The following is a 70,619-nucleotide window of genomic DNA, read 5'->3' as shown; positions in this document are numbered from 1 at the left end:
GTTTTGAAAGACTGTTGAAGCTATCATCCTCCACTTCAAAGATTTCAACTGATTAGATTAAATATCTGTCATTGTGGAAGCCACTCCTTAGCAAACTGCAGATATAATCAGCCAAAGATGCAATCAGTGATTTAAGTTCATGAACTGTCCTTCCAGCAACAGATAGGCCAGTGTTTGTCTGACTAGACAACTGGGTACCATCACCTGGCCAAACTGACACAGGAACCTAACCATCACATTCCACTCCTTGTTAACTTGGCAACTGTACACATTACCTTACACTATACCTAATGTTCTAGTTTGCTAGCTGCTGGAATGCAATATACCAGAACAGAATGGCTTTTAAAAAGGAGAATTTAATAAGTTGCTAGTTTATAGTTTTAAGGCCGAGAAAATATCCCAATTAAAACAAGTCTATAGAAATGTCCAACCAAAGGCATCCATCCAGGGAAAGATACCTTGGTTCAAGAAGGCCGATCAAGTTCAGGGTTTCTCTCTCAAGTGAGAAGGCACATGGTGAACACAGTCAGGGCTTATCTCTCAGCTGGAAGGGCACATGGCGAACATGGCGTCATCTGCTAGCTTTCTCTCCTGGCTTCCGGTTTCATGAAGCTCCCTGGGATGCGTTTTCCTTCTTCATCTCTAAAGGTCACTGGCTTGTGGACTCTCTGCTTCGTGGTGCTGCAGCATTCTCTGCTCTCTCCGAATCTCCCATTCTCCAAATGTTTCTCCTTTTATAGGACTCCAGAAACTTCTCAAGGCCCACCCAAATGGGTGGAGACATGTCATCACCTAATCCAGTTTAACAACCACTCTTGATTAAATCACATCTCCAGGAAGACGATCTGATTACAGTTTCAAACATACAATACTGAATAGGGATTAGAAGAAGCCGCTGCCTTTACAAAATGGGATTAGGATTAAAACATGGCTTTTCTAGGGTCCATATATGATTTCAAACCAGCACACTTTTTTTTATTAATCTCTAAATAAAAAAGAATAACAGACATATTTTTTGCCTAACAATACTCAACTGTCCTGTGCACAACCAGAAATGCACTAAATCTCTCCACAATAAGGTACAAGTCCTTGGATAATATTCACTCTTAAACTTGATATCCTATGACTTAAAAACTATAGCATGAACAATACAATTTATACAATTTATAAAGGGGATAAGATAGAGAAGAAAATAAAGATATTTGCTTATGTGCAAATACAAACATAACAAAACAAGGAAGAAATATTCATACTATTACAGTCCTCATTTCTGTAACTGGTCACATGGTCATAGTTCATTTTTATCACTACCTTCTTTTACTACCCATTCCATCACAATATTACAAAAGCCTTAAATAATATGGGTAACAGTATTAAGTACAAGGTTTCATGAAAATCTGCTACAAGCATTTTGGGCCTAAGGCAAAATTCTCCTCTGGCTTTGGACCTCTACAACTCAGAACAAATTATTTGCTTCCAATATAGAAAAGAGGGACAGTCATAGGATAAATATTTCCATTGCCGTAGGGAGAAATCAGAAGGAAACATGGGTCAAACATCACAAACAGTTCTGAAACCTGCAGGGCAAACTTGATTAGATTTCAAAGTCTGAGAGTCATCTACAGGAAGATGTTTTATCCTTGGACTTTGAGAAAGTGGCAGTTCATCATTTCCAAGGGCTTACGCAGTGGTCCTGCTCTCTCCAAGCTTTGGGGAGACCACCATGTTCTTGGCTCCACCCTCTGCAAGCACTGGGGAAGCACCTGGATTCCTTTTCATCTCCACAGCACACTCTCACGCCCTTACAACAGTGGGGTGGTGGCCAGGCTCTCCCCAAGCCCTAGGGAATGTGCTCTACCATCTCTGAGCTCTGAGGCAGCAATATTCTTCCTGAACAATGGGGCGTCCAAGATCCCCTAAATTCTCCAGGCATCTGAGAGCCCTGGGGTGGTAACACTCTTCCTGAACAATGGAGAGAAAAGCCCACCATATGCAAACTTCAGGGCAAAACACCCCTTCTATGAGTATGGATAGGTTTGCTCTCCTGGCCCAAGGTTTCTTGGCTCCAGACCTTAGCTTCCATGGTTCTGCCTCTGAAGTCATTTTTTCCTTAAATCTGTCCCTTTTCAGTTCCTTTTAGACCAAGCTGGCAGTGGTTCCTTTCATATAGATCTCACAAGAAACTTGCTGATTTAGCATGCAGCAAACAGGGGTTCTAGCCATCAGACCATAGAACTTTCCACAAATTCTTTCTGGATAGCTGCATTTCCAGTACTGACTCCCACTGACATGGCTGATTGGTTCTTCCATGTTCAGTTAAATTCTCACATGGGGCACTAGCCTCTGGGTTTCACTTTCTGGAATCCCAGAATTTTCCAGATGATTGATTTCTGGTTTCTTTGTACCCAAGAGTTCAGTTCTCACATTTTACTATAAGCTGCCAGAAGAAGCCAAGCTGTATTTTCCACATTTAGTTTGAAAATTTCCTGTGCTAGATATCTAAGCTCATTGCTCTCAAATTCTCCCATCCAGCACAAGAACTCAATTTTGCCAAATTTTTTGCCACTTTAAAACAAGGGTTGCCTTCCTCCCAGTTTGCAATGACACATTAATCATTTATGTCTAAGTCCTCGTCAGAGATATCTTTAGAATCCATAAATCTACCAACAGTCTCTTCAAAGCCATCTAGGCCTTTCCTATCAAGTTCCACACAATTCTTCCAGTTCTTCCCCTTATCCACTTATAATACCATTCCAGTATTTTTGGTACTTGCAAATCACAGCACCCCACTCTTCTGGTACCAAAATCTGTTTTGATTTGCTAAAGCTGCTGATATACAATATACCAGAAATGGACTGGCTTTTTAAATTTTTATATGCTATATGCCTGGGGTCACATTTCATTCTTTTTCCTTGTGATTATCCTGTTATTGCAGTACCATTTGCTGGGTTTTTGTTTTTTCTTTCTTTGCTTGTTTGTTTGTTTTTGGAAAGTGCATGGGCCATGAATCACACCTGGATCTCCTGCATGGCAGATGAGAATTCTACCACTGAACTATTCTTGCATCACCATGGATTGGCTGTTACAAAGGGATTTATTAGGTTACAAATTTACGGTTCTATGGCCATGAAAATGTCTGAATTAAGGCATAAAAAAGGAGATACTTTCTCTGAGGAAAGTCTGCTGGTATCTGGGGTTCCTCTCTCACATGAGAAGGCACATGACAACGTTTACTGGTTCTTCTCTCCTGGATTCTGGTTTTGAAATGGCTCTCACAGCCCCTGTAGGTCCTTCTCTTTCTCCTGGGGCATTTTTTTTCTCTCTCTTAGCTTCTCTGAGCTCTCTCCAAAGTGCCTGTGCCTTTTATCCTCTCATAACGACTATAACAAAGGGGATTAAGACCCACTTTGTTTGAATGGACTGGGTAACATCTCAATGGAATCAACCTAACCAGAAGGTCCCATCCACAATAGGTCTGCATCAACACGGATAGATTAAAAGAAGATAAGCTTTTATGGGGTCCATAACAGATTCAAACCAGCAAAGAAGGCATAGAAATACAAAAGAGCTAGGTGTGTTCTGGGAGCTATTAATTCAGAATTGCTGATGTAAAAAGGCCAGATTGAGAAGTAATGAGTACGGATGGGTGAATGGGGCCAGGTCACAAAGTGCTAAAGGACCATGACATTAGCTGTTTTAGTTTCTTGGCTGCCAAATAAAATACCATGTAATGGGTTGGTGCAAACAATGGGGATTTATTGGCTCATGATTTTGAGGCTAGTAGAAGTCCGCAATCAAGGGATCATCAAGGCAAAGCATTCTCCCAGAAGACTGTGTTGTTCTGGGGCTGACTTGCCCCAGAGATGCTTGGTCTTTGACTTTACTTGGCAATGCCTGTGGCGACCTCTCCTGGCTTCTCTCTACTCTTCTGGCTTCCTTTGACTTTCAGCTTCTGGCTGCTCCCTGTGGCTTCTCTGTCTGACTTACACCGTATTTATAAAGGGCTCTAGTAATCCAGATTAAACCCAACTTGATTCATTAGGGCCACACTTTAACTGAAGTCACATCTTGAAGAGATTTTATTTATAATGGGCCTTGCCCTCAGGTAGGAATACAAAACCTGGGTACAAATGATGATAGAGTAAAATGTGAGAAGTAGCCAAATAGAAGAGGAAGAAGGGGAACTGGGGAGCTACTGTTGCTTGGGCACAAAACCAGCACCCAGAATGATTTGCTCAAGACCACTTGCTGTTAAGCCAGGATTCAAACACAACTCTGTCTTGACTTCAAAGCCAACCCTCTCATGGGCATCAAAAGTGTTAAAAATGCTCACATTCTGATTTAACAATCCCAGTTCTAGGAGTCTATTCTAAGGAAATAAATGAGGACCTGTGCAAACATTTAGCTGTAAAGATGGTCTGTGAAATTTCTTTATAATAGTAACAAAAAAGGGGAAAATAACATAAATGCCCAACAATCAGAGATTGGCTAAGTATATTATGTTTTAAATGATGGACTACCGTATAGCTATTAAAATAATATTTTTAAACTGTATTTGTTCTCAGCCACGTTTGAGTCGCGTGCCCTGCCTCTGTTGATGCCGGCACCCTGCAGAGTCGACGGTGCTGGGCACTGAGGGCAGAGAGTTTGTGGTGAACACGCATGGCCTGCCCTGGTCCTGCTCAGCGGACGAGGTGTAGACGTTCTTCTCAGAGTGCAGAATTCACAAAGGGGCTCAAGGTATTCATTTCATATACACCGGAGAAGGCAGACCAAGTGGTGAGGCTTTTGTGGAACTCGAATCAGAAGATGAAGTCAAACTGGCCTTGGAAAAAGACAAAGAAACTATGGGACATAGATATGTTGACAAACTCAAGTCAAACAGTGCTGAAATGGATTGGGTGTTGAACATACTGGTCCAAATAGTCCTGACACAGCCAATGATGGCTTTTTGCATCTTAAAGATTCCCCTTTGGGTGTAGCAAGGAAGAAATTGTTCAGTTCTTCTCAGGGTTGGAAATCATGCCAGATGAGATAACATCATCAGTGGACTTCCAGGGAATGAGAACCGGGGAGACCTTCATGCAGTTTGCTTACAGGAAGTAACTGAAAAGACTCTAAAGAAACACAAGGAAAGAACAGGGCGTAGGTATATCAAAATCTTTAAGTGCAGTTGAGCTGAAGTTAGAACTTACTATGCTCCTCCAAGACAGCTCATGGCCATGCAGTGGCCAGGTCCCCATGATAGACCTGGGGCAGCAGAGGGTATAACAGTATTGGCAGGGGAGCTGGTTTTGTGAGGATGAGACGTGATGCTTATGGTGGAGGCTATGGAGGCTATGATGATAATGGCTATAATGACGGCTATGGATTTGGGTCATATCAATTTGGAAGAGACTTCAATTACTACTTTTCAGGAATGTCTGATCACAGATACAGGAATGGTGGTTCTACTTTCCAGAGCACAACAGGACACTGTACACACATGTGGGGATTACCTCACAGAGCTACTGAGAAGGACGTTTACAACTTTTTCACCACTCAATCCTGTGAGAGTACACATTGAAATTCTTCCTGATGGCAGAGTTATTGGTAAGGCAGGTGTTGAATTTGCTACTCATGAAGATGCCATGGCAGCTATGTTAAAAGTCAAAGCAAAGGTCAGGCCACGATGGCTCAGCAGGCAGAGTTTTCGCCTGTCATGCCGGAGACCCGGGTTTGATTCCTGGTGCCTGCCCATGCCAAAAAAAAAAGCAAATATGCAACACAGATAAGTAGAGCTCTTCTTGAGTTCTACAGCAGGAACAAGCAGTGGTGCTTATGCAAACCAGTTCAGTTGTGGTGGCCCAGATAGCCAGGAGCTGAGTGGGGATTATGGAAGTGGCTATGGCAGTCAGAGCAGCATGCATGGATATGACCAAGTTTTACAGAAAAACTCCAGTGACTTTCAATCAAACATTGCATAGGTAACCAAGGAGCAGTGAACAGCAGCTACTACAGTAGTGGAAGCTGGGAGTGAATGGAATAGAGGGATGTCTGGCATGTCCAGTATGAGTGGGGAATGGGGGATGTAATTGATCTTGATCCCTGACTCTTGGTCAACAATTTTTTTTTAAGAAAAAACAAAACTAAAGTTTAAACAGTTTGGTAATACAAGCTTTGAAGTAGAAATCAGGATTATTTTAAAGATTTCAGGTTCAGTATTTTTTAACACAAACATTCATCAAGGATGTAATGACAAAGATTGAGTAAGGTATAACTGTTGAACAATTTTCAGCTTTTCTCAAGTTAGTTATGTTGTAGGATGCATTTAAGCAGTAAGCGTATTTAGGTTAAAGCTGTTCAATTATGTTGAGTGTTATTCTTATATCTACCACATTGTATTGAACTCTGGATGCATGTTTGCTATTTTTGTAAAACTCAAAATTTAGGAGCTATGTCTATACAATTAAAAGTGAAACATTCGGCATGTTTGTTAATTCCAGTTTCATTCAATAACCTGTAAGGCATGTAAGTGTAAGCTTTTTTAAGTTAATGGGGGAAACATGAGAAGCAAAGCCAGTACTTTAGGTTTTGGTCTTGGTGTTTGTATGAAATTCTGAGACCTTGATATAAATCTTTCATTGTATCGTGATTACCTATAGGTGTATGGTACTAAGTGAAAATTGTCAAATAAATTTTCCTTTTAAAAACTGCAAAAAAAAAAAAACCCACCACTATTTGTTAATATGGAAAATGTTCACAACACATTATTGCATAAAATAAGCAGATTACACTACATATTACATAGAACTTTAAAAAAAAGTATCAAAGAATTTTGACTTTTATATATTTTGCTAACCTGAATCTTCTAAATTCTTTTACTAAAATGAATAAATTTTACCGAGCAACAACAACAAATAAAATTAAACAGAGTTTCTATTTCCTCCTCTGTATATAAATAAATTATTTAGAAATAAAATAAAGCATTTAAACATTTAGCACAGAGCCTGGCACATAGTTAAGCATCATTGAATATTAGCTGCTGATGCTACTGCCCTAATTCCTGGTTCTATCACAGCAATGATGCTCCTGTCACAACCACGATGGCCATGTAACCACCACCACTCGCTGGGGAAAAGTGTTGGAAACCCTGCAAGGGACAGTGTGGGTTTTCAAGACTCAGCCCATGGAAAGACATATTACCCCAGCAACAACAAGTAGATGGGAGGCAGACTCAGGGCCCAGAAAATAAGGGAGAGACTCAGGCCAGCCTCTGGTTTTGGTGATGCCAGATGCAGTGCCGGGGCGCTGGCTTGGAGTCCTAGAAGGGCAGCCGTGGTCTGCAAGCCTGTTACTGCCATGAAGGCCCAGCCACACCCTTCTGGGTATGTAGTGGTATCTCATTGTGGTTTTAAACGAAATTTCTCTGATGATTAATGATGTTGAGTGTCTTTTCTTGTGCAGTTTGGTCATTTGTGCATCTTCTTTGGAGAAACGTCTATTTAAGTCCTTTGCCCATTTTTAAAGTGGGTTATTTGTCTTTTTATTATTGCATTGTAAAAGTTCTTTATATATTCAAGATAAAGGTCCCTTATCAGTTCAGTGATTTACATGTGCTTTTCCTATTGCATGAATTGTCCTTTCACTTTCTTGATAGTTCCTTTAGCTCACAAATGTTTTTAATTTTGATGAAATCTAATTTATCTATTTTCTCTTTTGTTGCTTGCACTTTTGATGTCGTAGCTAAGAAACCATTGCCTAATCCAAGGTCATAAAGATTTATAGCTGTATTTTCTTCTAAGGGCATTATAGCGTTAGCTCTTAAATTTAGGTATTTGTTCCATTCTGGGCTAATTTTTGTTTATGATATGAGGTGGGAGGGTGTCCAACTTCATTCTGAATGTGGATATCCAGTTGTCTTGACACCATGTGTTTAAAAAACTTTTCTTTCCCAGTGGAATAGTTTTGGCACATTTGTTAATCCCAGATCAGTCTTAAGCCATGCCTGACGATCGGATGGACTTTCCTTGTGTGACTGGTAGTCCTATTCCAGGCATGAGTTGTTCAGAAATCAGCTAACTCATGAGGGGCGTTCATGAGCTGGTTTTGGAGCTCTCCTCCTGGATCCTTATTTTCTTGATTTCCAGGTAATCTGACAATCCCAGACTCTGATTTCTTAATAGGATTGCTGATTTCTGCTTGAACTCCATCCCACCCCCACCATGCACCTCATGAACACCCGTAAAAGCAATGTGCTTCCCTTCTTTTAAGGACCAACTTTCTTCTAGTTCCTGTACTTTTAGTAGCTCTTCACTGTCCTCAATGGTTGTTTTTTTTTTTTTTTTTTTTTTTTTAAAGGAAAGACAGAGAGAAGGAAGGAAGGATAGAAGGAAGGAAGGAAGGAAGAAAGGGAAACATCTTTAAACATTTTCTTGTTTTATTGTATTCTGTTTCTCCGTTTTTGTTACATGGGCTGGGGCCGGGAATCGAACCGAGGTCCTCCGGCATAGCAGGCAAGCACTTTGCCCGCTGAGCCACCGCGGCCCGCCCCTCAATGGTTGTTTTTAATATTTTGTTGGATTTATAGTTCCTATTAGTGGGAGAGTTAGTCCATTTCAAGTTACTCTGCCATTATCAGAATCCAGTTTGCTCTTTTAACTTTTTGTTAAAAATTCATCTGTGTAGAAGAGATTTAGCAATTACAAAGCAAAGTTGCCACATTTCCTTTTTTCACCCAGCTTCTTCTCAGAGTAACTTTAGTAAAGGCAAAAGTGGATTCATCTGTTTGATTTCAGAGGGCCATCTCCTCTTGTTGATAAATGGACATCCTTGGTCTAATTCTCTGAGAAGACTTGATGGGTCAGCCAAATGAAAATGTGCTATGACTGCCTCTTAGACATGTACTGCCCAATATATAGTCACTAACTTACATGTGGCTACTGAGTACTTGAAATGTGGCTAATCTAAACTAAGATGTGCTGTAAGTGTAAAATACAGACTAGATGTCAAAGATTTAGTAATAAAAATGTAAACCATCTCACTAAAATTATTTTGTGTTGAGTTCATGTTAAAATGACAATACTCAGTGGGTTAAATATATTATTAAAATTAATTTCATCTATTTGTTTAAAAAAATCACTAGTAGAAAATTTTAAATTGCCTATATGGCTCACAGTATAATTTGTTGGACAGTGTTGCTCTAGATTATGGACTTTCTCTGAAAGTCTTGTGATCAGTATAGCCTCAGAGTATTTATTAATTTATCAAATAATTCTGGGAAGAATGAGTGGTAATTTATAAATATTTATCCCAGGTTATCATATAAGGCACCCAAACTGAAAAGATTACCTTTGCTTGTGTTATCTCTAAGGGACAAATTCTTAAATCAGAGAGGTAATCAGTTGGTTCAAAAACCACTGAGAGTCTAGAGAAAACTGCATGTATATTTCCATACTAGCATCTTGAAATTTTCTTTGACTTCCTTGAGGGCTCTAAAGACTGTGCCGTAGCACTTGGCCTGGTGTTTGATGAACAAAAAAATGTTCAATAATATTTTTTAACTTATTTTTTTGAAGTGATTATGCTTATCCAGAAGTGACTATCTTTAAGATTGAGTTCAAAGTCATAGTTTCTCTTTAAATTTCTTTTTTTTTACTGCTGAATCCCAAATCTTAGAACAATGCCTTGAATATATTAAATGTCATCTGATACTTACTGGTTGAATGAACAAATTTTGAATCTTATTTTCCCTGAGCCTTTGGTCTCACTAATTGTAAAGTGGAGAAAAACAGGTTATGTGTGTAGAGGTCAGCTATAGTTTTATCTACCTCGTACCATTCCTTTCTAGGCAAAGAGCATCTCTTTGTTTGGGGATCTGCCCTTTGGTTCTGGCTGGAGGAAGGGGCAGTCAACTGTACTTTGCCCATTAGTATTTGATTAGTCCAAGAGTAGGTGTTTGATGCTGACCGAACCAATCAGAATCCTTCTGTAGGGTTTTTGGAAGTCTATTAAGAGAAGAGGGGCTGTCTCACTGTGGCAAAACTACAAGAAGTGAGGTGGCTATGCTCCTTACTTTGTCCCAGAAACCAGATCAAGAATCATGGCATTGGAATTGCCTCTCTCAGTTGTCCTGAAGGCCCAGCCCTGGTCATACCCCAGAATGAATTAGCCAACACCTCTCCATTAGTTTTCCTACTGTCTACATTTGTGAGTCAAATTTTTACAATTTGGAACCAAAAAAAGAGTCCTTACTGTCTGATACACAATGGAGTAAGGCTGAATCTAATCCCTTAACTCAGCGTGCCAGCCCTATTACCTTTTGGGGAAGTTTCTACTTTAACTATTGGCCAGTAAACAGAAGACTTATCCAGGAAAGAAAATGGCCAATATGCCACCTGATTTGACAGATTGGACATTTACTAGAGAGTCCGGAAAATTCTATCAGAGCCTAACCTTTTTTTTTTTTTTTTTTTTAATTTTTTTGGCTTTAAAAGGGGAAATTTATTAAGTTGCTAGTTTACAGTTCTAAGGCTGTGAAAATGTCCCAATTAAAGCAAGTCTATAAATATGTCCAAACTAAGGCACCAATAAGAGGTTACCTTCACTCAAGAAAGACCAGTGAAGTTCAGGGTTTCCTTTCAACTGAAAAGGCACATGGCAAACATGATGATGTCTGCTAGCTTTCTCTCCAGGTTTCTTGTTTCCTGAAGCTCTTGGAGGCATATTCCTTCTTCATCTCCAAAGGTCTGTGGCTGCCTGGGCTCTTGTGGTTCTTGTGGCTGTCTGGCTCTCCAAAAGTTTTCCTCTTTTAAAGGATTCCAGTAAAATAATCAAGACCCACCTGGAATGGGTGGAGTCACATCTCCCTCTAATCCAAGGTTAATACCCACAATTGTGTGAGTCACATCTCCACGGAGATAATTCAATCAAATTTCCATCTATAGTACTGAATAGAGATTAAAAGAAATGGCTGGCTCTACAAGATGGATCAGAATTAAAACATGGCTTTTTCAGGGCACATAATCCTTTCAAGCCTGCACATTCCACCAATCAGAGCTTAAATCTTAAAAGGACATTAGTTCATTCATTCAATCTTTCATTCATTTTTTGAACACTTATAGACTTATGAAGTACCCATTAGGCATCAGACATTATCCAGGGGACAAGAATGTCTGAGACATGATTTTTGCCTTCAAGAAGCTCACGGTTTAGTGAACAAGCCAACAAACATTGGTATAGTGTTTAACAGTTTATGAAGTGCATGTCTTGTCTTATTTAATCCTTATTACAATCTCCTATTTTTCCCACGATATAGTCATGAAAACTCTTTAATCAAAAACCTCTAATTCCTGTTCAGTCACTTCTGCTATGCCTGTTCTTCACTTGGGATTGCCTGTCCACTGACTCCTCTACTTGATTTTCATTCATCAGCTCTTTCCATTTTCACTTCCCTTTCTGACCATCTTAAATCCTACAGTCCATTATTTTTGTCATTCTCTTACTAATGCCATAAGCGTTCTTTCCTCTCTGATCTTTAATCTTATCTTCGTGGAAATACTCCAAACTAGGATGACCTGAACTATATCCTTCTCCATCTGTGATTCTGCATCCTTGGGCATTATGGACAGTCTCACATGTCAGCATAGATTGGTATGACTTCAAGTTCATGGTCTCCAATTGGGCCCACAATACTGCTTGGTGATCTTGCTGCATCCTTCTGGCCAGCATGCTCTTCCTCTCCATGCAATGACTATTCAAACTTCCTCTATTCTTCATAAATTTCCAAGTCTTATCTAATCCTCTTGCTAGCGACAGCTGACTTGGCATGTCTCTTCGCAAAAAAAGTAAAAAAGCAATCTAATTTATAAATACACAGCGTCTGTGCTTATCCTCAACCCCTTCTCTCTTTCTTTTTTACAAGGACAGAGTTCCCTCTTGTCTGAGGCCAATTCCTCCACCTGTGCTCTGAGCCCCATTCCTTGTGACCCACTCAGGAGTCATGCTATTGATCACTCCCTCCCTCTGGAGTCTTCAACTTCTCGTTCCCTACTGCCTCCTTCCCCCAAACTGTTAAATATGCTCAATTTCTTCCCATCTTACCTCCCACCAAGCCCTCATCCCATTCCATCCCCATCTCTTCATTTGATCTACTCTTGCTAAAGTCAATGACCATATTTTATTAAATCCAGTGGATACTTTTTAGTCCTCATCTTATTTGACCTTTCAGCAGCACTGACATAATTGACGCCCTTCTTAAAATATTCTTTCCTGACATATTTTCTTGGTTGTCTTTCTACCTCTTTGGTTATTCCTTTTCAGCTTCCCTTGCCAAGTCGTCCTCCTCTACCTGACCATTAAAGTTGGAAGTTCCACAGGGTCTTAAGCCCTTTCATTTTCACCCTCATTTATTCTATAGGTGATCTTCCTTACTTGAGGCTTTTGCATTTTTGCCAATCTGATGTATAGTCTTGGTTTTATTTGTATTTCTCTGATATCTAATGAGATTGAGCACCTTTTTCTGTGTTTTTTTTTTTTTTTTTTTAACCCATTCGGATATCCTTTTTTGTGAGGTGGAGGGTCAGGTCTTTACCTTCTGTGTAGCTGGTTTCTCACTGTTTCTTAGATTTTGCCTGGGTAATTTCTTACTATCCTGTCAACTTTTTGATGCCTTTTCCATGAAAAAAAAAATCCATTATTTTCAGTCTCTTTCAGACAGAGGTTTGGACTGAAAAATTTACTCTGTTATTACTGAAAACTGAAGTTCTCTACTGTTTTCTTTTTCCTTTTTTTGCCTGGGAACAGTGAATTTTATTTGCACATTTTTTGGATACACTTATTTTGCAGTTAGGAGAGAGGTCAGTCTGATTTGGGCAATTGCTCCTTGTGCAGGTCCACTTAAGGGCATAGGAAAAGAGTTTCAGTTGAAGAACTCTGGGTTTTGCTCAGAAACATTATGACAAGCTTCTGCCAGGGTCTAACATGGGCACCTTTAACTTAATTAGGCTAGGCCTGCACCATTTTTCATAAGAATTTCTCAGTTAATTTGTCCACGTCAAGAAGCCAGTGATTGCAGAGCTGTGTTGAAATGGAGGCCTGTCTAGTCTTCAGTTTCTTTAAAAAGTATTTTTGAATGAAATACTTCTGGCATATGAAAAGTATAGATGACACATGTAACCATGACTCAGCTTAAAAAATGAAACATTACATATAAAGTTGAGGCCCTTTGTGTATCTGTTTCCCCTCACTTTCTCTCCAGAAGTAGCTAGTATCCTGAATTTAGTTTAATTATTTTCTGCATATTTTAATTCTATTTCTACAAATATTGCAATAATATAGATATGACATTTTGCCTGTTTTAAAATTTCATGTAAATGATATTAAGCTGTATGTGTCTCTTTACCAGCTAGCTTTTTTTGTGCTGTGTGTGTTTGTATGTGTGTGTGTGTGTGTGTGTGTGTGTGTGTGTGTGAAGAAATAAATTTACCCTTGTGGGCAAAAGTAGTGTTAATTCTTTCATTTTTACTATTGTATTGTATTTATACTACATTACATGAATATATCACAATGTATATATCCATTCTTCTATTGTTGGGCATTTATATTGATTTTACTTTTTTGCTATTAAAAAACAATGCCCAAATGAACATCCTTGCATATGTTTCTTTCCACACATGAACAAGAGTTTCTCTAGATTATATACCTAGGAATGAAATGTTCATGACAGGTAGGAATGTGTATCTTTTACAAAATACAGCCAAATTGCTCTCCAAAATGATTTTATCCTTTTATATTCCCATTAAGAATGCATCAGCATTCCGGTGGCTCCAAGTCTTCCTAGGTATCACCAGATTTCTTAATTTTTGTTCAATCAGATGAGTGCGAAATGGTATCTTGTTGTTTTGATGTGCATAATTAAATGATTGGGCATCTTTTCAAAAATAATTTTGGTATTAGGTTTCTTCTTCAGTAAATTGCCTGTTCATACTTGTTGCCTGCTTTTCCGTTGGGTTGTTTGTCTTTTTCTTATAGATTTGTGGGGTTTTTGTTTGTTTGTTTTAATGTTCTGGATAGCAATCCTTTGTCAGTTATATGTACCGTGAATATCTTCTCCCGGCCAGTGACTTGTCTTTTTCCCTTTATTTGTGTTGCCTTTCAAGAGACAAAAGTTTTACATTTTAAGATAATCAAATTGTTGATCCTTCATAATCTTCTAGCTCAGTAAATATCAGCACCCACTCAGTTGCTCAAGATAGACATCTGGGAGTTATCCTGTCTCTCCCTCTCCTTCCCTTCCCACATCTTTTCCTCCACTACCACCAGCCACCTCCAGGCCACCACCCTCTCCTCCATGAATGATTGCAGTCCGCTTCTCCTACTGATATATCCACCCCCTTCCCCTCTTGTTAATACTAATGGATTCACCCCACAGCAGCCAGCTTAGCATTTTAAAGTCATACATTTGAGCATTTAATTTCTCTGCTTAAAACCCTTTAGTGGACATCTGCTTTCATCTGGAGATGTAGAGAGCTGGAAAGACGGTTGCTCCCACACATACTATAATAAAATAGCTGGGAAAACTGCAAATAAGTGACTTTTCTTGAACCCATAAGAGACCTGAAGTCACAAGGCAAATAATTAACCTGAAATCCAGAGAGGCAGGGGCCTGCAGGGAGAAATAGGACCTGAGCTTTGTTTACATGAGTAAGAAGATTATACTAGAAATTTTAAATACATTATCATAAAGGCCTCTTTATGATATCATAAAGGCCTCTTTATGGGCTATTGAGAGAGCGTGGAGCCCCTGGGGCTGCAAACAAATACAAAGCCCTGCATCTTCTTTCAGGCTTTTCCTCCAGAACCCCCACCATCAGCCATAGGGAAAGTAGGGGAGAATCCTGAGGAAGCCCCACCCCAGCTCTGTGGTGCTGGTGGGAGCGAAGTGGACAACAGCCACTGCCAAAATTGTAAATAAGAGAAAACTTAATATGGAAGGGAAGGTCATGAAAACATATAGGCTGAGGGACTTGGAGGAAATCTATCGAGGTTGGGAGAGGAGAAGCAAAAAGGAAAAAAGCTCTCCCCCTGGAGGAGGGTAACAATACTTGCTAGGCCCAGCATTGCATCTGGATGACAGGGAGGAACTCTTGCGAAGGCCACCCCCCCAAGACTTAGTCATAACATCAGCGAATATATCCGCTTCTCCACCTCTCACTACCACATTAACAGACATCTGGTAAAAATAACAGTGGGATACAGCTGGGAGAGCTGAACAAGACAGTCTCTCTCTGCGGAAGGTCCCTAAGGGAAGGCCTAAAGCCAAGTGGGAAGGGATTAAAAACAAGAATCACTAGAGGAATGTGAAGCTCCTGGTTCACTGAGGGTAACCACACAAAAACAGAATTCAGACTCAGTCTAACTCTTGATTAGATTAACACACTAAGGGGTTGGAAGAAGAAAATGTGTGCTCATTCTGAAGCATAAAAAATACTGACCTCAGTATCTACTGTCCTATACAGTATATCCAGCTTTCACCACAAAATCATGTGACATATAAAAAGGAAAAAAAAGACAAAGTCTGAATAGGCAAAGCAATCATCAGAATCAGATTAAAATATGACATCAGATATGGAAGTTAAGATAATTATGATTAAAATGTTAAAGGCTCTAATGGAAAAGGTACATAACATGCAAGATCATATGGGTAACTTCACCAGAGAGGTGGAAGCTATAAGAAAGTAACCAATGGAAATGCTTGAAATAAAAACATGATAATGGAAACGAAGAATGTCTTTCACAGGCTCATCAGTAGGGTCAACATAACAAAGGAAGGAATTAGTGAACTTGAGATAGGTCAGTAGAAATTACCTAGCTGAAATGCAAAAAGGGAGATAGTGGAAAAAGCAAAACAGAAGAAAGCATCCAAAAATATCAAATGTTTTAACATATATGTAATTGCAGTCTCAGAAGGAGAAGAAAGAGAGAAGAAGGAAGAGGAAATATTTGAGGAAATACTGGCTTAGAATTATTCAAAATTGGTGACAGATACCAAATTACAGATCCAAGTAACTCAGAGACCATCAAGCAGGACAAATACCCACCTTATCCATCCTGAAAAAAATGATCAAATCTAGTCATTTCATATTCAAATTGGTGAAAATCAAAGAGAAAAGATCTTGAAGGCAGTTAGAGAAAAAGACACCCTATCTACAGAGGTACAAGGATAAAAATTACAGCAGATTTCTGGTAAAAAACCATGCAAGCAAAAAGAAAATGGAGTAATATCTTTAAAGTGCTTAAAGGAAAAAAAAAAAACTGTTAACCACAATTCTATACCCAACAAAAGTATACTTCCAAAGTGAAAGAGACAGGAGGTGCAAGGGTAGTTCAGTGGTAGGATTCTCACCTACCATGCGAGAGACTGGGTTCAATTCCCAGTCCATGAATTACCCCCCTCCCCAGAAAACAAATCAGACAAACATAACAAGCAAAAAACAAATTAAGAAATGGTGCTGCAATAACAAGATACTCACGTGGAAAAATAATGAAATGTGACCCCTTCATACAGCATACAAAAAAAAAAGGAAAAAAACAACAGCAACTTAAAAAAATCAAATATTTAGAAATAAATTTAAGCAAGGATGTAAAAGCCTTGTACATGGAAAACTATAAAACATTGCTGAAAGAAATTAAAGAAGACCTGAGTAAATGAATTGAAAGGATAAATATTGTTAAGATGTTAGTTCTACCCAAAGTGATTTACAGATGCTGCATGATTCTAATAAAAATCCCAACAGCCTTCTTTGCAGAAATGGAAAATCCAGTCCTCAAATTCATATGAAAGGGTAAGGGGCCCAGATAGTCAAAACCATCTTAAATAAGAAGAACAAAATTGGAGGTCTTACGCTTTCTGATTTTAAACCTTCTTACAAAGCTTTGCTATCAAAACAGCATGATATTGGTGTGAGGACAGACATACTGACCAATGGAATAGAATTGAGAGTTCAGAAGTAAACCCTCACATCTATGACCAATTGATTTTTGGCAAGGTGACAAGTCCATTCAATGGTGAAAGAATAGTGTCTTCAACAAATGGTGTTGGGAAAACTGGATATACAAAAGAGTGAAACTGGATCCCTACCTAAGACCATATCTAAAAATTAACTCAAAATGAATCAAAGACTTAAATATAAGAACTGAATTTATAGACCTGCTAGAAGAAAACACAGACATCTTCAAGACCTTGTTTAGGCAATGGTTTCCTAGACTTTACACCCAAAACAGAAGAAATAAAAGAAGAAATAGGTAAACAGAACTTCATCCAGATTAGAAAGTTTTGTGTATTAAAGGACTTCATCATGAAAGTAGAAAGACAACCTACAGAATACGAGAAAATATTTGGAAAACATACATCCAATAAGGGTTTAATATCCAGAATTTATAAAGAAATCCTACAACTTAACAATATAAAGACAAATGACCCTGTTTGAAAAAATGGGCAAAAGACTTGAACAGACATTTCTCCAATGAAAATTACACATGGTCAAAAAGCACATGAAAAGATGCTCGATATCATTAGCCACTAGGGAAATACAAGTCAAAACCACAATGAGGTACCTACTAAAATAGGTACTGATATGAAATAATTAGAATAAGCAAATTCATAAAGTTAGAAACTGGAACACAGGTTACCAAGAGTCTGGGTGGGTAGGGAATGGGGATTTAATGCTTAAATTGTAGAGTTTTTATTTGGGTTGATGGGAACATTTTGGTAATGGATGGTGGTGATGGTGGTACAGCATTGTGAACATAATTAATAGCACTGAATTATATATTTGAATGAAGTTAAAAGGGGAAATTTGGGTTGTATACAGTTTACTAGAATAAAAATGAAAAAGAAACAACATAGAACTATATAACATAAACAGTAAAACTTACTGTAAACAATGGACTATAGTTGATAGTACAATTATAAAATGTCCTTTCATGAGTTGTAGCAAATGTATCACACAAATGCATGATGTTAAAAATAAGGTGGTATATGGGAACTCTGTATTTTATGCATGAGTTTTCTGTAAACATACAACTTCTCTAATAAAAAAATAATTAAAAAAGAAACCAAAACAATAACAGCAACAATAAAACCATAGGGCAATATAACATAAACAGTGAACCCTAATGTAAACTATGAACTATAGCTAATAGTATAATTATAATATGATTGTTTTTTCAGTAGTAAGAAATTACATGTTTGTATTACATATCAAGTGTAATAATAGGGAAAACTGAATTAGGAGGTGGGCAGTATATAGGAATTCTATTTCATGCATGATTTTTCTATAAACCTGTAATTTCTCCAAAGAAAAAAAGAGAATAGAGGAGAATGTCCTTAAATTAATAAAAAGTATCTATGAAAATCTTACAGATGACATCATACTTAATGGTGAGAGGCTGAATAAAGATTGGGAACAAGCGAGGATGTCCTTTCTCACCACACCTTTTCAATATCATCTGGAAATCCTTGTCAGTGCAGTAAAGCAAGAAAAAAAGATAAAGGTATACAGATCGGAAAAGAAGAAATAAAACTTTGTTTGAAGGTAGCATGGTTTTCCATGTAAAAATCCCAAAGAATCTACAAAGATGTTCTTGGAACTAATAAGTGAATTGAGCAAGGATGCAGGTTACAAGGTCAGTATAAAAAAGTCAATTGCATTCTCCTATATCAACAATGGACAACTGAGATTTGAAACTTTTAAAATACATTTATAATAATACTCCCTGCCCCAATGAAGTGCTTAGGTATAAAAGTAATAATATATGTGCATGATTTGCATGCTGAAAAATGCAAAATACTGATGAAAGAAATCAAATATCTAAATAAATGGAGAGATGTGCTATGTTTCTTAACTGCAAGATTCAATATTATTAAGATTTCAAATTCTCCCAATTTGATCTACAGATTTAATGTATTTTCAGTCAAAATCATAGCAGGCTTCATTTTAGTTTTTGTAAAAATCAACTAGCTGATTCTAAAATTCATATGGAAAGGGAGAGGAACGGGAATAACCAAAGCAATTCTGGAGAAGAACAATAGTTGGAGGAATCACAGTACCCAATTTCAAGACTTATAACGCTACAGTAATCACTATAGTGCAGTATTAGCAAAAGGATAAACATATAGTTCAATGGAATCAACAGGGGGCCCAGAAATAAACCCACACAAATATTGCCAAATGATTTTTTTAAAAATATTTTTATAGAACTTAACAATAAGAAAACAAACAACCCAATTAAAATATTGGCAAAAAATCTAAAAGAAAAACTTCACCAAGTAAGATATACAGATGGCAAATAAGCATTAAAAAGTTTGACATTATTTATTAGAGAAATGCAAATTAAAGTCACAACAAGGTATCAGTGTTCACCTACTAGAATTGCTAAAATTAAAAAAAAAAATCAGTAACACCAAATGCTGGCAAGCATGTGGAGCTACAGGAATTTTCATTCATTGCTGGTGGGAATGCAAAATGGCACAATCACTTTGGAAAACAGTTTGTCAGTTTCCAATCACAAGAAAACATCAGACAAACCCAAATTAAAGGGCATTCTACAGAACACCTGGCTGATAATCTTCAAAACTGCCAAGGCCATGAATATTAAGGAAAGACTGAGAAACTGTCAACAGATTAGAGAAGATCAGTGGATCATGATGACTAAATGCAATGCAGTATCCTGGATTGGCTCCTGGAACAGAAAAAGACATTACTGGAAAACTTCATTAAACTAAAAAAAGTCTGTACTGTAACTTAGTTCAATATTAGTATTGCAACAATGTTAATTTTGTAGTTTTGACTAAGTATTGTGATTAACTAAGATGTTGACATAAAAGGAAGCTGGGTGAAGGGTACCCAGAAATTCTCTGTGTTATCTTTACAATGTTTCTGCAATTCTAAAATTATTCCAAAATAAAAAGCCTGTTAAGAAAAGAAACCCCAAAATGAGAAACACTCATTTGTGTGACTCATATTTAAAAAGTTGACAATAACAAGTTTGGTACATTGTGGGTGGGTTTATAAATTACTTTCATCACTTTGGAAAACTTTTTTGGCAGTATTTACTAAAACCACACATATGCCTGCCTTGTGATTTAGCCATTGCACTTTTAGTGGATACTAAAAAAAATCCGTGCATATGTGAGAATATTTATCATAGCTTTATTCATAGTTGCCCAAAACTTGAAACAACCTGTAAACTGGAAACAACCAGGAGAATGGATAAATTTGGGTTTATTCATACAGTGAAACATCATATAGCAAAAACAAAAATAAAACACACATACACAAAACACACACACATACACAAAAAAACTGATATGACAACAGCAAGGATGTCTCTCAAAAATATGGCATTGATCAAGAGAAGCTAGACAGAAAAGAGTTAATGCTGTACGATTCCATTTATTTGTGGTTCAATATAGGCAAAACAAATTGATAGAGATGGAAGGCAATATAGTGGCCATCTCAGTAATAATGATGATTGAAAACGAAAGGGTTTGGTGTCATCTAAGGTACTGAAAATGTTCTGTATCTTCTGGGATGGTTACATGGAGATATGTTTAGGTAACAGTTCTTCAAGCTGTATGTTTAGTATACTTTATAAACTTTACTGTATGTATGTCAATAAAATGTGAAATAAAAAAGAACAAAAACTACAATGGAAAAAAATACAAAACCAAAACACTTTAGTGGTTTTGAGAGTAAAGTCCAAATCCCTCACTGTAATTGATCAGCTGGAATGATCTGCCTCCTGCCTGTGTCCAGCTGCACTCTCCTTCTAAGCTCTAGCCAAATCCTCCTTCTCATCCCAGGGCTTTTGCACTCGCTATTTGCTCCCCCAGGAGAGCTCTTCCCCCAACGTACCTTCACTTAGCTGACCTTTACTTATTCTTCAGGTCTCATCTTTAATTTCCTCAGGGAGGAATTCCCTGAGCAACAAGCCTAGTCTAGTCCCTGAGTATACGTTGCATTTCACCTTTGTAGCACTTATATCTCCGTCATTATTTTACAAGCTTCAGAAGATTAGGGATCAGATTGGTATTGTTTGCTGTTATATCCCTCATGCCTGGTATGCAGAAAATCCTCAGGTAAATTTTATTGAATTTTAGTTTATTGAATGCTAATGTTAATTTAATATATTTGTAGTCCAAGGCCACAGAATATGAGCTTGGATTCAAGTCAAGCTTCAATAGATCCTGTTGATTCTACTTCCAAGGTCCTGTTGATTCTACTTCCAAGGTACATCCCCAAACCATTCACCTTTCTCCTCCTTATTTCAATAGCCTTCTACTAGGTTTCTCTGCCTACACTCTTTATTCATTATCCATTGGATTATTATGGGTAATAATCCACCATTGTTGATTCTCCATAAAACAGTCACATTGATCTTTTTGACATGAAAGAGACTGTGCGTCTCTCTTGCTTAAAACCTTCTCATGGCCCAATGCACTTAGAAAAGACATAAACTCCTTAGTTCGGCTTATGAAGCCCCGTGTGATCTAACTTTCTGATTCCATCTGGGACTAATCTCCCCACCACCCGCTAGATTCTAGATGAGGCTCCTAGGCTTCAAGTTCCTTTAACGTTCCAAGCTCTAAGAACCTTTGCACTAGCTGCTCCTTCTGTCTGCAACAGTCTTTCTATGGCTAGTTCCTTGTAACTCAGCTCAGGTGTCACCTCCTCAAGATCTTCCAGGACCACTCAATCTCCTAGCTGTCTAATTACTCTCACTTACTCTATTTCAGTTTTCAGCATAGAACATATTGTTACTGATTTTCATTATCTACCTCATCTAATGAGAGCACGAACTTTGTTCAGCGCTGTATCCTCAATTCCTTCTATATAGCACATAGTCAGTGCTCAGTAAATATTTTAGATTTGGATCAATGAATGAATATGACACCAAAACCTGAGATCTTTCTACCACCACAGTTGCCTTCCCAGTTGTTGGCAGCCACAGGCTCACTGAGTCAGGTTCCTCCATAGACCACATCGAACTGTGCTCTTCAGTACAGCAGCCACTAGCTACATGGTTGGACTAACTGCATTTCAAGTGCTCATTAGGCACATGTGGCAGGTGACTACCATATTGGACAGCACAGACTATAGGACATTTCCATCATTCCAGAAAGTTCTACTAGACAATGCTGATAGAATACTCACAAATAAGGCTGATCCCAAAGGGAGGTTTAGGCCCAGCTCTTGGGCATGACAATAAAAACCATTTTGGGGTCTTGCTGGTCTATACAGGAATGTGCAGAATGGGATCTGCACAGATCATCTTAGATGACTTCTGAAAACAGGTGTTTTGGGGGTCACTCTGAAATTTGAGGCTCTCAGAGGTATACTACTTGGAACAAGTAACTTTTTCCATGATAATCATATAAAAGTGAGTAAATGCCTAGAAAAAAATCTCTTAGATCACAGAGCCTGCATTAGCTAGGGTTCTCTAGAGAAATAGAATCAGCAAGAGATATGCATAGATATAAAATTTATAAAAGTGTCTCACATAACCGTGGGAATGTAGAGTCCAAGGTCTGTAGGGCTGCAAGCTGGTAACTCTGATGGAGGTTTGCAATGAACTCTCAGTAGAGACTGACTGGACAGCTGTGGGGATGGAAGAGTCCAAATCCATAGGGCAGGCTGTGAAGCTGGCAACTCCAGTGAAGGGTCTGGATGAACTCCAAAGGAGAGGCTCACTTGCTGAATCAGGGAAAATGACTTTCTCTTCTGAATCCTCCTTAAAAGGTTTCTGCTGATTAGATTAAGCATCACTCATTGCAGAAGGCACGCCCCTACAAACGCAATCAGCTGTGGATGCAGCTGATGTTATCATGATTTACGTCAATGAAATGTCCTTATAGCAACAGACAGGCCAGCACTTGCCTGACCAGACATCCGGGAACCAACACTGGCCAAGTTGACACATGAACCTGACCATGACAGAGCCATACAACTCTGTTTAGCAGAAAGGTGTTGTTGTGGGGGTGCTAATAGTGGGGTGGCGTATGTGGGCACTCTGTACTTCCTGCATAATGTTCGTATAAATCTACAACTGCTCTTATTTTTTTTTAAAGAAAGGTATACTATATTCTTGAAAGACTCACCACGAAGATGTCAATTCTCCCTAACTAATCTAAAATTTAATATACTCTCCATATAAATACTAACAGGAATTTCTTTGGAGATTAGACAAACTGATTCTAAAGTTCATGTGGAGAAAGAAACAAGAAAATATAGCTAGAGTAAGGAGATGTTTCCATGTTCATCAAGTGCCTTTGTAGTTGAGAGAGAAAAATGCTGAACTTCATTGGCCTTCTTGAACCAAGGAGTAGAACTTGGTTATAGTAAAGATATGAGTATATTTCACATCTGTTCTCAAATATTCACTGTGGTATCATGATCAGGTTCCTGGATGTGATGCCCACAGTAGTGATGCATTTAGTTTACTTCTGCTTTTTGGCAATTCTGACTAAGGCCGCTGGAAAATGATTGGTGTTAATTCACCAGTGATGCCATCTGGTCCTGGGCTTCTTGGTGGAGATTTTCTCCATTGTGGTCAACTACAGAATAATCCATGCATACTAGGAGTCGAAGGGAAATTTCTCGAAATGATACAGGATTTTTATGAAAAACAGACAGCCAACATCATGCTCAATGGTGAAAGGCTAAAAGCATCCCCCTTACAATCCAAACAAGAGAATGATGTCCACCATCAACTCTGCTATTCAGTAATGTCCTAGAAGTTCTGGCAATAGAAACTAGGCAAGAAAACAAAGGAAAATGTGTACAAATTGGGAAGGAAGAAGTGAAGCTATCTCTGTCATGAATGACTTCGTGTTATATATAGAAAATCCAAAGGTGCACAAGGAAACCATTAGAGCTTATGAAAATACTAGAAAAGTGGCTGGGCACAAGATCAGCACTCAAGTCAACTGCATTGCCATAAACTAACATCGAGCAAACTGATGGCAGACATTATTAAGAAATCAATTTCTTTTACAATATCATTAAAAAGAAAAATATCACAGACCAATTTTAACTGAATATCAAAAATGTGCACTGAAAACACTTCCATAATTAATTAAAGACTTAAATAAAGTATTTAAAAACCTACACATCATGACATATATCATGGGATGGAAAACCTAATATTGTTAAGATGTCAATAATATCAATGTGATCTACAAATCCCATACAAACCCTATCAAATTACAGAAGATTATTTTTCAATAATGGAAACACACATGCCCAGAATTATATAGAATGCATAAGGACACAGGAGAGTAAAAACAATTATTTAAAAAATGGAGGATTCACACTTCCCAATTTCTAACTGTACTACATATCTAAAATAATCAAACCAGTATTTGACTAATAAGACAAAATTAAAAATCCAAAAGAAAAAAGAAAATACAACTAGAAAAAATTTAAGAAGTATTAAAAGGAGGCACTAGTCTTGATAGCTATTAAAATATATTACAAAGCAAAAACAATTAAAAAAAACTGTAATGTTGGCAAATTAAAAAGATCAACGGAAGAGAATAGAAAGTCCAGAAATAAATTCAAATTCATACACAAATTTGATTTATGGTAATGGTAGTATTTCAAATTAGTGAAGAAGAATAAATTATTGCTCAAGAAATGATTTGGTAGTGACCTCTACTTTCTGTATGATTTATCTGTAAAACTGCAACTGCTCTAAAAAATAAATTCTATCAAGACAAAAAATACAAAAAAAAAAAAATGATCTGAGGATAGGAAATAACATTTGGAAACTGTTCAATAGAAAAATAGAGATTTGAACAGACAATGGAAAATAAATGGCAAATGGCTCTTAATATAAAAAGAAATGCTCAACTTCATTCACAATAAGAAATACAAATAAAAATTACACTGAGATAACATTTTTCACCTTTCAGAATGGCAGGAATCGAAATGTCTGATAATACACCAAAGTTGGTGCTTATATAGAGAGAAACAGGCACTCTTAAAAACTCTTGCTGTTCAGTTTCTATGGAGAGCAATTAGGCAAAATTTGTCAAAACACAAAATGAATTTACCCTGTGTTTCATCAATTCTATTTCCAGGAGAATTTTTTATGCTATACTCCCACATGTGCAAAATGACTTAGGTTATTATTATAGAATTGTTTGAAATAGTGGAGATTGGAAATGAATTAAAAATATTCAAAAGGAGTTTAGCTAAATGTACAGCCATATAATAGTTAGAGGAAGTTTTTATGGCACTGATACGGAATTATGGCCAAACTATTTTGGTAAGTAAAAAAGGAAAGGGGAGTGGTGGCTCAGTGGCAGAATTCTCATCTGCCATTCCAAAGACTCGGGTTCGATTCCCAGAGCCTGCCCATGCCAAAAAAAAAAAAAAAAAAAAAAGGAAAGGGGAATAATATGGAGTGTGCAACTATTTGTGGGGAAAAAAAGGAGGAAAATAACATATCGCGTACATTTGCTTGAATATGCATAAATTGTCTCTAGAAAAATATCAGAAAAATCTACACTGGGTACTTTCTACCGAGGGGACTTCGGAGGTTGAGGGATAGCTGTGGAAGAGAGACATTGTACTGTTCTACTCTTTGATACTTTTTGAACCATGTGGATAAATTACCTACCGGAAAGGAGAAGATAAAATTAAACCTAAAAAAGGAAAAGAAAACTGCCTCACTGTGATTCGTGCAGACGGAGATTTGTTTTCCTCTCACAGAAAGCAGCCCAGAAGTAGGTGCGTGCTGACGTCAGCCAGAGCAGCTGTCGCTGATCCCGCGGGCACCAGGGTCCTATCTTCTACCCCTCCCTCCTCATCCTGCTAAGGTTTAGCCACCCGTGCTCGCACCAACATCTCTCAAATAAGAAAGAAAGGGTAACGAAGAGCAAAAACTTTCTCCTAATGGCACTCTTTTGATCCTGGAAAGGAAGACTTCCTTGTAAATTCATTTGACCAGAAACGGATCCCGTGCCCATCCTAAACCAATCACGGGCAAAGGGGAAGGGGCTTACTGACTCCTGGGGCTGGGGACGGAGTTTACCCTCCGGATAACATGGAATCTCTGCCCTGTACAGAAGCAGGGTTCTTTTCCTTGGAAAGGTGGGGAGTCTGTTCGTAGCAGCAGGAAGGGTCCATCCAGCTCTCCGTCTTTTGTAAAAGGAAATCCTTACCCAAGGACATCTCCCACTGCCATCACTCTATATACCCACCGGACTGCCGTCTGAGGCCCCTCCCTGGCCTCCCTGCACCCACCGACATTTGTTGGACTCACTCTCAGCCTTCTCCCATGGTACAGGACAGGAATTCTCAAAAATAACAAAAAGGGACTAGTGGAATTCCGATTAATGATCCCGTTACCCATTACTATTGTATTATTATATAATCTAGGAGCTGATTGCAATTGTCTTTTTTATCAGGTTTTCACTCTAGATAGGAACTCCTCCCAACTTGATGTGCTCGTTAATGAGTCCTAGAGCCTGTGTTAACTTAGCACTGGGAAACTAAGCATGAGCAGGTATAATTCCAAATTTAAATGGAGTCATCTGGAGCTTTCTTTAAAGAATTTTTCCTCCTTTTATTATGTTCAAAAATATATACAATTGGTGGCTTTTCTTTTTTATCTGAACACATTGAAACAATGATTAAGGATTCATGTCTGGCTGTAGCAGGAGCAGGAGGATTTAAGTCTCTTGAAAGGTACAGCTCGCCATTCTCTATTCTCAGAAAGGAGTTGGATTTAATACTTTCAGGGCCAACCTTAAATGACCCATCCACTTGGTTGGATCAGACAACTCCTGGGGTATGTGTTTGCAGCCACGCCACCCTGATGAGTCCTAGGAGCAGAGTCCTTAAAATTAGCCCCACGACGGTGGCCTTTTATGGAGGGAGTGGTCAGCTGGCAGCGGCTCCCCCAACTATCTTTCAAGCTAAGATCATTTCTATAAGGCTGGGTGGTAAATAAATTCTCAGGGCCCAAACATTTATCAGTGGGAGAACATGAAGAGATCTTAAATTCTTTGGGGCAAAAAATAAAAACAAAAGAAACAAACAAACCAATCAAAAAAAGTGGAAATTACAGCACTGAGAGCTGAAGGAAGCTGGTCCAGATTTTAAAGTCTGCCCATAGAAGGTGAGCTTTGACCTCTCACATTTTATGTCTAAAGTGCCTATCTTTCCCTTCAACCAACCTTGCAGAATTGTTTTTCCTTAGCATTGCAGCTGGAAGTTTGCGAGTGGACCGAGGACTTAACATCAGCATCACATGCAAAAGATCTAGTTAAAATGGGAGGAAGCCAGCCCATTTTACCCATTCACAGGGATTCTCTAAAGCATGGTGCATGACGTTTTTACACTAAAGAGACCTCTGGAGACTGAGAAAAACCCTAGAATGAGCTGAGAATTAACATCAAGAGACTGAGAGAACCTTCTCAACCAAAAGGGAGAAGAGTAAAATGAGACAAAGTGTCAATGGTTGAGAGATTCCAAACAGAGTCAAGAGGTTATCCTGGAGGTTATTCTTACGCATTAAGTAGATATCACCTAAGATGTAGTGGAGAGGCTGGAGGGAACTGCCTGAAAATGTAGAACTGTGTTCCAGTAGCCATGTTTCTTGAGGATGATTGAACAATGATATAGCTTTCACAATGAGACTCTGTGAATGTGAAAACCTTATGTCTGGTGCTCCTTTTAGCTACTATATCAACAGAAGAGTAGAACATATGGAATAAAAATAAATAATAGGGGGAACAAATGCTAAAATAAATTCAGTTTGAAATATTGGTAAATGAAAGTGAGGGGTAAGGGGTATGGTATGTATAGTTTTTTTTTTTCTCTATTATCATTTTATTTCTTTTTCTGTTGTCTTTTTATTTCTTTTTCTAAATTGATGCAAATATACTAAGAAATGATGAATATGCAACTATGTGATGATATCAAGAATTACTGATTATATATGTAGAATGGAATGATTTCTAAATGTTTTGTTTGTTAATTTTTTTTTAATTAATAAAAAAGTTAAAAAAAAAAAAAAAGAGAGACCTCTGGAGCCAGACACACTGGGTGCAAATCCCAGCTGAATTGGGCAAGTTACTTACGCTCTGTATGCCTCAGTTTCCTCCTCTGTAAAATGGAATAAAAATAGTATCTGCCTGGCAGGGTTGTTGCGAAGATTAAATAAATTAATATTGTAAAACATTTAGAACTCTGCCTGGCATGTTGTCAGCTATCGAGTCACACAGACCAGCCCCTCATAGAAATACCTTAGTTGAATTATATTTTAATGTTTTGACCTTTGTCTTTGACATCGCCCCAGTGGAAGAGTTTCTCTATAAATCCTAAGCAAATTAATTTTCTGGGTCACAATTTCCTCTTTTATTTGCATGTGGTTACAATTTTAAATACAGTTGTCATTTTCTTCCCCCCTACAAACTTTGTCCCCAAACTCCCAGTTCCTTAATGCCTCCCTCTCCTCTCCTCCAGGAGGTGGGGGGAGGTGGGTGGAGAGTCCTCCATACAACCTTACATCCGTGTGAGAGCTACCTCCGTCCATGTGAAGGGTGGGCCTCGCAGGGCCTCCGAAGCTTGGGGATGAGCACCGTGAAAGCCTTAGAGGTCCCAGTGATGGCGTCTGGGCCATGGCCAGGCGGACAGTGCCAAGGTGGGCAGCAGTTGGCACCATGTGTCCAGTCAAGCTGAGCTGGTGCAGCCCAGTGGGCAGGCGGGGCTGCAGTGAGGTCTTGGGTTTGCCAGGTCGCAGTGAGAGTCCTGCAGAGGGTACTGCACCCAGCCAGTGCCTGGTGCTGCTCTCAACAAAGGGTCTGAGGCCTGGGCCATTAGGACTCTGTTTCTTGGGGCCCTACCTAGGCCTCTCCATGAATCCTGTGTGCCTGGGGCAGTCCCAGGAGAGAAGGTGCCATGGTGCCTTCCTTATCCTTGCTTTTCCTCGACACCACCAGGCATGGGTAAAAAAAGTGTCACCTTGGCTCTCTGCTAGACGGCGTGACACCCCAGGGTCTCTGTCTCAGCCAGGTGCCAAGCTTTGCCATCTTCCTGGTAAGGTGTAGAGAGGCCGGGAGGACCGGGGGCACCCTCTTCAGGAATGGGGTATGGAGGCTCTGGGGGAGCAGGGGGGTCTCCAGGGCCCCGCGCTCCCCCTAGAACGGGCCCATTGTAGATGTAGATGTTGCCAGTGACAGTCACAGACCCGCCGGTGACATGAATGCCATTGGTACCTGTGGGAACGGAAACAGAGTGAGAGGGCTGAGGGGATGCTGTTGAGGAAGGCAGGCCTGTGTGCCCCTGACAATGAGCCCACTGCTTCCTGCACATCTTTCTTCTGCAGCCTTCTCCCCTCTCCTCCCCCATCCCCTCGCCCATTTGCAATTAGTTTCTTGTGCTCCATGTTTATTTCTCTGTTTCTAGGTTTTTCAATCTCTTTCCTTCTTTCTAGTTGTGTCATGGCTGGTCATCAGGGTCTCTGTCTTGCCTCTGTTTTAGTCTTTTCCTTTCTGCCTTGTCCATATTCCCTTTCCCTGTCATCCATTCCTCCCAACCCATCCTTTCTCATTCCCTTCCCTCTGCCAGCCTACCCAAGGCTCACCATGGGCCACCTGGCTCTGCTCCCCGAGCTCAGCCTCCAGCTCCCTGGCCTGGCCAACAGGACTTTGTTGTTGTAGCACCTCTTCCTCCAAAACTGGGCCTGCTGAGATGCTGGCAGAGGCTGGGGCCAAGTTTCCAGGTCTGGGCAGAAGTGGCTCTACCAAGTCAGGGAAAGGTGGGTTGGGCCTTGGAGCTTCCCAGCTTGCAGCAGGATTTGGATCCTCTCCCTGCAGGAAGGAAGCAGAGACCAATCCAACAACAAATGATCCTGGAACTCATCTTTCTTTAATTGCCACCCCCGCCACACACCCCCATGCTTAGGCAGCTCATCTCCCTCTGCCCCAGGGCCTTTGCACATGATATTCCCTCTTCCTGGCATACTTTCTTCCAGATATCCTATGGCTGGCTCCCTCACTTCTTCAGATCTCTGCTCAAATATCAGCTTATCAGAGGAGGCCTTTCATGGCCACTCTGTCTAAAATAACATACCTCTATTCTCTGCCACTATTACTTACCACCCCCTACCTTGCTTTATCTGACAACTGATTACCACCCAATAAATAGTTTTGCTCCCAGGGGAATGCAAACTCCAAGAAGGTACGGATTTTGTTTTACTCACTGCTGTATCCCCAGTGCCTGATACCCTCTGTGCTCAATAAATTATTAGTTGAGTGAGTAAATGAATGAATGAACAAATGAAGCTTGCACACTTCTTCCCTGGCTGATCCCACCTTGCTGCCCCACACCCTCCGGCCCTCCATACCACCTTCTCAGCCTTCCCCCTTACCTCGGGATGCCTCTTGAGCAGGAATCCTGCAATGGGAAATGAAATGGGTGTAGGGCCTCCATGGGCCTTGGATGTCCAGCCTGTGTTGCTCCCACCCTGGGGTCCCAGAAAGGACAGGCCACTACTGCCCTTATCTCCAGTTCCAGAATGAGGGGTTGGATGAAAAGCATGCTGATGTCTATACTGGGGACAGGCCTCTGGAGAACTTGAGGATGTGGGAGGCAGAAGCGTCGGCACTGGAGAAGTCAGACATTCCCTCTGTCCGCCCGACCCATCCATGTGGGAACAGAGGGCCCGGCCACTTCCCCGCTGCACTCGGATCCTTCCTACCCAGCTTTCTGCAGAGAGGGGGGTGGCTCTTCCAGGTGCAGGCAAGGATGGTGGTTAGGAGGAGGAGGGAGAGCAGCGGCAGCAGGACGGCCAGCACCAACATCATTCCTGTTGGGACAGTGGACGGAAGGGGGCCAATGAACCTGGGAAGGAAGTTAAGGAGGAGTTTTCCAGTTCTCTAGGCAACCCAGACAGAGAAAAGGGGGAGCAGCTTTATTCTAGTTAGTTCCATTGCAGTTGTGAAAGGCAGAATTTGAGAAACTCCCTTTAGATTACAGAGACGGGGAACTAAGTTGGGCTTGGGCAGCGCCTTCCGACAGCTGGGAGAGACCTTTCATGGAGATGTCTGGTGGCCGTGCAGGTGCCCTCCTACCTGGAGACAAGGGGTTGGGACAGTCTTCCTGGTGGGAGACGGGAGCTTGGACTAGGGGCTTTGAAGGGCTGGCAGTGGGGGTGGGGAGCAATGCTAGGAGTGAAGGCTCAGGGTCCAGTGGGGACAGCCACAGGCCACTGGACTTGAGCATTTTCCAGAGGGGCCACTGTAGAAGGCGCTGGGATTGCCCTTCTCTATCCATGGGGACAAGTACAGGGATGGAGAGTGGGGGACCCTGGCTTCTGAACTCTGCCCATGGCACCGTGGGAGAGGAGGGGTTGCAAGGTTTCTACCCCCTTACACAGGGAAGGCTCTGGAAGAGGAAGAGATGGAGAGGCTGGCAGGGGGCGTGGGGGGGGGCGCGGTAATGAATGGGAGGCAGGGGGAGAAATTGGACCAGGAATTTGGACACCTAAGTTCCTACCCTTCTGTATTATATTTTAGGTCCCTTCTCTCTGGGCATCTGCTTTTGTTCATAGGTAAAATGAAGGGTTAGCTTACATACTGTCTAAAATTTCAACTCTAAAACTCCAGTAGTATTTGATATCTAGTCAAGTATAAATAAGAGGACATGGAAGAATATTTATGACACATTACTGAATGAAAAATCAGGTCATAAAACATAAAAATGACTCCATTTCTAGAAATAAAGGTACACATAAAGACAGGCATAGAAAAATTTCTGGGAGGATACAGAGCAAAACATTAATAGTAGATGTGTTTATGGCAGGGGAATTTTAATTTCGCTTCTGTGAATTTTTGAATTTTCTACAGGGAGCAGGCATTGGAGCACAGGCTTTGGAGTCAGAAAGACCCTAGTTCAGGATTTTTAACACCGGTTACTATCTTGGTGACCTTGGCAAGTCACTGAGTCTCAGTTTCCTCATCTCATCATTGAGGATAATAAATGAACCTACTTTACAGGATCAAATGAGTAAGTGAATGTAAAATATTTTCCAGAGTGCCTGACACATTAACTCCCAATAAATGGAAGCTGTGATCATAAATATTTGGTGATTTTAAAAAGTTAATTAACTCATCCCCATTTAATAACAATTACAGTCTTTAGAAATATCCTATGATCACCCACTTGGCTAGGAAACCAACTAGTTCATAGAAATCACCAAGAAAGTCAAATGGGGGATTCTCTCTGTAACAATGAAAGTTAGTAATTTAATAGAGATATTCAGTTTAGTAAATGGATTATATGATGGCATCACATCCAAAATGATGACAGTCATATCAGTTATAACTGCATCTCAGGGTGGCAGTGCTCCCTGGCATAATATTATACATAGCGTATAAACTGTATACACAATCTGTAACTTCCAAAATGTGTGCATGTGTGCAAGTAAACCAGCCTAGACATTCTGCACCATTTCCCTTGAAGGAACCTTACTTCTTACCCCATTGGGAGGGAAGGATTCGTGTTTTCCCCACTTTTGCCACCTATTTCTTAAGAACTGCCTGAACCCAGTAGAGGTTCTTCCCCAGACTGCCCCTCTGCCCCTCACCTGGCACCTCGGGTGGCAGTGGATCTGGTGGATTTCTGCAGCTGGTGTCAGCCTGGGCAGTGCCAGGCGTCGCCTCCTCCAGGCCCTGGTCCTCACACCTGCAAAGGCACGAAAGGTCCATGGCTTCCTCAGGCTTGTGACCATCAGAGCCCCCGTTGGAGTGGGCCTCTGGAGGGAGGGGGTAAGGAGAGGGAGAAGCATCTTCCATCTCTGGGGAAGAGGGCGCTCACCTTGTGTGGGGCTGGCAGCGGGCGCTGGAGGAGGAGGTGTTCTGGAAGTGCCCTGCCTTGCAGGGAACACAGATGCTGTTAGTCTCCCCGACTTTACCTGGCAAGAGTAAGGCCAGGCCAGCAGGGGTGAGCGGGCCAAAGTGAGCATCCTGCATGCCCACTGGATGGCCCCCTCCTTGCCCACCCACCCACCCCTTCTGCAGCTCCTGCTTTTCCTGCGCTCAGCCTCGCTGCACATGCTGCCCGAGCTCCCCCAGTGCTGAGAGCAGCCCTTTCCGAGACCCTGCACCTGCCTCCTTTTTTCACTTTCCGGATTCCATATCTCTGCAGACCCCTCCTGGGAGCCTTTGGCAGGGAGGGAAGAAAGGCATTTCATGCCAGCACCAGGCTCCCCGTTCCCCCTCCAGATCACTGACACCCAGCCTCCTTCTTGCCCTCTGCCCTCTGTGACCTCTGACCTTCAAGCTCAGCTTCTGTGCCAGGTGGGCAGCTAGAGAGTAACTCGCAGAACACACACTCCTGGTCCCAGTGGGCGCAGAACATTCCCGGCTGGCAGTGGCACTGGGTTTTCTGTTTTTTAGTACAAGGTGCTGTCTCTCTGAAGCCCAGCACTGGTGGGGAGATGGCAGAGTTCAGTGGAGGGGCTGCATGCCAGGAGACCCCCACCCAACCCGGACGCACTCCCACTCACCCTCGTCACAGGGGCGGCAGAGCTGGCAGATGAGGAGGTGGTTCCAGTGCTCGTTGTAGGAATTTTCGGCACACTCTGAGCAAACTGTGTTCTGGCTGCGGCTGCATTCAGCTGAGACGTACTTGCCTTGGGTGTGAGGGGCCAGTAGGAATGTCAAGAGATGGGATTCTACTCTGGCCTCTGTCACTTGCTGTGTGACCTTGCCTGTCCCTGGGTCTCTGGATCCGGCTACCTCTCAGTGGGACAGAGAGCAAGGAAGCCCCGGGAAGAGGGTGAATGTGGGGGTCTACCTATGAGGGAGGGCAGTCTTTCTCTGTCATGGCTCTGCCAGCTCCTTCTCCTGGGAGCCAGCATCCTCCTTCCCACAAGGCAGTGGGAGCCCTCCTTACCCCTCTCCCTGGCTTCCTACGGCCATCACCTCTCACCTGGGGGGCAGCGGGAGCAGCAGACACGATGTTTGGGCTCGTAGTACTCCTTCTCCTGGTCCTGGCAGGTATGGTTCTCCGTGCGGTATGGGGGCACCTTCAAGGGGCCGTGGAGGTGAGGACAGAGCTTCATTCACCAGAGGCCAGTTTGGGAGGGCAGAGGGACCCGAGAGAAGGCCGCGCAGACACCTCTCCCCTACCCTGGCCCACCCCCGCCGCCGCCTGCACGCCCTCCTCACCAGTCGGGGCTGGGACACTGCCAGGAGCCCACAGAGGCCCAGCGCCAGTGGCCCCCAGGCCAGGCCACGGGGAGAGGCGGCCCAAGGCAGGCGCATGGCGGCCAAGCGGGTGGAGGCCCCGCAGGAGGGCGGGAAGCCGGGGCGGCCTGGGCAGCGTCGTGGGCACCGTCCCGAGTCCAGGGGCCGGGACGGGACTCCGGGCCGACGTGCCCCTGGGGGCCAGGAGCGGCCGGGCCTGGCCTCCAGGGCTCCAGCCGCAGGGCTCAGGAAGTGGGAGTGGAGCGAGCCGCCGCGGGGCGGGGACAGGGAGCGCTGGGAGCCGAGTCTGGGCTGTCGCAATCGGGAAGAGGAACAGGCTTGGCTGCCTCGACGCGGCGCGGGAGGGGGTGGCCGGGAAAGCACGTGAGGGCAGCTGCCGCCGGAACTGGGGCCTCCTCCCTTCTTCGGAAGCCAGAGCAGGAGCTGGTGGGAGAGAGGCCGCAGAGCCAGGGGACAGCCCTGGGTCAGGCCTCGCAGGGGGCAGCCGGGGCAGAGCTGACTGCGGGACATCTGAGTTCCAGGCAGAGTAGTGGACAGTCTGGTACAAAGTGCCAGATCTGGAAAACAAATGGGTGTGGCGGCAAAGGTAGCACAACATTACAAATGCAGTTTACACCACTGAATTATGTACATGAAAGTGGTTAACAGGGAAAATGTTATATATTGTTACCACAATTAAAATATTTAAAAAAAAAAATATATATATATAAATGAACTTAAATTTGCAAAAAACAGGGCAGTGCAATGGTGGCTCAGTAGCAGAATTCTCACCTGCCATGCTGGAGACCCAGGTTCAATTCCTGGAGCCTGCCCATGTCAAAGAAAAACAAAAAAGATAAAAGAAAAAACAACACAAAACCACAAACACATAGACCATGCTGGCAAACATAAAGAAGGCTGAGCAGAGACCCACAGACAATCAGATACAGCATCTGAGAACAGAAGTCAGAGTTGCCAGAATCAGGTGATGACAAGCGACAAAGGAATAGCAAGCCAGCCAGGCCAGGCCTTATTTCCCAGCTCTCCACCCAGCCTGACCCAACCTCAGCCACACATCATGGTTCCAGGTCACCTCTGAGAAGGTACAGGCGGCCGCTGCCCCCTGACCATGGGGTCCTTCCTTCCAGGAGAGAATGGGGTGGGTGTGTGGATGGAGTTCCTCAGGCATGGGGCAATGGGCTGGCGTTGGGCAACCGCAGCCCTTGGTTCCAGCTTCCTTGATCTGAATCCGTTTGAATTGGAAGGGACCTGAGGGCCTACCCAGTCCAACCCTCTCCTCTGAAGGATGAGAAGACCAGGGTGCACTGTAGAGGAGACCAGGATTCCAAAGTGGCTTAGTCTGGCCCCTGCCCCCCCTTTCTTCCCTCCATCTCACTTCCACCTGTTAACAGCCCCTGTCTGATCTCTGAGTCTGTGCCCCAACTCCCACCTGCCCTTGTGGATTTGCTCAGGCTCTAGGATGCACCTGCACCCCCCCACCCCCACCCCCATGCAGACCACTCTCAGGCTCCTCCTGCAGGGATTTGTAATCTGTCCTTTACTATCTGCCTCCTCCCCAGGCTGTGAGCGCTGCAGTGGCCTAGACTGAATGTTTAAATCTAGATTCCCTGTGCTTAGCACAGAGCCTTGCACATGCCAGGTGCTCAATGCATAGTTATGGAATAAATGAATGAATGAATGAACAACGCCTTGCCCATAGCAGAAGCAGCCTGGAGTCTGGATCTCCTGATTTCTGTTTCCCAGCTCATTCCAGCAACCGTGCTACCTCCTTGTGGCTTGTGAGGTATCTCCCTTGGGATGAGTTATGAACATATCCTCTGCAGATTGGTCACCTGGACACTGCCCCCTTCCGGGAGGACCCTGTTCCACACTCATCCTTACCAAAATTAGCCTGATTGGCCGGATGGGCTCTGGGTGGAGGAGTGGGGAGTCCCGTTGCAGGGGGTATTGTGGTGGAAGGGTTCACAGAGGAACCTGCCTGAGCTTTAAATACTTCTCTGTAATTCCATCACTCCTCACCTGGTGCAAGCCCAGGACCTACCCTCTGCCAGCAGCTGTTTATACAGGTGATCCAAGGCTGCCTGGTAAAGGAAGTGGTATCAGAATAGCATGTGCTGTTCAGGGATGCTCTTCTCTGAGTTCCTATACACACGAAGAGGCCTTAGGTCCTTTGTGGTGTTTATTATGGAAATTTCACACATAATATATGAATATACAAAAAGAGAGAAAATAGTATCAAGAATGCCCCTGTCCCCAGATCCCATCAACCAGTATGGCCAATCCCATATACTACCCATCATTAAACCTTATATTGGTGTGGAGCATTTGCTACAATTGATGAAAGCACATTTTTATGATTGTACTATTAACTATCATCCATGATTTAACTTTGGGTTCACCGTGTTGTATAGTTCCATGGAACCCTTTTTTTTTAACATCACTCTTTTTCATTTTTTGTGAAAAATAATATATACACAAAAAAGCAATAAATTTCAAAGCTACAAACCTAGTTGTAGAACAGATTTCAGAGTTTGGTATGGGTTACAATTCCACAACTTTAGGTTTTTACTTCTAGCTGCTCTAAAATACTGGAGACTAAAAGAAATATTAGTATAATAATTCAGCACTCATACTCATTTGTTAAACCCTACCTTCTCTACAACTCCACCAAAACCTTTGATCTTTCTCTCGTTCTCTAGGGGTATTTTGGCCATGCCCAGTCTAACTTTTTCATGTTGGAAGGGCTGTCAGTAATAAGGGGTAGGGAGATGGAGCTAGCTGATGTTCTAGAGAGGCTGGCCCCTCTTAAGTTTCAGGACTTATCTGGTCCAGGGACCCATCTGGAGGTTGTAGGTTTCTGGAAAGTTACCCTAATGCATGGAACCTTTGTACAGTCTTATATATTGTCCTAGGTGTTCTTTAGGATTGGCTGGAATGGTTTTGGTTGGGGTTTGGCAAGTTATGCTAGGTGGTAATGTTTAACTGAAGTTTGCATAAGAGTGACCTCTTGACTGTATTTGAACCCATTCAGCCAGTGTGACCTCCAGAGTAGCCTCTTGACTCTATTTGAACTCTCAGCCACTGATACCTTGTTTTTTACACTTCTTTTTCCCCTTTTGATCAGGATGGCATTGTTGATTCCATGGTGTCAGGGCCAGGCTCATCCCTGCAAGTAATCTCCCACACCGCCAGGGAGACTTTCACTCCTGGATGTCATGTCCCACATAGTGGGGAGGGCAATGATTTCACTTGCAGAGCTGGGCTTAGAGAGAGTGAGGCCACATCTGAACAACAAAAGAGGTCCTCCAGAAGTAACTCGTAGGCATACCTATAGGAAGGCTAAGCTTTTCTGCTACATGCATAAGCTTCACAAGAGTAAACTTTTATCACGGTTCACCGTATATTTAGCTCAGCCATATACCGTTTGGCTCCCTCCATCTATTGGACATTATGGATAATGTCCAAGATAAACAATCCATGTCTTACAGTATCCTTGCTTGAGTTCCATGGATTTTTATTAAAAATTTTGTTGTATATGGATAATCTTATTTCCTCCCTACCCCCACCCACTCTCCTAAACCCCCTTCCATTATTTTGAAGCAAGCTCAGACACCATATAATCTTTTTTTTTTTTTTGCTTGGGCAGGCACTGGGAAATGAACCTGGGTCTCCAGCGTGCCAGGTGAGAACTCTGCCTGTTGAGCCACTGTGGCCCACCCCATTTTGTTTGAAAATATTTCAGGATCATTCTTTAACAGCCCAGGATGCTTATTTTTCTTTTTAAAAATATTTTTATTGACAAATCTTCACACACATACAGTCCATATGTGATGTACAATCACTGGCTCACAATATCATCACATAGTGCATTCCTCATCATGATCATTTTTTTTTTAGAACATCTACATCACTCCAGAAGAAGAAATAAAAAGAAAAAAGAAAAAAACTCATACATCCCATACCCCTTACCCTTCCTCTCATTGACCACTAATATTTCCATCTACCCAATTTATTTTACCCCTTATCCCCTTATTTATTTATTTATATTCATATTTTTTATTCATTTGAGGGATTCTTTCTTTTAATTGAAGTGTAATATATACCCAGTGAAATGCATAAAGTGTGATAATTTTATGTGTAGAGATCAATGAATTTTCATTTTCGTATATTCCCAGGTGCCCCTCCCACCCCCAGAGTAGCGTTACCCGGACCCCAAAAGGTTCCTTCATGCCCTTCCCAGTCAAAGCCCATTCACCCCACCCCTCTCACAGTGATCACTATTTCAGATTCCTTTTATTCCCAGCTGGCTATACTTCTGTCTTTCTGCTGTCAGTCCCATGCTGTCACTTGAGTCCTCAAGGACTATCTAGATCTTGAGGAAAGAGCCCTGCGATCTGGGTTTTATTCTTGGCCCCATCACCCAGCTCTCTGCTCCTCTTCTCCTGTGCCAGTCAACCGCTGGCTTGCACGCAGATCCAGTCTCTGCCCTTCCTGCTCAGCTGGGAACTGCATTTCCCAGACTCCTTCCCTCCTTGGCTTCCAGTGGACTCAGCATTGGCTGAGGCGCTGGTAGGAGCACTGGTAGGAGGCGCTGGTAGGAGCCAGGCAGGCGGGAGGAGGGAAGAAGCCAGGCTATTCCTCCACTCTGCTCTCTGGCCAGTCCTGCAATACTTGTGTTTCCTCTTTCCCTTCCTCTGTGATCCTATCTCCTACCAGCCAGCCTCCACTATCAGTTCCTGCCAAGTAGCTCTGGAGGCTGCTTGGTCTATCATTCTAACATACCCTGTTGTTTCTCCCACCTAAAGATGGCAGCTGCTTCCTGTTTTGTTGTTTTCTGGGTTGATTCCAATTGCTTTTGGGTTCTCAGCAATTCTATTACCCATGTACCAGTTCTTGGTGCTAAAGTCCTTCTGTTTGAAAGATTTAGAGTGCTCCCTATTTCCTGACTGGACCGTGATTAATAAATCTTATTAATAAATGGTAATTGTAGTGCCTACCTGACCTTCCCCAGGAGGATGAATGGAGAGTCATATGGGAGAGAAGTCCATGAATTCGTTGTGGGCAGGGAATTGTCTTGTTTCCTTCCTTTTGTGCTCTTCAGCGTCTTGCTTGGTGTTTTACTGGTTTCCATCGGGCAATGCCAGCAGGACCAAGTGCTCCCATAGACTCCTACAGCCTCTGGGAGTGGGACTCTTCTCCGAAGCTCCTTCAGAGGGGATTGCTGAGAGATCATTTTTCTCACGGGCCTGTGACGGATCCAAGGGAATGGTGGGTATGGATGGATTCTTACAAATATGCTTTCTTTCTCTCCTCTTCCCCATACTCTCTCAGCCTGCTGGTGCCCTTGGAAGGGGTCTGGTAAACACCAAGAAATGTGTACCCGACAAGGGCTGCACTTCTTTGGTGTGTTTGTGTTTTTACTGGTGGCCATACTTAAACCCAGTTGTTCTCAACTGGAGGCGATTTTGCTCCCTAGGAAACATTGGGCAATGCCTGGAGACATGGTTGATATTGTCATGACTTGGGTTGTGTGTGTGTATGCCACTGGCATATAGTAGGTGGAGGCCGGGGATGCTGTAAATATACAATGCACAGGGCAGCCCCCACAACAAAGAATTATCTGGTCCTGAAACCTAGAGGGCCCAGCCTCCCCAGAACATCAGATAGTTCCATCTCCCTACCCTATATTACTGACAGACCCTTCCAACATGAAAAAGTTAGAATGGCCATAGACCAAATACCCCAAGGAGAATAATAGAAAGATCAAAGGTGATGGTAGAGTTATACAGGGAAGATAGGATTTAACAAATAAATATGATTGCCAGATCATTAAATTGATATCTCTTTTAGTCTCCAATACCTTAGAGCAGCTAGAAGTAAAAACCTAAAATTATGGAAGTAACCAATGCCAAATTCTGAAATCTGTTCTACAACTGATTGTAGCACTGTGCTTTGAAATTTATTGCTTTTTTGTATATATGTTATTTAAAAAGAAAAAAGAATTATCTGCCCCAAGATATCAGTAGAGCCAAGGCTGAGAACTGCCTTAACCCAAAGGTAATAAACTTCTAAAGGTGGGCTTCTAAGCATCTCACCAGGTACTTGGATTGAGGGTGAAAGTGAGGGAATTTCTGGTACATTGCTTTAGTTTAAAGGGAAATTCGTATTACATAGGTGCAGATAAAAGGACCACTGTTTTCCACAGTGGGAAGCCCAGTTAACTAGGCTCTCTGCCTAGTTAACTATAAATAATAAGTGCAAAGAGTTGCATTTAAATGACAAATTCATTTTCACCCTAGAGAAGATAGAGGTTGAAAAAGAAAAAGGTTGAATGAAATGTAGATAAATTAATGAGCCATAAATTATTGGTTTAGAAGAAGTTAGAATGTTTGATGTTTTGGGGATGCTTTTTCACGGTACATCCTTCTCTGTCAAAGATAAACCTTGGGTCTCGCCCAAGATGTTCATTCTGCTGTCTTCTGCAGACTGGTTCACCAAATAGTGAACATTAGATACTGGGATGCTGAATGCCAGAAAGGGCACACACATTTACATGCACACACACAGAGAAAGAGAGAGTCCATGGATTTATCTGCTCTCTGGGTCCTGGATTATCTCCCTGCCTGTAGGAAAAGATGGATAAAAGTGGTTCCTGTCCTCAGGGAACTCATAATACAGTCCATACTTAGGCATGCACACACAACAAGATAATAGGAAATAGCAATATGTGGGAGCACAGAGGAGAAAGTGATTATTGTATCATCTCCTGTTCCCAGGAGGGCAGAGGTTGAAAAGACACTCCCAACTCATAACCCTCATCCCATTGCAGAGCCTCTGCTTTCAGCTCTCTCCTGTAGCCCTCCCACCTTTTACACCATGCCACAGGGTTTAAGGATGGCTAGTCTTGGGAGGGGGATGGCAGCTCTGGGTTAGGAGGAAGGGTGGGGGCTTTAGGGAGTAATGAGGGGGTTCCTGGGGAGAGTTTCCCATCAAGCAAGATCTATAAGGTCTTGGACTCCCAGAGAACAAAATTCCTCTCCTCTGGAAGAGATGGAAGCAGCACTGAGCTTGGAAAGGGGTGGCTCAGTTCTCAATCTGGACCCACCTAACTCCTGGGTGACTGTGGGCAAACCAGTTTGCCTCTCTGGGCCTCATCTCCCTCAAGCATTAAACGAAGGGCTAGATGCAGAGTCTGAGCTTCTTAAAAGGAAAGGGCCTTTGTGACCATCTAGGGTGCTTTACCCCCCCCCCCCCCCGATACTGCTGCTTCATTTTCCAGATGAGAGCACCAGAATCCAGAGAGGTAAAGTGCCTTTCCCAAAGCCACATAGTAAAAGCAGAAATAGAGGTCAGAGATTACATCTATAAACATGGGCCCACTCATGAAAAAAAAAAATAGATTGAAGTACATAAAAAGGCACACAAAAAAGATATTGACAGGTATACAAATTACACTGGCTCCCCTTGGACAGAGGAGTGGGAGAAGGGATGGGATAAAGGGAGGCTTTTATGGTTCTAGAAGCATGGTTGAAAAACTGTATTGTAACAAAAGTGTACTTGGGTATCATCTCTGTACTTCAAAAGATAATATTTCAAATGGAGCGAGGACAGAAGTGCAGGTCTCTGACTCCTGTTTTTCTTACAACCGCGAGCTTTCTCTGGTTCATTCTAGATTCAGAAGGCTTTAGAATGGTGCCTAAGCCTGTGCTCCTACTCCCGTGGCCGGTGGGCAGGGCCAAGGTCACCACTCACTCCGCTATACCCAGACCAGGCCTTACAGTTCTTCTCACAGAGCTCTTGAGATGAAAACTATTTGCCATGCTACCTTAAGCCTGTGGCTGGATTTCGAGCACCAGTTAGCAAATAGAAAAGGCAGGGAGATGCTTCTTAGATTGTTGGGAATCATACAAGGAGGCACGTATAATTTGTAGGTAGGGTTGTTGCTAGTTTAAGGATCTGGTCCAAGGGAAACTGAAGCTTCTCGGGTGTTCAGGTGCCATGGGGAAGAGGGGTCAGTATAGAGAGCTTTTCCCAGAGCCAGGGAGATAATCCAGGGCCCAGAGAGCTGATAAATCCATGGGCTCTCTCTCTCTCTCTCTCTCTCTCTCTCTCTCTCCTTGTGTGTGTGTAAATGTGTGTGCCCTTCCTGGCATTCAAAATGAGGGGCAGGGAAGCCCCAGATTTACCATGAGAGCCGGTGGCCCATCCACCCTGGGAAATAAATGGCAAAAGCACTAAGTAGACAACCCCAGAGGGAGAAGAGGAATTCTGAATTCTGCTTTTGACTCTGCGCTATTTTCTTTTGTGACCTTGGAAATCCGACATCCTTGCTGAGGTTGTTTCTTCATCTGGAAAACGAAGAACAAGTCAACCTCCCTTCCTGGAGGATGCAACACAAGCAGGTGTCAAGGTAAGCCATGGGGCCAGGTTTGAGATCCCAGATGACATCAGTCACAAGAGATTGCCCAGGGAGGAAGTCGCTGGATTGGCTTCTTCCCTCTTTGCCTGGTAAACAAATTGTTCCTCAAGATCCAGCTGAGGTGCCACCTTCTTTGGGCAGTCCTTCCCCCACCCTCCCCAGGCTCCCACAGCCCTTTGTTCTTGTCTCTGCCATCTGAATCCTTATCTTAATGTACTGAAGCTGCCTACTCACAGGCCCATCTCCTTCTAAATCCGGGCTGGGGCTGGGCCTGTGGCTGCACGTCCAAGGAGGGATACCCTTGCGGCAGCGTGGAGGTGGGAGAAGCCAGTGGAGACAGACACTCAAGTCTGGGGTGCCTCCTGCATGGGTGACAGACTTCTTCCAGGTCTCCTAGGGCCCTCGCTTTGGGTTTGATTCCCTCTTTTCTCGCTCACTGCTGGGCTCTTCACTCTTCATCCTCTTGCTGGATTACATTTAGGGTGGAGACTTTGGAGGAAAAACAAAGTCCCTTCCAATGAGCTTTGTGTAGGCTTCGGCCAGGACCATCCTCTCCCTCTCCACCCCCTGCAGTGCCTGCTGTCCCTGCCTGTCCCTGGGCTCCAGTAGGTGCCCATAGTGCCCTGTGCGGCCCCATGCTGCCTCTCAGTGTCCACATTCCTGCAACCCCGTGACCACGATAGGGGACATTGCACATTCCTGGCCTGGCAGCCAATGGTGTAAAAAAGAACAGAATGTCCTGGGGCCCTGGCCAGCCCCCAGTTCTCCTGGGCCCCTCCCTGACCTGGGCAAGGTGGTGGTGAGGAGTCAGGAAGGAAGGGGATGAACCCGGAGGAAGGAGCAGGGGGGTGTCCCCAGCAGGGAAGAACCTGCAGATGCCCCTCCTCTTTCCTCTCCCGGACCTGGGGGTGTGGCTGGCCCGTGAGTGCCTTTGGAGGGGTTCCCACAGAGGGGAGGGACTGTGGCTCCTGAAAGCCTGCTTGGGGCTCCATCCCCTTGCCCTCCTGTACTTTGGGGTTGGCTCCCTCCTCTGTCTCTGCTACCTGTCCTTCCCTCCCTCCTCCGTCTTTTTCTGCCTTCTCTGTTCTCCGGCTCTCCCACCTTAGTCTCACTCCTCCTGGCTCTCCTTTTTCCTTGTTTTGCAGCCCCTGCACCCCTCACCCCCAACTTTATGTTCAGGATCCTTCTTCTTGTTCAGGATCCCTGACCCTCACCTGCCCTCTTGTCTTCCAGTCTCTTGACCTGACAGCTTCAACCTCCCAGTCCAGACTCTTCTTCAAAGTCCCCTCCCGCCTTCTCCGGTCCCAGAGCTCCGGGTTTCACTCTTCCCACCCGGACTCCTAGCTCAGACTCCTCCCCAGCCCTTCCCCTGCCCTGCTCACCTTTAATTGAGATGCTAATGAGGCTCCTGTCACTTCCAACCTGGCAGGAGGGTGGACCTCCTGGGCCAGCCCGCTGCACCTGTCAGGTGAGGGGGAGGAGAGGCTCGTCTGCCAGATCCAACTAGAAAGGAACCAGTCCCAGTCCAGCCACAACCCGGGAGTGGGGAGCTGTGGGCAGCCTGTGGACCTGGGGCAGGAGAGTCAGCACACAGCCCCAGAGTTAGGCCAGGAGGTGAGAGCTTAGCCCTAGAGGGGGGAAAGACCAAAAGAGGCAGGAGCAGAGAGCCTGGCACTCAGAGAGGACACAGGCAAGGAAGAAGAGAGTGTGAGAAAGAGAACCAAGAGAACCCAAAGGTAGAGAGACGGAGAGAGAAAGGAGCTTAGACACAGATCCTGGGGGGAAGAAGGCCAAAGAGACACCGGACTGAGCAGGGCAGAGCCTGGCTGCTGTAGAAACAGAAGGGGAGGTGCCAGGACAGAAACCAAAAAGTGTCCTTAGCAGGAAAGCAGAGGAGAGGCCACTCCAGAGAAGCTCGGCTCCAGCTCTCTGGCCCCAGGTTCCTGCAGGTCAGCAGGCTCCTGAAAAGCTGGAGGGAGGGAGGCAGGAGTTGTAAAAAGGGAGGGATGTGGGCATGGCCTGGAGTGCCTCACTTTGAGTTCAGGATGGTGGTGGTGGTGGGGGGCACCCAGAGCCTGGGGCTCAGGCCTGACCTTGCCATCGCTCTCCCCAACCTCTCCCACCCAAGGGCTCATGAAGGGGGACACGCGTGAGGAGCAGGGGCTGGGCTCCCCACCTGCGCCCCCGCGGCAGCGCACGGAGGAGGAGGAGGCCCTGATCGAGTTCCACCGCTCCTATCGAGAGCTCTTCCAGTTCTTCTGCAACAACACCACCATCCATGGAGCCATCCGGCTGGTGTGCTCCCAGCACAACCGCATGAAGACAGCCTTCTGGGCTGTGCTGTGGCTCTGCACCTTCGGCCTGATGTACTGGCAGTTCGGCCTGCTGTTTGGCGAGTACTTCAGCTACCCTGTCAGCCTCAGCATCAACATCAACTCGGACAAGCTCGTCTTCCCCGCCGTCACCGTCTGCACCCTCAATCCCTACAGGTCAGTGGGCCCCGCCATAACTCCCCAGCGCCCGGAAGGGTGACCTGGCTTCTCTGTGGAAGGTCTCTTGGTGCTCATGGGACAGACAGGCAGACTCTCTGACTTGGGGCAGCAGCTGGTTGCCCTCCTCTTGGGGAAAGGCCGCCGGCTTGAGGGCCTGGCATCTCTGCCCAGGGGAGCCTGGTGGTCGAGGTCATCCAGCGGGTGGCTGTCCTCTTCCCTTCCCATCCCTTCTGCAAGTGGGAGGAAGTAGTGATGAGATCAAAATCCTAATGGCTTCCTAAAAGGCCGGGTAGAGATCAGTCCGATCCCGTCCCTGGAGCAAGACAAGGGCAGAGCACATGCCCTCCTCAACCTCAACAGAAGAATTTGGAGAGATGAGCAGGTGCTGAGGTGGCGGGTGGTGGGAACGGGCAGGGATGCCCGCCTTTGTTTAGAAGGGAAGCTTATTTTGGAGAAAACAAAGTTTGGGGGGACGGTGCCAGGGAGCTGGAGCTGCAAAGCCAGCCATGAACCTTAGGGCTGGGGGTGGGGGAGTTACAGAGCCAGAGGAAATAGGGGACAGGATAGAAGGCAGTTCCTTGTGACACAGCTGCCCAAAAGATCCAGGCTAAAATGTCGTGGAGCCAACCTGCTGGGTAGCACTGTTCACCTGTTCAGGTGACTAACTTTTAAGTGCTTGGGAGTGTCCTGAAGTTTTAGGTTTCATCACTGCTCTTTGCCAATTTTTGGTCTGCAAGCTGGGGGGAGGGGTGGTAACCATGGAGAAGAGAGGAGGGCAGGGCTGGGTGTTTTTTTTGTTTGTTTGTTTTGTTTTGGGGCTGGGTGTTTATTTTATATGCCTTTTATTTGTATTCACTCAGTCATCAACACTGTGGGAACACCTGTGTCAAGCCAGACACAGGGCGAGGCACCTGGCCAATGGATTCATTAAGAATTCAACCATGTTCATGGAAGGCCAGGTATTCTGCTAGGTATTAAGGAACAGGAGAATAAAATAAGATGGGAAGAGATAGGCATATAGACAAATGATTGCAGCATGCTGTGAGCTGTATAATGAAAATTGTGAGTCTTCTGCCTTCAAGGAGCGTACGTGCATGTGAGTGTGTATGTGGATTGTATATGTGAACACACATATTGGGAATGTTTATGTGTGCAATTGTGGATGACTGGGATTCGTCAAATGTTGGGAATGGTGGCCCCATCACATATTCTTGTGTGGCTAAAGGGGTGTCATGATTAATAAGGGCTAGGATGTTCTGTCCTGGAGAGAAAGCATTGCTGGGCCATTTCATTGATTAGCCTGGTCCAGGGTAGGACCCATTTACAAAGAAGCTGCTTTATGCACCAGAAGCTATGTACTCTACAGGCATCTCATTTAATTCTCGCAACAATCCAATGAGGAAGGTACCATTATTATCCCTATTTTACAGTTGAGGAAACTGAGGCTAAAAGAGACAAGGCACAAGTCGCAGACAATGTAAGTGATGGAGCTGTAACTTACCCTCTCTTTACCTGATCCCCAAACCCTGCCTCTTTTGAGTTACCAAGATGTGGCCATGGACTAAGTGAAATTTCCAATCTGATAGGAAATTGTGTACACGTCATTTCAGAGCTTGCTCCAGTTCCTCCCCTCGGCCTCACTTCTCTCCCTCCGTACCCTCAAGCTTTGCTCCTCTTCTTCCCGGCCTTCTGTCATCCCCTGCCCTCCTCCACATCCCTCTCCCCTGATCCCCTCAAGCCGTGGTGGAATGGGGTGGGGGTGGGGGTGGGCACCGGACCTGCCAGCATGGAGGGCAGGGCAGGTGAGAGGGAAGACAGAAGCAGTAGGCACTCAACAAATACCGGTGGTTGAAAATATATCAGTGAGAGATTCTCCATCTCTCTCCAGGCAGGGGCCATGGGGGATCTGTTGATTTTTCTAAGGTTCTGCTGAGTGCTGAGCCCTGGAAAGCTCTCCAGGTAATGGATACCATAGCTTCTGCCTGCAGAGTCCACACAGAAATAGTTCACCTCCCCACACCCCCACCCCCCTGCCTGAATGATTGCTACAAGATTAGGAGGAAGAGAGAACACTCAAAAAAGAAGGGGAGTCAGGGACATCCCCCTAGCTTAAAGAAGAAGATTGAACACCTACTATATGCTTATTCTATGTGGGTGCTTTATAAACATTATCTCATTTAATTCTGACAAATCTATGTAGGTGGGTATGCTCATTAGTTCCATTTTGTGGATGAGGAAATCAAGGATCTGCAAGGTGAAATAACATGGGGGAGGTCACACAGCTAATGATAATGAAAATAACAACAATGATAATAGCTAACACATAGTACTAAATACGTGTTTTTTCAAATTCATATAAATGTAAGTTATATTATTATATTAATTAAATTATTTAGTCTCCACAACAGAATTCTTGAAGTAGGTACCACAGTGAGAACTCCCATTTTATAGATGAAGAAACTGAAGCTCAGAGAGGTTGAGCAATCTGCCCAAGGTCAGACAGCTAGCAAGAGATGAACTTGGGATCTCAAGTTAGTAGCAAACCAAGTGTGTTGAATTTCAAAGCTATTTCACCCACTGCACCTTCAGGAGGGGCCAGGGCAAAAGCATCCCCGGGCTGGAGGTGGCTTGTGGGTGCCCCAGGAGTGCAAAAGTGTGGGGACCCTGGACTTTGGCCTTCTCTTTGAGGAGAGAGGCAGGGATGGGGAGAAGAGGTGAATGCAGCCGGTTGCGTGACAACCTGAGTCTGAATCACAGCTGTTGGCGGCGGGTGCAGGAGGCAGAGGCCAAAGGAGATGAATGATTCCCCGAAGGGAAGCAGGGAGGATGTGTAAATCAGTGGGGGAGAAGGGGGAGCCAAGTTGGCCCTGGATGCAGGCTTGCTGGCAGCTGGGCGCAGGCAGCAGAGACTGCCAGCAGAAGGGGAGGAAGGAGACGGAGGTATGGGACTTTGTGCGGCTTTGACCTTCCAGAAAAGGGGAACAGGGATGAGCCACCTTCACACCGGGCAGGACGTACTAAGAATCCAATGTGAAGGGGTGGCCATTGCAGCTCGTTTCTTTCTGGTCACCCAAGAGAGAGGGTCAGTCATATATGCACACGTACTGAAAACAGAGCCCAAGGAAATATTTTTTATCCAGTCCTGGGAGGGATTTAGGCTAGATCTAAGGAAGGACTGGCGGGATCTTGAGCAACAAAGGAGGTCACGGAATCTTCTTTCCTGAGAGGAAGGGGCATGTTAGCAGGAAGGGGGTGAGGAGACGGGTGAGCCTTTAAAGAGAGAAATTGCAAGGAGGGAAGAGATGGCTCTGAGCTACGGAGTTTGTCCCTAACCGTGGGGGGTAGACTGCACCCCCTGAGCAGTCTGGAGACCTGGTTCAGGCCAGCTTGGCAGGGAAAGAAAGTCCAGAATCTTAGAGCTGACACTCGCAGCCTGGCACAGTGATTGACTCCTTCTCACGTTGGGACCCTCACACCCCCGTGCAGCAAATTTTGCTCAAATGTTCTCAGGTAGAGCTACAATTTGCCTCATGATAACTTCTACCCTCCAATCCTGGCTCTGTATTAGAAGCACTCTAAAGATGCCTCTTCCTTACCTGACAGCTATCAGCTCAGAAGCAGCTATGACGCACTAACTGCACTGCAGTTTGCAAAGTCCATGATCACATTTTGATTCTCCTAACAAGCTTTTCTGGTAAGCAGGGCAAGTATCATCATAGTCATATGGGAAAACTGAGGCTCCAAGAACACAAAAGCTTTGCGAAGTTTACCCAGCTGTTAAGTGAGCTTTGCCATCCGTGTCTTAGGCTTCACTTTTGTAAAGACCACAAGGTCACATGGTGAACAAGTAGCCTTTTCTTCTGCAAGCAGAACATGTTGATAATAGTAATAATAGCAGTTATGATAATAAAAATAACAGCAGCAGTTATATAGTGCCTTTTCAGCCAGTCTGTTCTTGGTGCTTTTCATATGTGAGTGCATTTAATCCTTATAACAACTTATGGAGTAGGTACTGTTATTACTTTTCTTTTACAGATGATAAAACAGAGGTACAGAGAAGTTAAGTGACTTGTCCAAGGCTAACCAGCTAATAACTATTAGGGTTTGGATTTGAGCTGGGGAAGTCGATTAGAACTTAGTTCTTCCAACTTTTTAAATTAGGTGTTTTATAGCTCTCTCACCATCCCAGCTGTCCACTCTCCTTTGAACCATCACTGGTTTGTGAAACATCTCTTGTTCTTAAAAAGCCACAGCCAAGAGTGAACTGCACATGTGCCTGAGAGCTCGGGAGGGACTCTAGAGGGACTAATTTCTGCTTTCAAGGAGGCTCGTAGATGAGGGGCTGCTCATGGGAGTGCCTGCCGTGGACGCGTTGTGGTGCAGGCTGATTTCACAGGGGCCAGGAGAGGGGGACAGTGCTCCACTGGGGTTGTGTTCACAGTCCCTAGAGAGAAAGCCTGAGGGTGCTAAGATGTGGAGGAGGATGGGGCTGGGGAAGGGACCAAAGAATGGGGAGTCGAGGTTTCTAGGCTGTCCCTGGAGAAAGGAGGGAAGGGGGCTTGGTCCCCAGATGCAGCGTGGCAGGAGAGGGAGACTGTGTGTTTCCTATGCTCAGCTCTGCCAGGGAAGTACTAGTTGAGGATGCTGTGGGCGATCTTCTTGGTGGCTAGGGTGGGCCTTGGAGGGGAACATGGACTTTTTTTTTTTTTTTTTTACGAGAGGAAGGTACCAAGAGGTAACAGGGAGGGCTGGGAGGGAGGAGGACACATAGATGGGAGAGAGCAGAGATGCCAGCCCCCATTTCCCCTCCCAGCATCCCCACACTATGTTAGTCTGTCTTGAACAGAGAAGAGGTGCTGGCGGGGAAATGACAGTTGTAGCCAAAGGAGATTATGCTGCTTGATCTCAAGTGCTTCTGACTCTCAAAAGCCACGAGATGCAAGTAGTGGGAAAAGCAGGGGCAGTCTAGCAGGCCTGGATTCAGATGTTGGCTCCAGCACTTCCTAGCTGAATGACCTGGTAGATGAGCCTTGGTTTCCTCAACTGTAGAATGGGGGTAGTGATGCCTGCCCAATAGAATTGTGGAAGGGTTCACTCACCCTCTGGAGTAGGGCTGCCTGCCAAGGCAGATAGGAGTGCAGGCAGTGATTGTGACCTGGGAGGAGGCAGAGGCTGGAAGGGCTGGGCTGTCTTGCTGAAGCTCCTTCTAGGGTTCTTCCACCCCTTCTCGCTAGCACCTGGTCTCCTCATGCCCGGCCCTCCCACTTGCCAGCCAGACAAGTTCTGACGTCACTGTTGTGTTTTGCTCAGCAGTCAATTCTCTTAGCTCTAGGCGCCAACTGAAAGACTTAGCCTCCTGTTACAGGAATTTCCAGTATCAGGGAGTTATCAGGTAAGGTAAGGATTTCTTTTTTGAGAGGGTGATATAGGAGCATCTATTCCTATCTTAAGCCCCCCAAAAAGAAGTAGCCCTTGGGGAGTATGGGAGTTCTTTACGGAGCTGGCCTCATCTGGAGGCCTTGTCACAGGTGTGCATGCATGCGGAGATGGGAAAAATCCAGGGCTGGGAGGCCAGGTTGGGGTGGGGGCGGGGGACTCATTAGAGGCCTCCTGGATGAGGCAGGAGGGGCTGGAGGTATGAGGGTCACTGAGGGGCAGGCCCGGCAACAGGACAGGATGGGGCTCTGTGGGGAAGGGTGATGTGGCCAAAGAAGGGAGGTGGAGGAGGCAGACAGAAGAGGGATGCAGGAGGACTTGAGCCACCTTGGGGGGGGGGGGGCAGGGAGGAGGTGGTGAAAAGGGAGGTGGAGCCAGAGATGTGGTGGCTCATGGCATGGAAATAACTCCTGCCATGCCCAGGGACCTGGATTCTTCCCATAAGACTTGAGGCCTTTGGCTGTTGTCTGTGTTTTCCTGCTATTCAGTGGCCTCTACTTTATGAAGGACTGTCACTTAATATTTTCTCATTTAACCTCCCAAGAACCTCATGTGGTAGGCAGATATGGCATTATTATACCCATTTACAGATGGAGAAACTTAGGTTGTGATTTGGAAAGGCTGGGTACTAACCTACCATTACACAGCTAGAAAGTAGTGTGGCTGATTCTGGCCCCGATATTCTTTCTGGGGGCACTGTATGGTCCTTCTAAACTAGCCAGAGATGGCAGGGACAGAACAAAGGGCAGGGTGATGGTTAGAGTGCTTTCTGACCCATTTCCTTGCCATCTAATCTTGTGCAAGTCATTGTGCCTCATGTTTTTCACCTATAAAAGGAAAAATGCCAATAGTAGCTAAAAGGTGAACAGTACCTGACAGAGTTACACTGAGCATTAAATTAAATAATGTACATTCTAATGCTTCAGTGCCTGGCCATAGAAAGTGCTTAATAAATACCAGCTATTGTTGCCATTCTTTTAATAACAGGCAGGCCTCTTGGAGTGCCAAGTGCACATTTTATAATGGAACGAGATTTCTTCCCATGTGCTGAGGGGCTGCTGGAGCTGCTGCTAGGGCCCAGCCAGTTAGACATTTATGATGAGGAGGGGGCTAGAGTCGAATGGAGGATGGTGAGGATCTGGACTAGATAGTGGGTAATGCCTGTAGTCACACACTAGGAAGACCTGGAGTACTTTAAAAAAAACAAGCTCATTTGGGCCTCACCCCAGAACCGTTATACCTGAATCTCTGGCGAGAAACCCCACATTGGTGTTTCACGGTTTCTTTAATTGCGGTATAATTTACATGCAAAAACATGACAAATCACAGCTCTTCACTGAGGTTTTTGACAATCAAGATATTGAACATTTCTATTGCTCTAGAACGTTTCCTTGCTTCCCTTTCCAGTAAATTCCTCTCCCCTCTTCATTATCATTTTCTGACTTCCACCGTCATTAATTAGTTTTTTCTGCTCCTAGACATCCTGTAAATGGAATCATACAATATGTATTTTTTGTGTATGTCTGGCTTATTTTGCTCAATTTGATGTGTCTGAAATTCTTTCATTGTTTTCATTTATCAGTTCCTCTTTTTTGCTGAGTAGTTTGGCTGGACATTTTGGCTATTTCAAACTCTTTGGCTGTTATGAATAAAACTGCTATGAACATTTGTGTACAAGTCTTTATGTTTTCATTGCTCTAGGGAAAATAATTAGAAGTGGAATTGGGTAAAATGCACAGAATTAAAATTGCTGAGTCATAAGGTAGATATGTGTTTAACTTTACAAGAAATTGCCAAACAGTTTTATAAAATGATTGCAATGTTTTATACTTTGACTAGCAGTTTAGGAGAAATCCATTAGCTCTACATTCTCAAAAACACTTTTTGGTTTTTAGCCATTCTAATGAGTGTGAAATGGTCCCTCGTTATTGTTTTAGTTTTGCATTTCCCCGAGGACTAGTTATACTGAGCATCGTGAAAAGTGCTTAATGAACATTTGTACATCTTTTAAAATTTTTTTTGCAGATTTTTGGTTTTTTTGTTATTGATTTGTAGGCGTTATATTTCAGGATCAGTCCTTTATTAGTTTTTTTTTTTTTTTTAACTCAGTGGCTTGCCGAATCATTTTCTAAATGCTGTCTTGAATAGAAATCTTTAATTTCGATGAAGTTTAACAATTAAAAAAAAATTTATGGTTTGTGCTTTTTCTCTCTGTCCAAGAAATCTTTGCCTGTTCCAAGTTCAGGAAGATAACTCTTATGCTTTCTTCTAGAATCTTTATGGTTCTGAGCTTTATATTTAGGTAGGTATATGATTCACTTTAAATTTTGTGCATGGAGTAAGGTAGAGATTAAGATTCATTTTTTCCCACATAGTATCCAATTGTTGCAGCACAAATTGTTAAAAAAAATTTTTCCTTTCTCCATTGAATTGAATTGGTGCTTTGGTCAAAAATCAGTTGACCTGTATGTGTGAGTTTTTTCTGGCCTCTTCTGTTCCATTCATCTACTGTCTGTTCTTATACCGCTTCGGTTACTGTGGCTTTATAGTATATCTTCCAACTTTGCTCTTCTTTAAAAGAAAAAAAATTGGTCACTCTAGATCCTTTGCATTTTATATAAACCTTTGAATCAGCTTGTCAATTTCTTAAAAATGTCTGCTGAAATTTTGGTAGGGATTGTGTTGAATCTAAAGACAAATTTATTCCTTTCAGCAGTGTTTTGTAGTTTTCAGTTTAAAGGTCTTGGGCATCTTTTGCTAGATTTATTCTTAGGTATTTGACATTTATGCTGTTCTAAATGGTATTATTTTTGTGATTTCCTATTTTTTTTGCTAGTATATAGAAATATAGTTAATTTTTGTATATATGTCCTGTACCCTGTGAACTGGCTTAATTCACTAACTAGTTCTGGGTGTTAGTTTTGTTTTGGTAGAGTCTGTTTGTACTGCTCTGCCATTCTTTTTTTTTTTTTTTTTTTTTTTTGAGAGGGAGGAAGGGAAGGAAAGACAGAGAAGGAAGGAAGGATGGAAGGAAGGGAAACATCTTTAAACATTTTCTTGTTTTATTATATTTTGTTTGTTTGTTTGTTTTTTACATGGGCTGGGGCCGGGAATCGAACCGGGGTCCTCCGGCATGGCAGGCAAGCACTCTTGCCCGCTGAGCCACCGCGGCCCGCCCTGCTCTGCCATTCTTGACTTAAATGATGGAGATGGTCATAAGGCCTGTATTGAGAAGATGGTATGTGAGGATTTGTGCTAAACAGTGTTTAACTTACAGCATTTGGGCCTCACCCCAAACTCATTAAACCTGAATGTCTAGAGGGCAGGGTGGGGTAGGTGCGGCACTCATCATTTTACAGAGTTTCTCAGGAGATTCTAAAAGTGCAGTTGAGAACCCCTGATTTAGAAGGTACCTGAGTGCAGACCCAGGCCCAAAGGTCACCTTCACCCGAGGGGATGGGGCGGAGGAGGGGTGGGCGGCGGACCAGAGCACCGCGCAGAGGCGGGAGTGTCTGGGCCAGGCCGAGAGCCCTCCCACCCCTTCCCCCTCCCTGCCTTGGGGTAGGGTAGGGGAGGTCTGGCTTGCCAGGCCGGGGCGAGTGGGAGGAGAGCGCCCCGCAGACAGGCGCCTCCGCCTCACTCTTTCAATAAACGTGCGGCAATAAATGCCGTCACCGCCGGGGCTCACTGTCGCCTCCACTTCCCCCCTGCAGACACACCTGTTCACAAAGCTCCCCCTCACTCCTCCGTGATAGCTCCGGAGACACCCGATAGAGCCGCCCCCCCCAACCCCCGCAGGCTTCAGCGCCTTCCCCCACTCTCGGGGGTGAGTCGATCTCACCTGTTACAGATGAGGAAACTGAGGCTCAGAGGGGCCAGGGATTTGCGCGAGACCGGCCCCTGGTCCGACCCTTGCCCCATCGGCCCCTCCAGGTATAAAGAAATTAAAGAGGAGCTGGAGGAGCTGGACCACATCACAGAGCAGACGCTCTCCGACCTGTACAAATACAACTCCTCCAAAACCCTCGGGGACCACCGCCGGGGCCGACGCGACCTCGGGGGGACCCTGCCACACCCGCTGCAGCTCCTGCGGGAGCCGCCCGCGCCCCATGGGGTGCGCAGAGGCCGCAGCGCGACCTCCAGCGTGCGAGACAATAACCCTCAGGTGAACTGGAAAGACTGGAAGATCGGCTTCCAGATGGTAAGTCCCCGCCCACTGGCCGCGCGACAAAGCCCCGCCCAGACGGTAAAACCACGCCCACCGCCGCGGCCCCTTCTGGCCACGCCCACTCCCGAGGCTCTGCTCCCTCTCCTCACCCCGCCTCCGTTCCCTAGTGATGTGAGGTGGGGCCTGTCGGCTTGCCGGCAACAAACAAACAAAACCACCCAAAACAATAGTAAATAAAATAACATCGCTCTGTATTACTTCTGTGGGGTCGCCTCACTGGGGCCCGTGTGGGAGCGTTTAAGGGGCGTGGGGTCAAATCTGCCGTGGAAAATGCAGCATTCTGAATTCCAGTCCTCGCTCGTGGGACTCATTTGGGACGCTCCATTACGGTGGGGAACTGGGGTTCTGATTGCCTAAGACAGCTTATAAGGAGACAGTCAAAAGGAAGAATTTTTAAAAATGTTTTTGATAAAAAATAAAAGGGAGCGTAAGAGAGGAAATGGGACAGTGGAGAGAGCCCCTCCTAGTGAGATGGACCATTCTACCCGAGTTCTAGTGCCAGCTCTGCTGCTGGGACAACCCCCTCAATCCCTCAGTTTTCCCATCAATGAAATGGGGAGAGAATCCTTGCCTCACGCCCTGCAGAGGCTGTAGGAATGACCAGCACCCCGGTCTCCTCCCTGCCTGCCACTCCCTTAATCCCATGCGCCCCCCCCCCCCCCCCCCCCCCCCCCCCGTCTTCCTCGCTTCTCGGGGCTTCTGCTTCTCGGCCCCTTCTCTTTCTTCTTCACCCCTGGCCCCCGATCCTTTCCCATCAGTTCTTGGGACCCCAAACCACCCACTTCTTGACCTGTCTGACCCTCTGGCCTCTGTGTCCAGTGCAACCAGAACAAATCCGACTGCTTCTACCAGACATACTCGTCGGGAGTGGATGCGGTGAGGGAGTGGTACCGCTTCCACTACATCAATATCCTGGCGCGGCTGCGGGACACCTCGCTATCCTTGGAAAAGGATGCGCTGGGCAACTTCATCTTTGCCTGCCGCTTCAACCAGGTCTCCTGCAACCAGGCGTGAGTTCTCCCTGCCTGGCTCCGGGCTCCTGATGGGGTCTCCTTCCCTGGGACAGCCTGAGGCCAGGCTGAGGGCGGGAACCAGGAAATGCTTGTTGTCCTCAGGTCCGCGCCTCTGCGCGGTGACATCACCCTGCAGACCTCTGCTCTCCCTTTACTTCTGGGTGTGGGTGAGGTTGCCCATGTAGATGGGCTGGGAAAGTTGGCATTTGGGTCTGGCTTTGAGAACTAAGGGCTGAAAGTGTGGTTGTCCCTTTCGAGGTTGTCTCCTCTCCTATTTTCTCTTCCATTTCCTGTCCTATTCCTTCTCCCTTTCCTTACCTTACCCTCCCTTCCCTTACCCTCCTCTCCTTTTCATCAGCATCAAAGCTTAAGGGTCCTGGGACGTCATTTGGACCCCAAACTCCTCTTACTCAGAGGAGGTAAGTAATTCCGGTGTGGCCGGAATTGAGGGACCAAACAAACCTCAATTCCGACTCTGGCTCTGTTACTTCCTATGTGACTCCGGCTCATCAGAGCCTCAGTTTCTTTATCTTTAAAATGCAGGAATGGAAGGAAGAAGGAGCATTCGCTATTGATTCCACATATATTTTGGAATGTCTGGGCTATATGCCCGCACCGTTCTAGGCGCTTGGGATATATCAGAAAAAAACAAAAGTTCTGACCCTTGCCCTCTTGGCACTTGTGCTTAAGCGATGAGGGAGATGATGGTAATACCAATCTCAAGATTTATACCAACTGTAGGTGTACCTAATATGTATAACAAATATGAGGGCATTTTGTAAGACATGAAGTGTTTTGCACATACTGGGTCTCATCACTTGTGGCTTGCCCTAGATCCCAAGGCCGGGCCTAGCTAAAAATGCTTCCCACTGTGTTGTGAATTCATTCTTTCTGTTAAGTCCCCTCTCATAATATCCATGTAAAGAGGTCACGGCAACTTCCAGCTCTCCGAGAGCTGGGAGAGGCTAGGGCTGAGGGAGATCCCCCTCTGTGGCCCCTGGTACCCTCCCACCCCACACTCCCCTTCTGACTTCTGCTGCTCACTTCACAGGGCCATCTCCCTGCCTGCCCTTCCCTCCCGTGTCCCTAAGTTGCACAATGGCCACAGGGCCAGGTGTCACCTGCTTCGGCCCCCACCCCTCACCCCTTGCACACACACCTTGCCCAGGACATAGATTTTGTTCCCGTTTCTAGTCTTTCTGTTTGTTTGAGGACAGAAGCTGCCATCTGGGAAGTGAGACAGTGGCAGTGCCTGAACCTGGCTCAGCCCACACCTGCCACTTGAGTCTAACTGTCACCTTCCCACCTGCAGATCTCATCTGTTTTCTTCTCGATCCTCCCATTCTGCCTTCCCCAGGCTCCCCTCCTCCCCATCAATGCAAAGTCCATAGTTCACCAGTGTCTCTTTTTGTCTTTGGAGTCAAGCTGACGCTCTTAAGCATGGCTTTCTCATCATCACCCTCCCTCCATCCCGCCCCCATCCCCCAGGCCCTATCTGCTTCTCCCTATAATCTTTTTTTAAATAGCTTTACTGAGATATAATTCACATCTCATAAAATTTACCCTTTTAATATGTACAACTTAGTGGTTTCTAGTATATTGTCAAAGAAAAACCTGTACCAGTCAATGTGAAAAAGGGGAGGATACTTTTATTCATAGCTACCATGGTAGGGGAAGAGAGTAGAACTTCACTCTGTTCAAAAAAAGGATAGCCAGCTTTTTAAGGGCTGGGAGGGGTTGGAGAATGGAAGTGTCTGATCAAGGGGATAGGTGAGTGAGTTACTGAGGTTGCGCTTAGACCCACTTGGTTCTGAATGTTTTTCTTTGCAAGGAATTAGGCCACTTGGAATCTGAAGGGCCCAGAGGGAGGAAGAAGGAGGCAAGGGAGCTACCTACTTAGGAGCCTTTCAGGTGCCTGGATAGTGTAAAGGCCCAGGTCAGAGGGCATCATTAACCTGGAGTTAGGGAGAAGCCTGTCTAAAGTGTCGTCAAGCTAAAGGGAAGTCAAGGCAGTTTTGGTAAATATTCACTGAGTTGTGCAACCATCACTGCTATCTAATTTTAGAACATTTTTATCACCTGTAAAAGATACCTCTACCTATTAGCGGTCACTCCCCGTTCCCCACCCCCACCCCATCCTAGGAACCCCTAATCTACTTCCTTTCTCTGTGGATTTGCCTATTCTGGACAATTCATGTGAATGGAATCATATACTATGAGGCCTTTTGTGACTGGTTTCTTTCACTTAGCATGTTTTCAAGGCTCCTCCAAGCTATAGTATGTATCAGTACTTCATTCCTTTTTAAGGCTGAATAATATTCTGTTCTTTGGATACATCGTATTTTAAAATCCATTCCTTAATTAATGGAAATTTGGGTTGTTTCCACTTTTTGGCCCTCATGAATAATTCTGCTATGAACGTTTGTGTATAAGTTGTTGTGTAGACATACATTTTAATTCTCTTGGGCATATACCTAGGAGTGGAATGTCTGAGTCATACGGTAATTTTACGTTTAACATTTTGAGGAACTGCCAAACTGTTTTCCGAAGTGGTTGCATCATTTTACATTCCCATCAGCATTTTATGGGTGCTCAATTTCTCCATATCTTTGTCAACACTTGCTATTGCCTGTCTTTTTTATTTTAGCCATTCTGGTGTCTCCCTATAAACTGAATAGTCAAGTTCTGTAGCTCTCTCTCTGTTCTGGGTACTGGTCTAAGTGTAATTTAGCCCTTACAGTAGCCCTGTAAGGTAGGTACTATTATTATCCCCATTTTACAGATGAAGAAACTAAGCATTTTAGTTTCTTAGGCTGCTTAAAACAAATACCGTAGTTGGCCTTGAACAACAGGAATTTATCAGCTTACAATTTTGAGGCCGAGCAAATGTCCATATCAAGGCATCATCAAGGCAATGCTTTCTTCCTGAAAACTGGCTGCCTGCAATCCTTGGCTCCTCTGCCATATGGCAAGGCATACAGTGGCATCTGCTGATCTCCCTTCTTTTTTGGGTTTCCTTGCTTTCAACTTTCCCTGACTTTCTCTCTTTGTCTGAATTTCATTCTCTTAGAACAGTAAAAGGAGTAAGACTCATCCTGAATGAGGTGGATCACACCTTAACTGAAGTAACCTCATCAAAGGGTCCTACTTACAATAGGTTTACACCACAGGAACAGATTAACTTTAAGAACATGTCTTTCTGGGGCATATACAGCTTTTATTTATTTATTTATTTTTGATGTATATTATATATTTACATACCATGTAATCATCCAAAGTCTACAATCAGTCGTTCACAATATCATCATATAGCTGTGCGTTTATCATCATAATCGGCTTTTTTTGTGTGTGAAAAATAATATGTAAACAAAAAAAGCAATACATTTCAAAACACGTCACAACAATTAGTTGTAGAACAGATTTGGTACATACGGCTTTAAACCACCACACAGAGGTAGAGGTTAAGTGACTCATTTAGTCCCATAGCTACTGCTCCTAAGAGCTGGAATTCAAATGCATGTAGTTTAGTTCTGGAGTCTGTGCTCTTAACCAGCACTGCCTCTCATAGCTACTGTATCAATGTGCTGAATGTGTATCACCTTGTATGTGTTTTTGCAAAATGTGTGTTCAATTTACATAAATAGCATTGTATTACAACTCACTTTGCCACCTACTTTTTCCCACTGAATTCTGTTTTTTAAAAATATTTTTATTGAGAAATATCCACACACATACAGTCCAACCGTATTATATAATTAATGGCTCACAATATGATCACATGGTTGTGTATTCGTCACCATGATCATTTTTAGAATATCTGCATCACTGCAGAACAAGAAATAAAAAGACTAAATTCTGTTTCGAAGATTCGTCTACTCTGCTGCTCCCGACTGCTGCCCATTGTCCATGGTGTGTACCCATCATAGTTACTTGTCCGCTGTCCCTTCAGGGCTCTCAGGCCCTTCAGGTCTGGCCTCTGCTCGCTTCTGTAGCCTCTTCTTTGGCTACTTCCTGAACCCAATAATGCTGGGTTATTATTAGTACTTCCTAGAATGTGCTGCAGTATTTCACACCTCACGGGCTATGGGATATTCCAGATCATCTGTAAAATGATCATCTCTCTCCTCATTGTACAGAGAAGTAGAATGAGCTCTAAAAAAATATGACTTGCTCAAGGCCATAAAGCTAGAACCCAGCTTCTCTACTCCTTGTCTCTGGCCAGTCTCCTCCTTCCTACTGTGTCCTCATTCTTCCCCTGTCTGTCACTGACAGAAGTCCTGCCTCCCTCTTTTCCCTGCTCCTATCACCAGCTCCACGATGGAAAGGTATTAGAACACAGATCCTTTTGTGCCATGTGGGCTCCTGCTGCAACCCCATCCAGCTTCCCTGGTTTGGGACCTGTGATTTGCTATCAAATCTCTTCCTATTGTAGCAATGTTCTCTCTATTCTCAAATTCATCACAGCCCAGTGTTGGCTCCCCCGGTTTGAGACACGGTGATGCAAGATGCCTTAGGAAAATGCTTTGCCTCATTCTTCCTCTCCTCAGCTTCATATTTTCCAGTGGCCTCCCTCTCTCCTGTAAGTCTATTCCTCTCCATCTCATTCATTGGACAAATATTTATTAATGATCTCCTATTCTCCAGCAACTGTGCAATTAGTTGAGGGAGTACTGAGAGGATACAAAGGTGCACAAGATGTGGCTCCTGTTCTTAAGGGGCTCACAATTCAATTGGGGAACCAAGACTTAGAGATATAAGAAGTTAGGAACACTGCAAGAATTTTCATAGTGCAGCCCAAGGGAGGTCACAAGGCAGCATGCAAGTCAAGGCTAATGAGGGCAGGTGGCCTGGTGGAAGGAGGGTTTGAGTTCCAGACTCATCATCACTGGCTGTGTTGACTTTGGGCTAGCCACTTCACCTCCCTGGGTCTTAAGCTTCCTACTTTGTGATGTGGGGATGACACCCTAACAGGTTCCCAGCATTGTTCTGACACATAGTAGGTGATCAGGAAACAAATAACCTGGAAGATACATGTAGTGTAGGAGTTCAAGGGAGTGAAGATTTTCCTTTCCTCATCTTTCTGTTCCCGCTCATCCCTGGCACTTTCCTCTCTGATTTTGCTCTCTCTCTCCTTAAAAGGAATTACTCTCACTTCCACCACCCCATGTATGGGAACTGCTACACTTTCAATGACAAGAATAACTCCAACCTTTGGATGTCTTCCCTGCCTGGAATCAACAATGGTGAGCAAGTACCTCTGTCTCAGCCCTCCCCACTTTCACTCAGCTTGAGTGCATATCCCCATAACGTGCCCGTCTCCAGCCTGATAGTATCTTCTCCATCCCTTTTCCCCATTGGCACCGCATAGTCCATTCCAGGCACAATAGAAATCTTGCCCTAGTCCTTTCTGCCTATCCCCAGCATCTAGCTCCCTGGCTATACTCCTCTTGGATTATCAGACACTGGGCAGAGTGGGTGTGTGGGTTCCATCCTCGCGTTCTTCTCCAAGAGTCCTTCTCTCCTTCGGTACCCCCAGGTCTGTCCCTGATGCTGCGCACGGAGCAGAATGACTTCATCCCACTGCTGTCCACGGTGTCCGGGGCCCGGGTCATGGTGCACGGGCAGGATGAGCCCGCCTTTATGGATGATGGCGGCTTTAACTTGCGGCCTGGTGTGGAGACCTCCATCAGCATGAGGAAGGCAAGGGTGCTGATGCAGACACCTAGGAAGGGAGCCTGGGACTGGAGAGAGGCAGGGAGAGGGTGTGGGATGGGCATCGAGCATGTGGAGGCCTTCAGGAGTGGAAATCAGGGGTGAGGGGCTGGCTGAGTGGGCCTTGGGAAGCAAGGCCCTAGGGAGTGGGCTTTGGGTGGAAAGGTGAAGAGAAAGGGTCAGGGGATGCATAGGATCCCAGGGGATGCTCTGGGCCCAGTGCCATTGGTGGGAACACTGAGATGTGCATTGGGGGCCGCTGGGGCGATATCTTTGAGATGGTGTGCCAGACCAGAGAGACTGGCAGGGTGTAATATATAGCCTAGGACAGAGGGGAAGACAGAAATCCAGGCCTGGGCCACTTTGATCTCTGATCTCTTGGTGTGTGTATCGTTCATAGGAAGCTTTGAATAGACTTGGGGGCAACTATGGTGACTGCACCCAAAATGGCAGTGACATCCCTGTCAAGAACCTTTACACTTCTAAGTACACACAGCAGGTGAGGCTCAACTTGTTTCTGTAGTCACCAACTCCCAGATCTGCCCTAATTTTTCCATCAAGGATGGACGCGTGTGTGTGTTGTGTCCATGTGTGTACACATGTGTGTGAAGTTGGAGGTGCAGTGCGGAGAATTTTGTCTTTCTCTGCCTTGCCCCTTGGGGCTGCATGGGGGGGCGGGGAGGTGGTCCAGGTCAGCTCTGGGCCCTCATTCCCTCTGCCCTCCTCTCCTCCAGGTGTGCATCCACTCCTGCTTCCAGGAGAGCATGATGCGGGAGTGTGGCTGTGCCTACATCTTCTACCCGCGGCCCCAGGGAGTAGAGTACTGCGACTACCGGAAGCATACTGCCTGGGGTGAGACTCCAGGGCAGCCCTGCCCTCCCTGTCCAAGCCTGGGCTTTCCCAGCAGCTCTGTAGGAAGACGGCTGCCTCCCATGGGCCCCGACTAATTAGGGCCTCTCCCTCTCCTCTCCCTCTTGAGTTTTAGCCCTTTGTCTCTGTCTCTGTTTTCCTCACCTCCTTTTTATCTCTGTTCTCCCTCACAATTTCTCTCTCTCTCTCTTTCTGTTTTCGCCTCTGTGTGTTTGTAAAGGAATTGCCCCATTTAAAAATAATTTGCAGCAGAGGAAGGAAGAGCACGTGAGGGAAATTTCGCAGGAAGGGGGAGTGATTCCAGCGGTTCCACACACTGTCTGCTGAGGTTTTAGCACATGCTGTCCCTGTCCCATCTGCCCTGAGTGGGGATAGTTATTGCCACCGTCCTACCCAGCCTTTGAGGCGTGGTCTACAAAATGGGGTGCTGGGGCGGGGGTGGGGACATAAGACAACTCACTGGGGTGCAGGAAGAAGATATTAGAAGTTATGTTTATTCATCCTATTCCTTAACATTTTACATTTTAGGCATGTTTATTGTGTTGCATAAATTCAATATGATTTATAAATCAACATACATATCTTGGAGGTGTCTGTTTATAGGAGGGCACAATCAAACAAGTCTGGAGAGCACTGGAATCTCCTCTTTATTCTGGTTTAAAATAGACAAATCCCTTTTCCTTTCTGCTTCATTTGAGTTATTCAGCAGGGAAGCTGTGTATTAGGAAGCTGCAAGAAAAGGAAAATCCCCGAGGAGAATATACAGAAGCTCAGAGGGTTTGCATTCCTGGTGCACACGGTCTGCTGCAGCCAGAGGTGGCCTGAGCAGCTTCTTCAGCTCCTCCTCTCTGGACTCCCCGGGCTGGCCCTCCCACAGACTAGGTCCAGGGAGTAGATGGGCCAGTGGCATCTCTCAGGAGGTGCAGTGAGGGTGCTATAAGCCCCGAGGGGTCTCTGGCTCCCTCTCTCCCAAAGGGTGAGCACAGAGTTTAGTGTCCACCCCCATATCCCTTCTTTCTCTCTGCCCCCTTTCTTCCCCGGGTCTGCTCTGGCGCTGCTCCCCCCTCCCTGCTTGTACTTTCCAGGCACAGCCTCCCGCTTCCTGCCTCTCTGACCTTGGAGGAGCCAAGCACATTAGAACTGGAAGGAAACTCAGAGGCTGTCCTGCCTCACCTTCTCCTTTCTCCGAAGCCCCCAGGCAGGGTGTGATGGCCCAGGACCCCCACCCCCATTATTCTCTGTGCCCCCCGACCCCACCCCTGAACAATTATTTCTAAGTTGTTGTGAGTTTGAAAAAGATCGTGAGAAAAAAATCATATCGATTGTGGGGAAGCTGTGAAGACCAGAGAGAGGGCCTAGGGCTGGAAACAAGGGTTCCCTAAGAGTGACTTACTCTCCAGACTAAAGGACCCTCTCCTTCTATTCTTCCTAACTATAAGTCCCTAACCCTGGTAGATAGAGGTGTTTTGGTTTGCCAAACCTCCTGGAATGCAATACATGAGAAATGGGTTGGCTTTTTTTTTTTAATATGAAAAGATATTTTATTACCATTTTACTATATGACATATTAGTAAATGCACCAGATTTTATTTTCTCAAATGGCAAATAAGGCAAAAGATAACATTTCTCTGAGTCTTAAAGAGAACTTGAAAATCATCTCTCTTTTGGGGGATTCAACTTCCTATGACGTCTGTGATACTGTCCATGAGGACACCAACGGTGCTTAGCAGAAAAGAACATTTTGCTAAGCCGTTCTATCGTGGGTCCTTGCTTAAGATTTTCTTCTTGTTCTTCTAATCTGGTTTTCAGCACTTGGTCATGTGTTTCTTCATTATTATGCACAGGATCTGGTTAAGGGATAGGTTTTGTGTTCATATGGAGTATCCACAGAACAGTGGGAGCATACTATCATCCTGCCATTGGATGTCAAAGCAAGTTCTACTTTGCGATTATAGTCATCTGGAAGAGAAGAGTATGTAGATTTATGACACACGTGATATAATGCTCCATTTTGGATTGGAAGTAAATATTTCAAGATAGTCCTATGTGATATCACCCATTTTACTGCTGCTACTGCCACAGTGAATCAAGGTATATATTGGGTGGTATAAGAAGATGTTTTGAAGAGAAACTGCTTTAAAAATCTGCTTCTAGGCACACATATTTTCAAGCCTCCATAGATGTTCATTGCGAAGCCACCATCTTGTCCCCATCCGGGTCCTACCAGACTCCCTGGATTAGCTTCTACAAAGGGGATTTATTAGGTTACACATTTACAGTTCAAAGGCCATGAATGTCCAAATTAAGACATCGAAATGGGAAGAAAGGCCAGTTGCATCCAGGGTTCCTCTGTCACATGGGAGGACACTTGACGACTGCTGTCCTTCTCTACTCGGTTGGTTTTAAAATGGCTCCCTCAGCTCCTGTGGATCCTTCTGGCTCCTCCTGGGGGCTTTCCCTCTCTAAGCCTCTGTGGGCCCTCACTTAGCTTCTCCAGGGCAAACTCTGGATTTCATCTCTTAAGTTAGCATCTCCTAAGGCATTTTTTATTTCCAAGTGACTGTGGTTCCTTTCTTTGCTTCTCTGGGGTATTTTCTTTCTGAGCTTCTTTGCAAGCTCTCTGGTTTTTTAATCCAGTAAATGGATTAAGACTCTCTTGAATGGGCAGGGTCACATCTCCAGGGAAACACTTAATCAAAAGGACCTACCCACAATAGGTCTGCGCCCACAAGGTTGGATTAAAAGAACATGGCTTTTCTAGGGTACTTAACAATTTCAAAGTAGCACAGAGGGATTTGTGTCAGAAATAAGGAAGGATTTCCGGACTGGGGGAGATGGAAGAAGAAGGTCCAAGTGACTCTAAGTAGCAAAATTGATAAAATAACCTTACCTAGAACTTCGGAAATAGGGAACAGGGTTAGAATTGGATACTTATTTTTCTTCCTTTTTTGGGAACAGCATACTGTTCACGCATTTAGAGAGTACAATTGAGTGGTTTTTAGTATAGTCACAGACTTGTGTATCCATGACCACAATCGATTTTAGACCATTTTGCATCAAGCTCCAAAAAAAGCTATACCCAGTAGTAGTCACCTCCCAACTTCCTCCTTCCCCCAGTTAGCAACCAATGACTAACCTACTTTCTGTCTCTGTAAGTTTGTTTATTCTGAACATTTCGTACAATTTTTGTCCTTTGTCTGACCTCTTTCACTTAGCATCATGCTTTGGAGATTCATCCATATTGTAGCACCCCATTCCTTTTTTTGGCTGAATGATGTTCCATTGTACCGGTATTCTGTGTACAGGTACAGAAATGTACATTTCGTTTATCTGTTTACCAGTTTAGGGACATTTGGGTTTCTACTTTTTGGCTATTCTGAATAAATGCTGTTATGAAGACTTTTGTACAAGCTTTTGCATGTATATGTTTTCATTTCTCTTGGGTATTTCCCTAGGAGTGGAATTGCTGGGTCACATGCTAGCTCTATGTTTAATCTTTTTAGGGACTGCCGGACTGTCTTCCAGGGCAGCTGCACCATTTGACATCCTTTTATTCTTTGTCTTTTTTTAATTACAGCCATCCTAGTGGGTGTGAAGTGGTATCCTATTGTGGTTTAGTCCCCTTAGTCTTACACAATAATAGTTCCCATTTTTCTTTTTGACTTTAAAATTTGTGTCCATATCCTACACATTTTTACATTGGTGTATCCCATATTTTTTGTTTTTCTCAATTTAGCTTAGTTTCTTAAGCGTTTTTTGGTGCTGTCATTTAGTACTTGTGGTGGGTCCAGGGACCTATAGGACACGGGGAGACCTCTAAGGTGTGTGTGGGAGAGGTTGTGGTACCCGAGGGAAACGGGTGCCTCTCTGCCCCACAGGCTACTGCTACTACAAGCTGCAGGTTGCCTTCTCCTCAGACCGCCTGGGCTGTTTCACCAAGTGCCGGAAGCCGTGCAGGTGAGGGTCCCTCGCCCCGCTGACCCTGGCTGGGTAGATACAGGGTACCCCACCCCACCCCTGAACACTTCTCTCCACCCCCAGTGTGACCAGCTACCAGCTCTCTGCAGGTTACTCACGATGGCCCTCAGTCACCTCCCAGGTAAAGCGGGGAAGGGAGAGATATGGCAGTGTGTGTGAGTGTGTGCGAGTGTGATGCTGTGGTCCTGTCTGGGGGCACATGCGTGTGGGGTGGATTTGACCCAACCCCCAACCCAATAAGCCTGAAGAGCATGGGGTGACCCTGCTGAGGCCCCTGCTCTTTCCCAGGACTGGGTCTTCCAGATGTTATCCCGACAGAACAGTTACACCCTCAACAACAAAAGGTCAGTCCTGCCCTGGTCCCAGCCCCAGGAAAAGGGGTCCTTGGGACAGTGAGTGGATTGGGAGGAACAGTTGTCACAGGTGATGGGAGGAGGGTGTTCGCCAGGGTCCAGAAGTTAATCCTCTTCCATTTCTCACCCCCTTCAACCCCACCCCAAAGAACTGGAGTGGCCAAACTCAACATCTTCTTCAAGGAGCTGAACTACAAAACCAATTCAGAGTCTCCATCTGTCACGGTACGTCCTGGCTCACCGGGCCTGTGCTTCTTGTGCTTCGAAGGCAGGAGGCCCAGGGAAAGAGGAGATGGGTCAGGGGTAAGGCCAAGCAGGTTGGGAGAAGGGGAACTCGGGTTGGGGGGTGGGTGGGCGGGGGATGCTGGGTGATGGCGAGAAGGTCCTTGAGACATGCTGCCGTTTCAGCCGTCCCTGACTGTGGCCCAGTTATCAGTTTTCCCTCGGTGACATCTACAGGAGCTGTGTGCTCCCAAGGGAGAGGGGCTGTGGCAAGAGGCCCCGGGTTGGGGGTGGAGAGAGGTTGAGTGGAGTGGGTGGAGTCCTCAGGCATGAAGGAAGAAATCCAGGTAGGGGGAGGGTGTGGGAGTGGGGTGCAGCTCCCCTGCCAGAGCCCACCCAGGGGCTCTGCCCCTCAGTCAGCCTGCCTGTCTCCCTCACAGATGGTCACCCTCCTGTCCAACCTGGGCAGCCAGTGGAGCCTCTGGTTTGGCTCCTCGGTGCTGTCGGTGGTGGAGATGGCTGAGCTGCTCTTCGACCTCCTAGTCATCACATGTCTCATGCTGCTGCGGAGGTTCCGGAGCCGGTACTGGTCTCCAGGCCGGGGAAGCAGGGGTGCCCAGGAGGTGGCCTGCACTCCGGCTTCTGCCCTCCCCTCCCGCTTCTGCCCTCACCCCACATCCCCCAACCCATTCCAGCCTGGTCCTCAGTCCCTGGCCCTCACAGCCCCTCCGCCAGCCTACGCCACCCTAGACCCCGCTCCGTCCCTCCCAGGCTCGGCAGGGACCAGCTCTTCTGCCCATACCCTGGGGGAGTCCTGAGAAGGAGGAAAGTGCCCCCCCGCAATGCAGGCACTCCCTTGGCGGCATTAAAGGATGTCTGGGGCCTCCCCTCAGAGCAACCCAATTTCCTTTGGCATGGGGGATGGCAGCAGGATGGGTAAGGGGCTCAGGAAGTTTCCTAGAGGACAGAGAATAAAGTACAGAATTGCCCCAGCTCCTGCCTTGTCTCCCCTGCCCCTACCTCTAGAACACTCTGATTTCTCTACCCATGTGCAGGCAAGTCTCCTTTTCCCTTGGATTAGCCAAGCAAACTTGGAGCTTTGACAAGGAATTTTCCTAGGAAACGACTCGAAGTCCAGAACAAAACACAGACAAGGGCACACAAAGGCATGCACAGGTTTCTCACCCAAGAATGACTGCGGCCAGCCCTGTACTGGCCTGGCCACACTGCTTTCAGTGACAAAGACGTCTGCTCCTCTTCTTGAACTTGGGTGGGGAACCCCACCCGAAAGCCCCCTTTGTTAGTTCTTGGGCAATTCCCCTTCCCTGACTCCCTGGGGCAGGCCAATGCAGTGAACACTTGGCCATGGTCAGTTGGCCAAGGACTCTTCCCATCCCAGGCTCCCCAGAGCCACATCCAGCACCTTGGCCCTGTGTCCTACACACTACTGCATGTTTGTTCAAGCAGGTCTCTCCGCCTGGAAGCTTCCTCCACTTTCTCCTGGTGAACTCCTATGCATTCCTTAGAAACCTGCTGAGATGCCACCACTTCTGGGAAGGCTTCTTCCTGAGAACTGATCACTTTGCTCTCTCCTGGGCTCCCATAACACACTGTAACATTTATTGGAGTGCTGATGTCATGTTATACTTTCTTATTCTTTCATATCTGCCTCTCCTGCTAGACTGGGAGGGAGCACCTTGTGATCTGGATGGAGGCTTGTTCATTTATATATGGTCAGGGCCTGGCCAGTGTCCCACTTGAGGCAGGTAGGAGGTACTTAATAAACGTTTGTTGCCTAAAGGAATGGCTGGAGAGCTAGCTGGGGGCGCCGTGAAGGGGGAGGGTGCAGATGCCAGTCCTGGGCCACTGTCCAAGCTCCTGGGGGGTCCTTGAGAGGGAGGGGCAGCCTCTCATGCCCCTTGGCCTCCTCATGAAAGAATGGGCTCGCCTACTGGCTCTGGGGGGCTTGCCAAGCATCTGGGTGTTGCCAAGCATCTGCTATGTCCCCCTCACATGTTAAGTTGAGGAAGGTGGGGAGACATGGCACCTCCTTTCAGAGGACCCACCACACTGTGGTTGGGGAAACTCACCTCCATCCAATGCCTGAACCTCCTTTTCCTTCCCAACTTTCATTACCATCATTGATCCTCCCTCTCCGTTGAGTCTCACTTACCACCCACCTGCAACCTAGCATCCTCACCGGCCTACTTTCCCCCACACTGCCAAGTTCTGATGGGGGAAGATGAGACGCAGGCATGTTACTTCTGGAACCCCAGAGCCTTGCATATTTTCGTTCTCATGTCACTATGAATTGGGGAGCAGAGGGAATCCTCCCAGCTTTATCAAAGGAGAAATTGAGGTCTTGGGAGAGGCTGAGGGATGTTTGCGTGGCAATTCCAGTTTTCTGACACACCCTCTGTTATTGACCCCCCCCCACACACACCAGTCCTGGAACCCAGAAGCCACCTTTCCTCATCGTCTTTGGGGAGACTACCCCACTGCCTTTGACGTGTTCCCCTTGACCACAGTCTTCTTGCCTGAGGAGCTGCATCTGGGGAAGGGGGAGAAGGGAATGGGGGAGGCAGCACACAGGTAGAGAGGGTGATGATGAGGAAGTGGTCAGTTCTGACTTCCCTTTCACAGGCTCAAACTGATGAGGGGGAAATAGTGGCGTCACAATAGTCTCTTCTGGTAGAGCCCTCATGTTCAGCTGCTGCCACAGCCTTGGCCTTGGCCTCAGCCTTGGCCTTGGCCTCAGCCTTGCCTTGTCCTGCCCCATGCCTTCATCCCCAGCTCTCCCTCTCCCCTGGCTCAGTAGGCAGGATTTGCTGGGCAAACCTGGGTTTAATTGGACAACTGCAAACAGCTTTCCTTTCTCCTCCATGCCATGCTTGGGTGTCCCCTTGCCTGCCTTCATTTCTACCTTGGGGTGCTCCCTTATCTCTATCTCTTATCATGGGCTATCCCCAAGAATCAGAGTATTAGAGAAGGAAGGTTTAAGTTGGCCCAGTCCAACAGCTTCATTTTCCATATGGGGCTTCGTGGGTGAAATGACTTTCCCAACTAGGCTAATTCTTTGTAGAAGCAGCCTGGAACCAAAGCCTCCCAGGACCCAGCCTGCCTCCTTGTGACAGGGAGTCTGAATAGCAGGGCTAGGTTAGAATCCATCCACCTGGAATTGGAGTCCACTGCCCTTGTGTGTGTGTGTGTGTGTGTGTGTGTGTGTGGGTATGCGAGTGTGTGTGTGTGTGTGTGTGAGAGAGAGAGAGAGAGAGACAGACAGACAGAGAGACAGACATGTTGGGGAAGGGGAAACTGTTAGCTTAAGCTCCTTTCTCTTCATCCCTTGCCCCTACAAACCCTACCAGCCAAATCTGATCTCTTGTCTGGCCCTCTCCAATTTCTCCACCTCTTTTCTTTTCTCATCACTATTATTTTTTTCTTCCCTGGAGGGATTATAGTCTTATTCTCATTTCTTTCATGAGACTAGTTAGTTATTCATATTCCTAGATTTACCCACCTTTCACTAGCCTTTTTATTTTTTAAACAGAATTTTCTGAATAAATTAATGCTAAATTCCTCAAAATGCTTAAACTTATTGAGTAATAAGCATTTCTTCTAAAGAAGGAAAG

General features: G+C 44.9%; 2 protein-coding genes and 2 pseudogenes across 6 annotated transcripts; 2 read left to right on the top strand and 2 right to left on the bottom strand.

The window, feature by feature from the left end:
* The first annotated feature begins 4,641 nt into the window (after positions 1-4,641).
* Positions 4,642-6,838, top strand: LOC143691398 (heterogeneous nuclear ribonucleoprotein H2-like; annotated as a pseudogene).
* A 21,547-nt stretch (positions 6,839-28,385) lies between these two features.
* On the bottom strand, positions 28,386-34,512 carry LTBR (lymphotoxin beta receptor). Its single transcript, XM_077169789.1, has 10 exons — positions 34,226-34,512; positions 33,987-34,083; positions 33,562-33,687; positions 33,329-33,481; positions 32,871-32,967; positions 32,641-32,738; positions 30,754-30,861; positions 30,424-30,449; positions 29,638-29,863; positions 28,386-29,269 (listed from the first exon to the last, which is right to left on the bottom strand). Exons 1-10 carry the CDS (start codon positions 34,319-34,321, stop codon positions 29,028-29,030), a joined length of 1,269 nt encoding a protein of 422 aa, XP_077025904.1. The 5' UTR covers positions 34,322-34,512; the 3' UTR covers positions 28,386-29,027.
* On the top strand, positions 33,979-68,811 carry SCNN1A (sodium channel epithelial 1 subunit alpha). Of its 5 annotated transcripts, none has more exons than XM_077169783.1 (14): positions 33,979-34,054; positions 42,600-42,674; positions 44,812-45,172; positions 54,545-54,812; positions 55,659-55,849; positions 60,992-61,095; positions 61,389-61,552; positions 61,965-62,063; positions 62,299-62,416; positions 66,313-66,391; positions 66,476-66,533; positions 66,701-66,756; positions 66,915-66,990; positions 67,428-68,811. In XM_077169783.1, the coding sequence occupies exons 1-14, from the start codon at positions 34,015-34,017 to the stop codon at positions 67,803-67,805; spliced, it is 2,067 nt and encodes a 688-aa protein (XP_077025898.1). In that variant the 5' UTR covers positions 33,979-34,014; the 3' UTR covers positions 67,806-68,811. The 5 variants fall into 5 exon arrangements, with proteins under 5 accessions (XP_077025898.1, XP_077025899.1, XP_077025900.1 ...); XM_077169784.1 differs by lacking the exons at positions 33,979-34,054; positions 42,600-42,674 and adding exons at positions 43,476-43,604; positions 44,113-44,151; XM_077169787.1 differs by lacking the exons at positions 33,979-34,054; positions 42,600-42,674 and adding exons at positions 43,586-43,604; positions 44,568-44,632.
* On the bottom strand, positions 63,990-64,517 carry LOC143689798 (large ribosomal subunit protein mL42 pseudogene; annotated as a pseudogene).
* Positions 68,812-70,619: the final 1,808 nt, after the last annotated feature.

Source organism: Tamandua tetradactyla, chromosome 7, assembly GCF_023851605.1.
Source record: "Tamandua tetradactyla isolate mTamTet1 chromosome 7, mTamTet1.pri, whole genome shotgun sequence".
NCBI classification, from domain to species: domain Eukaryota; kingdom Metazoa; phylum Chordata; class Mammalia; order Pilosa; family Myrmecophagidae; genus Tamandua; species Tamandua tetradactyla.
Note: the sequence above shows the minus strand (reverse complement) of the source record. Positions and strands in the feature narration are given on the sequence as shown.

What these genes read in the sequence shown, in the direction of transcription:
- SCNN1A (XM_077169783.1), top strand. Translation starts at nt 34,015, where the DNA reads ATGTTTGGGCTCGTAGTACTCCTTCTCCTGGTCCTGGCAG. An exon ending in CAGGTCTCCTGCAACCAGGC is followed by an intron (nt 55,850 to 60,991) that starts GTGAGTTCTCCC and finishes TCTCCTTAAAAG; the next exon opens with GAATTACTCTCACTTCCACC. An exon ending in GGCCCTCAGTCACCTCCCAG is followed by an intron (nt 66,534 to 66,700) that starts GTAAAGCGGGGA and finishes GCTCTTTCCCAG; the next exon opens with GACTGGGTCTTCCAGATGTT.
- LTBR (XM_077169789.1), bottom strand. Translation starts at nt 34,321, where the DNA reads ATGCGCCTGCCTTGGGCCGCCTCTCCCCGTGGCCTGGCCTGGGGGCCA. An exon ending in ACTGCCACCCGAGGTGCCAG is followed by an intron (nt 30,862 to 32,640) that starts GTGAGGGGCAGA and finishes CTGTCCCAACAG; the next exon opens with GAATGATGTTGGTGCTGGCC. An exon ending in TGCTCAAGAGGCATCCCGAG is followed by an intron (nt 29,864 to 30,423) that starts GTAAGGGGGAAG and finishes TCCTTCCTGCAG; the next exon opens with GGAGAGGATCCAAATCCTGC.